The sequence below is a fragment of the Eumetopias jubatus genome, unplaced genomic scaffold (assembly GCF_037043125.1).
Source record: "Eumetopias jubatus isolate StellerSeaLion01/CBP00866 unplaced genomic scaffold, mEumJub1_p1.0 scaffold_9, whole genome shotgun sequence".
NCBI classification, from domain to species: Eukaryota; Metazoa; Chordata; class Mammalia; order Carnivora; family Otariidae; genus Eumetopias; species Eumetopias jubatus.
In genome coordinates, this window is record NW_028274815.1 from 86,615,194 (window position 1) to 86,687,282 (window position 72,089).

Sequence of the window (72,089 nt, forward strand, 5' to 3'; positions counted from 1 at the left end):
GAGTCAGGCAGGGCATATCAGTCCAGTCTGCCATCTTGACTCAGAGTCTCCTAGAAGTGGTCCAGCAAACATGGTGGGGAAAGCCAAGTTAACATAGGTAGAGATTAGGTGCATGAGGAATGGGATGCACAAGAGCTGAAGTGGTGAGGTAGACACCAATCAGGTGTCAAGGTTCTCACAAAGCACAAAAAGAAATCCATGCTTTTTTGTCCTTGTAGGACAAGAGGTCAATGGAAATTTTAAGTAATTAGCAATGTTTAACCAAAAAAGTTTTTTTTTGAAGCAAACTCTGACAGTGTGTAAGATTGATGACATGGAGTACAAAACATCTAGTGAGCGAAGACAATTAGAGGGTGGATGATAGTGTCGGGCTGAGATAAGATAATAGGGAAAAACATTAATGCAGTGGTAGCCAGGATGGATAGGAAACAAAATTTAGGGACACTTCCTGAGATAGACTTGCAGTGTTTAGCAGAACCGAGATTCAGTCCATGGCCAATACCAACAATTAAGGGGCAGGTGGGGAAGGAAGAATGAAAACCACAGATAAAAGACACAGACCCAGGGGGCGCCTGGGTGGCTCAGTCGTTAAGCGTCTGCCTTCGGCTCAGGTCGTGATCCCAGGGTCCTGGGATCGAGCCCCGCATCGGGCTCCCTGCTCCGCGGGAAGCCTGCCTCTCCCTCTGACCCTCTCCCTGCTTGTGTTCCCTCTCTCGCTGTGTCTCTCTCTGTCAAATAAATAAATAAAAATCTTTAAAAAAAAAAAAAGACACAGACCCAGTAGGAGAAGAGTACAGGAAACATGGCCACACTGAGGAGAAGCAGGATGTTCAAGAAGAAAGGCTCCATCAGCATCATCGGTGCTGCAGAAAGTGAAGAGAGAAGTACTGAAGTTAAGAAAAAAGGATGAGGTGAGGATTTAAACAGACTGAACCATTTTATTTCTTAAAAGGGGAATACTGAAGAAAATATGATAAAATATTAATATAAGATAAAATCTAGATAGTACATTTGTGGATATATTATTTGTATATTTCCTATACTTTCCACATGTGTAGAAATATGTCATATGTGATTATTAAAATTTAATAGAAATATAAAGTGAAAAAAATTAAACCACTGATTAGATCAGGTAATTAGAAGGTATTAGCTACCTTATGAAAACTCTTTCCACAATAGGAGTAGGCATGCATGTCAAGTCATGGTAGATACAGGGAGATTGGCAGTAGAGTAAGTGAGGACAAGGAAGGCCAGTTATTCTTCCAAAAAGTTTAGAAACATAGAAATGGTGGGAATTAAAATAGTTCCTGAGGTGGCAATAGGATTGTGGGAAAGATTTTTAGAACAGGGCACTAGTTAGTTCACTCATGGAAGAAGAAGAGAGGTGGAAGATTTAGTAGACAGAAGAAATTATTGATGAAGAATCATGGAGAAGATAGGCTTCTTCAGATTAATAACTAAAAGCCATGTGGAAAAATTTTAAATACAGTATTCAAATCATCAGTTACTGCTGTGTAACAATTTGAACCTAAACACCAGTTTTTTTGGACACAGAATATATTTTAAATTGAGATATCACACCCCAGCTTTACAAAAGTAACTGCCAGTGGGCTCACCCTCAGAAAACACCTCCTCTTGTCCTGGAGGTGAGTTGGAGAGGGCATGTTACATTGATGCTCTGCACACCTGAAAGGGTGGGAGGACAGAATTAACACTTTGATACAATGTTCATCATCAAGTGTACTGGTGAGTATTCCCTGTTTAGCAGACCCTCAGTGAATACAGGCATTCAAAATAATCATGATCCCAGCAAAATGGATCTTCCAAACTTCCTTCAATTTTAATTTCATCAATATGTAAGTTTATGTTAAGCATGAACTACAGTAAAAGGAATCTAGTTTTCATGATTTAGTTTCATTTGATTCACATTTTTTGTATATTTGTCATAAACTTTTAAACTCATTCAAATAGAACAGAGAGCTATATGGTGTAATGTCCAGGGAATATTATTTTTATCTTTGCTTTGTAAGCATCTTCATTGACAAACATTGTTTGAACATCAGCTATATAGGAAGCACTGAACTAGACATTGGAAAGATTATGATAATAAAGGTATGCCTTCAAGGAGTCTACATTCTAGCAAAGCAGATCAGAGGTGCAGTGCCAATGTAACAAGCAGGTGAAGGCAAGCAGAGCTGAGTGTGGGCTGAGGGTGGAACTAACTTGTCAAAGTTTCAAAATGGAAACATTGAACTAATTTTATATTTCACCTCTATCTAGGTGTAGAGGTAAGAAAAAAGTAAGAATGTATGGGTTACCTATAAATGTGTGCGTAGTCCTTGAGTTGAAGGGAAAGATGCAGATGGTTAACATGTGGTGTTCACCATAAGAAGGGTCTAAATGGCCATTGACATTTGGAGGGCCTGAAGGATGCCAGACTTGACACCACAGACTTGAATTTGTGATTTGTATCCTGCTTTGGCACTTACTACCCCAGGTGAGTTTGGGAAAGAAATTTAATCTCTCCAAGTTACTGCTTCCTCATCTGTAAACGGGGTAGTGATTCCTATCTCCAAAGTTATTCTGAAGATTAAGTGAGATAACGTATCTTAAACTGTCTGGTAAACACAAAGCTTTATGTAAATGTTAATTATAGATAAATATTAAAGGAAGTTATAAGAGACAAATGCCTTAAATATGAATAAGCTAAATATATCTGTAGAGAATATCTGTCTTACATGAAAGTGAACACTTTATATGTATTCAGAAATAAAAAATTCATTAGCTTAATAAAAGCAATGAAAATTATGTCATAAGATTTCTCTCAGTATCCCCAGAAATGATGCATGACTTTGGATTTGGTATGGTTCCATATAGCAGACGGTGTTTTTAATCTTCAGCTGCATTTTAAATTTTAGAATTAGTTTACCAGGAGGTGGGGAAAGTGGGCTCTTTCCAGTACATTTTACATTTTGATAAACCTAGACGTAGCCAATAAAACTACAAACCTTCAAGCAAAGAAAACACATTTTCTTCTTTGTGACCATAAAAATAAAATTCTGATTACACTGACTAGTATTTAAATTAACTCACAGTTCCAGATTTAATCACATTTGATAATAATATGAATTATCATTTATTGTCTCTGTGCATGCCATTTTTTTCTCCCTGAAAGCCATATATTTTCAAGTTTCCATGTATCATTTCTGCACAGAGCCAACTATTAATTTACTTGTATTTTAAACAAAACCTAGCTTGCTTGCATAGAAGAGATAACAATATATCAAGCCATCCAACCTTCAATAAGCCACAGTGTCAGAGACAACTGAAGGATTCAAACCAGAATGGGCAAAACATAATTGGATAAATGGAGGGTAATTGTTCTCTGGATGAGGCCACATGTTCTTATTTGAATTAATGGCTAACTCATTTCTGCAGTCTAATGGGCTTGCTTTTTTTTTCAGGGTTGAAATGCAAGGATTTGTTCCATATTACAATGGAATGACTTAAAACATCTTAGAAAGAGTCTTTGGAATGCATACATTTGCTTTCCAGATCATAAAACCAACACGAATAATTTAGGTCAGATTGGAAAGACTGTAGCTCACTGATCACCAGCAAAGCCCAGTGCTAATCCATATTTTATGGAATGTACATATTTAATGAAGCAAGAACAGTTTTCCATTTCAGAATGAAATGAAATGCTGGTTGTTCTGTAATTAAAGGGAAGGGTGAGGACACCCACCGCCGCCTTTGCTTTTTACCATCCAGCTTCCCAGTGGCGATGCATCCTAGGGAAAGGCCTGCTGGGGTCCCCTTCTGCCACAATTCTTTCCATCCTTCGTTAAAGCTGCAGGGCCAGGGGCAGGGACTGTGTTCACTCCTTCAAGTGCAGTAGACCTTTGCACATACTAGTCAGCAAATATTTAAAGACCATTCCAGATGTGTTTGCCTTAATAGCCCAGGGAGATCATACCAGAAGTCTACATGGCTTTTCTCTCCAAGGGCCAATTTTGTATTCTTCTGTAGGTTTTGGTCCACATCTGAGATAGAACTGGGCAAAGGTTTGCCAGTGCCTGGGTGTGGGAAGAAAGGACAAGATTTTTTCATATAGAACAACTCATTTCTGGATCTCACAGAGTGAGACATATCAAAACAATGGACCAAGCCTTAGTTTGGATACAGAGACAGAAGATAAACAGTCTCAGTAATTGACTCAAAGAACTGTTCTCAGTGTCTTGCCCCAGTGTCCAGAATGTCACCTTTAATGTTTTGCCCCACTGTGTAAAAATGCATGTGTGTATGGAGGTTCCTCAAAAAGTTGAAAATAGAGATACCCTATGACTAGGAATTGCACTACTGGGTATTTATCCCAAAGATACAAATGTAGTGATCTGAAGGGGCACATACACCCCAATGTTTATAGCAGCAATGTCCACAATAGCCAAACTATGGAATGTCCATCAACAGATGAATAGATAAAGAAGATGTGATATATATATATATATATGTATACACACACACACACACACACACACACACACACACACACACACTGGAATATTATGCCGCCATCAAAAAAATGAAACCTTGCCATTTGCAATGACGTTGATGGAACTAAAGGGTATTATGCTAAGAAAATAAGTTAATCAGAGAAAGACTATTATCATATGATCTCACCGATATGTGGAATTTGAGAAACAAGGCAGAGGATCATAGGGGAAGGGAGGGAAAAATGAAACAAGACAAACCAGAGAGGGATACAAACCATAAGAGACTCTTAATCTCAGGAAAGAAATGAGGATTGCTGGAGTGGAGGGGGGTGGGAGGGATGGGGTGGCTGGGTGATGGACATTGGGGGGTATGTGCTATGGTGAGTGCTGTGAATTGTGTAAGACTGATGAATCACAGACCTGTACCCCTGAAACCAATAATACATTATGTTAATTAAAAAATTAAAAAAAGAAAAAAAATGTATGTGTGTCCAGAAAGATCCCAGAAATGTACAAAACCTCTAAAAATCATCATTTTTTTAAATTAATTACTTTATTTTAGAGAGCAAGAGAGAGCATGTGAGTGGGGGAAAGGGGCAGATGTCGAGAGAGAGAAAAAATCTTTTCTTTTTAAGATTTTACTTATTTATTTGACAGAGAGATAGAGAGCACAAGAAGGCAGAGAGGGAGGTAGAGGGAGAAGCAGACTCACAACTGAACGGGAGCCTAATGTAGGGCTTGATCACAGGACCGCAGGATCATGACCTGAACCAAAGGCAGTTGCTTAATGGACTGAGCCACCCAGGCTTCCTGAGAGAGAGAATCTTAAGCAGACTCCCTGCTGAGCATGGAGCCCTACATGAGGCTTGATCTCATGGCCCTGACATCATGACTTGAGCCAAAATCAAGAGTTGATGCTTAACCAGCTGAACCACCCAGGTGCCCCTCAAAAACAACATTTCAAAGCATGATGGGTCATTTATACCTCAGTATGTGTTCATGATCAGGTTACCTACTGGATTCTGGGAGAATAGAGCTATAGAACAAGTAGGTTTTTATGGGAAAACCTAGATAGATCCAAGGCACAGGATGCCACTCCAAGAAGAATGATGGGTGGGTGTAGCACATATGGTGGGTGATGTGGGAAACAAAGGCAAAAGAAAAATTAAATTTCCTTACAACTTACAGCCCACTGATATACTCTCATGACTAAGGTCTTACTAGAAGCAATAAATGACCTTCCTTAACAATAGCTAGTCCCCTTAAGGTCCTGGAAACCTTGCTTCCAAAAATTCCTTAAAGACTTATGCTATCTCTAACCCTTTCCCAACTTGAAAATATTTAATTGGCCACTCCCTATGCACTCCTCATGCACTTCTTTCTGCCCAAGGGTCCTGTCCCCATGCTTTAATAAAACCAATTTTTTGCACCAAAGATGTCTCAAGAATTCTTTCTTTGGCCGTTGGCTCCAAACCCCAACATTTCCTATGTCGGTGGATATACTAGTAACTATGGATCAGCATTGGGACACAGGCTCTTGGAATGAGGGATGGAAGGAACCCTGATTGAAGGGACCAGAGAGGAACATTTCAAAAGCAATTAAATGTACGTTTCTTTCATGTCTAACTGATGAGTGTCCTGTTATAATGCAGGAATCAAGTGAGTATGCCTAAAGGACTCAAGTGCAATGCACACTGAAATGCTTTTATTGGGATGGACAAACTTAAAGCTATCAGAATGCGAGAGAGAGAGAGAGAGAGGGAAACTGCTCCATCTGTCAGTACCTAGGAGGAGAAAAAGAAGCAGGTATTTCTGAAGAGAAACATCACCTCGTTTAGATCCTTGCCTAAAGTCAACTAGTTACTCCATTTGTAATAAGTTTAGTCCATGTTACTCATTTGTTTATTTTTCTTTTTAAGGAATGGAGTCACCCTATCATTTTCAATTGCACATGTCCTCTTCAGAGAGAGGGGTGTGTAGGGGAAGGGATGGATTGACAGGTTTGGCAAACAACAGGGTGCTCAATCCCTGATGCCAACTCTTAAGGCCAGATGAATTGAGATCTCTTTTCTTTCAAAATATACTCAGTCATTCAATCCCCAAAAGGGATAAGGGGAACCATGTAACTGGCAAGTTGCCATATTATTTATTATTATGAGTGCACAGAAACTGTATTTACATTTTCATTCCTTACAATGTTCATGGCTGAACACCAACTCAAAACTTTTAAAATTCCAATCTACAGTCTATAAGCAAGATGAAATTTGGGGCACTAGTAAGGAAGTGATTTCATTAGGATATTTCCAGCAAAAATCTAGGGAAGAGCAGAAGGAAAAAAAATACTTGTGAATGCTTTTAATTAACATAAAAATAGAAGGCATCAAATTCAATCAGTAATCAGCTCCTAGCCAATGGATGCATTGACTGAATTATCCATAACAAGTTTATCCTCAAGATGAGGGCACAGAAAAACAAGCATCTTAATTTACTTCATCATTAGATTTGAGATTTGGACCTGAGTTGTTTTTAGAAAAGTATGGAACACTAACCCCAATAGGTATTGGGTTTTCTACGTAATTTCTGGCTTTGCTTCTTTGAAACCTTTTCCTCTACCCCCCTCTAGTGAGTCAAAGGTAATAAAACAGAAGAAACATTAACAACTCATTCTGTTAAAAGTTTAAATTGTGGGGAAAAAAATAAAAACAGAGAACCCTTGGGACCCTTTGCTAAAGGTCAAAGTAACTTGCTTTTAAGCCTACATTATTTTCAGTTTGGACATTAATTCTATTTTTGTGGGGATTGTTTCAGAATAACCACGATTGAGATCTTTTAAAATGCTATTTAATAAGTCAGGACTAGGAAAACTTCACTGAGGCAGAGTGGGCTTTATCAGAATAAGATGGTTTCCATACAGGAGGAAAAGATGGCAGAGGAGTAGGGGACACTATTACAACCGGTCCCCAAAACTGAGCTGGATATCCACCAGACCACTCTGAACACCCACGAAATCAGCCTGAGATGTAAGATATATCTGGTATCTACAAACAGAATATCGCAGGTGGTTGGTTTCAAGGTATGAAGTGGAGAGCCATGATTCCACGGGCACATATCTGAAGATAAACAGAAAGGGGAGGGAGCCGTGGGGATCCTACACCGCTGGTGAGTGATAGCCTCCATGCTGGGACAAGACACAGACCCAGCAGACCAGTAGCAGCAGGGAATGGACTTTAGGGCAGGCCCCTGGAGTGGCAAGGCCATGCATGTGAACTGGGGGTGGTTGGCAGTTTAAGAAGCAACAAACGGCAGAGACATGCCCCTGTGCCGTAACCTGGAGGCAAGGACTAGGAGCCCTGCTGAGGGGTGCACAACCCAGGATGCTGCAGTTTATAGCAGCACAGACAGAAACAGAGATAGTGTGGCCTGGAGGGCTCACTGAAGAACAGACTGCAATCTCTCTGCTCTGAGGCAGAGGGTTGGAAACGCTCTCTTCTGGTCTGAGTCTTGGAAGAGACGTGGAAAGCCACCAGGGAAAACAGCCAGAGAACAAAATCCCCAAAAAACCGGTTTTCACTGAGCCCATCCCCTCCAGAGGGAGCAGGGCAACTCTGCCCAAACAGGGTTGCCTGAGTAACAGCACGGCAGGCCCCTCCCCCAGAAGACAGACTGGGAGAACAAGAGGCCAACAACCCTAAGGTCCCTATAAAACAGAGCCATCTTTCTTGGGTTGTAGTGAAAATTTGGACTCTTTACATTCCCTCAACCACCCCTCAACAGAATGACTAGGAGGAGGAAGCCCTGAAATAGGAGACTCAGAGACTGACTTCTGCCACAGATTTACAATTGGATACAGATATAACCAAGATGTCAGAGATGGAATTCAGGGTAGCAATTGTGAAGACAATAGCTAGAATGGAGAAATCGATTAACGGCAACATAGAGTCTCTAAGGGCAGAAATGAAAGCTGAACTGGCAGAATTTAAAAATGCTATCAATGAGATCCAATCTAACCTAGATAATCTAACAGCTAGGGTAAAACGGGCAGAAGCACGAATTAATGATCTAGAAGACCAACTGATAGAAAAAAAGGATAAAGAGGAGGCCACAGAGAAATAACTCAAAATTCATGAAAACAGAATCAGGGAAATAAGTGACACCATGAAACATCAGAATTTTTGGGATCCTTCAGGGGGTGGAGAGAGAGAGAGAGCTAGAAGATATATTTGAGCAAATCATAGCTGAGAACTTCCCTAATCTGGGGAATGAAACAAACATTCGCATCCTAGAGGCAGAGAGGACCCCTCCCAAGATAAGGAAAACAGGCCAATGCCCCGGCATGTAATAGTAAAACTTGCAAATCTTAGAACCAAGGAAACCATCTTAAGGGCAGTTAGGGGGAAGAGATTCCTTACGTACAGAGGGAGGACTATCAGAATAACGTCAGACCTATCCACAGAGACCTGGCAAGCCAGAAAGGCCTAGCAAGACATATTCAGGGTACCAAATGAGAAGAACATGCAGCCAAGAATACTTTATCTGGCAAGGCTGTCATTTAGAATGGATGGAGAGATGTAGAGGTTCCAAAACCAGAAAAAACTGAAAGAATATGTGACCACTAAGCCGACCCTGCAAGAAATATTAAGGGGTTCTATAAAAGGAGAAAGACCACAAGAGAGATATAGAACAGAAATTTACAGAGACAATCTATAGAAACAAGGACTTTACAGGCAACATGATGAAAATAAATTCATGTCTTTCAATAATCACTCTCAATGTGAATGGACTAAATGCTCCCATAAAAAGGCACAGGGTTACAGACTGGATAAAAAGACAGGACCCATCCATATGCTGTCTACAAGAGACTCATTTTGAACCTAAAGATACATCCAGGCTGAAAGTGAAGGGATGGAGATCCATCTCCCATGCCAACGGACCTCAAAAGAAAGCTGGGGTAGCAATTTGTGTATCAGACAAATTAGATTTTAAGCTAAAGACTGTAACTAGAGACACAGAAGGACACTATATCTTAAAGGGTCTATCCAACAAGAAGATCTAACAATTGTAAATATCTACGCCCCAACATGGGAGCAGCCATCTACATAAGCCAACTCTTAACAAAAGTAAAGAGTCATATTGATAATAATATGTTAATTGTAGGAGACCTCAGTACTCCACTCTCAGCAATAGACAGATCATCTAAGCAGAAAATCAACAAAGAAACAAGAGCTTTGAATGACACACTGGACCAGATGGACCTCATAGATATATACAGAACATTCCACCCTAAAACAACAGAATACTCATTCTCAAGCACACACGGAACTTTCTCCAGAATAGACCACATACTGGGTCACAAATCAGGCCTCAACTGATACCAATGAGATTATTCCCTGCATATTCTCAGACCATATTGCTTTAAAACTGTAACTCAATCACAAGAAAAAAAATGGAAGAAATTCAAACACTTGGAAGCTAAAGACCACTCTGCTCAAGAACGTTTGGGTCAACCAGGAAATCAAAGAAAAACTTAAACAATTCATGGAAACCAATGAGAATGAAAACACATTGATCCAAACCTATGGGATACTGCAAAAGTGGTCCTAAGGGGGAAATACATAGCCATCCAAGCCTCACTCAAAAAAATAGAAAAATCCCAAATTCATCAACTAAATTTACACCTTAAAGAACTAGAGAAAAAGCAACAAACGATGCCTAAGCCATGCATTAGAAGAGAAATAATTAAGATTAGAGCAGAGATCAATGAATTAGAAGCCAGAAACACAGTAGATCAGATCAACGAAACTAGAAGCTGGTTCTTTGAAAGAATTAATAAGATTGATAAACCATTAGCCAGATTTATCCGAAAGAAAAGAGAAATGACCCAAATTAATAAAATTATGAATGAAAGAGGAGAGAGCACAACTAACACCAAGGAAAGAGAAACAATTATTAGAAATTATTATCAAAAACTATATGCCAATAAATTAAACAACCTGGAAAAAACCTATAAACTGCCAAGACTGAAACAAGAAGGAATTGACAAACTGAATAGGCCAATAACCAGTAAAGAGATTGAAGCAGTGATCAAAAACCTCCCAAAAAACAAGAGTTCAGGGCCTGATGGATTCCCTGGGGAATTCTACCAAACATTCAAAGAAATAATACCTATTCTCCTGAAGCAGTTTCAAAAAATAGAAACAGAAGGAAAGCTTCCAGACTCATTCTATGAGGCCAGCATTACCTTAATCCCCAAACCAGGCGAAGGCTCCATCAAAAAGGAGAATTTCAGACCAATATCCCTGATGAATATGGATTCCAAAATTTTCAACAAAATCCCAACTAATAAGATCCAACAATACATTAAAAGGATCATCTACCACAACCAAGTGGGATTTATCCCTGGGATGCAAGTGTGGTTCAACATTTGCAAATCAATCAATGTGATAGAACACATTAATAAGAGGAGAGAGAAGAATCATATGGTCCTTTCAATTGATGCAGAAAAAGCATTTGACAAAATACAGCATCCTTTCTTTATTAAAATTCTTCAGAGTATAGGGAGAGAGGGAATATTCTTCAAGTTCATAAAATCCATCTATGAAAACCCACAGCAAATATCATCCTCAATGGGGAAAAGATGAGAGCCTTTCCCTTATGATCAGGAACTCGACAAAAATGCCCATTCTCACCACTACTGTTCAACACAGCACTAGAAGTCCTAGCAACAGCAATCAGAAAACAAAAAGAAATAACGGGTATTAAAATTGTTAAAGAAGTCAAACTCTCTCTCTTTGCAGATGATGATACTTTATGTGGAAAACCCAAAAGATTCCACCCCCAAATTACTAGAACTCATACAGCAATTCAGTAATGTGGCAGGACACAAAATCAATGCACAGAAATCAGTTGCTTTCCTATTACATTACTAACAATGTTAGTAATTGTTACATTACTAACAATGTAACTGTAGAAAGAGAAATTAGAGAAACGATTCCATTTACAATAGAACCAAAAACCATAAAATACTTCGGAATAAACCTAACCAAAGAGGTAAAGGATCTATACTCTAGGAACTACAGAACACTCATGAAAGAAATTGAAGAAGACACAAAAAAATGGAAAAATAGTCCATGCTCATGGATTGGAAGAATAAACATTGTTAAAATGTCTATGCTACCCAGAGAAATCTATACCTTCAATGCCATCCTGATCAAAATTCCAAAGACATTTTTCAAAGTGCTGGAACAAACAATCCTAAAATTTGTATGGAATCAGAAAAGACCCCGAATCGTCAAGGAAATGTTGAAAAAGAAAAACAAATCTGGGGGCATCACGTTGCATGATTTCAAGCTATATTACAAAGCAATGATCACCAAGACAGCATGGTACTGGCGCAAAAACAGACATATAGACCAATGGAACAGAAGAGAGAGCCCAGATATGGACCCTCAATTCTATGGGCAAATATTCTTCAGCAAGGCAGGAAAAAATATGCAGTTGAAAAAAGACAGTCTCTTCAATAAATGGCGTTAGGAAAATTGGACAGCTATATACAGAAGAATGAAATTCGACCATTCTTTAACACCATACACAAAGATAAACTCAAAATGGATGAAAGACCTCTATGTGAGACAGGAATGCATCAAAATCCTGGAGGAGAACATAGGCAGTAACCTCTTTGATATCACCACAGCAACTTCTTTCAAAGTACATCTCCAAAGGCTAGTGAAACGAAAACAAAAATGAACTTTTGGGACTTCATCAAGATAAAAAGCTTCTGCACAGCAAAGGAAACAGTCAACAAAACAAAGAGGCAACCCACAGAATGGGAGAAGATATTTGCAAATGACACAGACAAAGGGCTGATTTCCAAGATCTATAAAGAACTTCTCAAACTCAACACCCAAAAAACAAATAATCAAGTCAAAAAACGGGCAGAAGACATGAACTGACACTTCTACAAAGAAGACATACAAATGGTTAAAAGACACATGAAAAAATGTTCATCATCATTAGCCATCAGGGAAATTCAAATCAAAACCAGATTGAGATACCACCTTACACCAGTTAGAATGGTAAAAATTGACAAGGCAAGACACAACAAATGTTGGAGAGGTTGTGGAGAAAGGGGAACCCTCTTACACTGTTGGTGGGAATGCAAGTTGGTACAGCCACTTTGGAAAACAGTGTGGAGGGTCCTCAAAAAATTAAAAATAAAGCTACCTTATGACCCAGCAATTGCATTCCTGGGTATTTATCCCAAAGACACAGATGTAATGAAAAGAAGGGCCATATGCACCCCAATGTTCATAGCAGCAATGTCCACAATAGCCAAACTGTGGAAAGAGACAAGATGCCCTTCAACAGATGAATGGAGAAAGAAATGGTCCATATATACAATGGAATATTACTCAGCCATCAGAAAAGATGAATACCCAACTTTTATATCAACATGGATGGGACTGAGGAGATTACTAAGTGAAAAAAGTAAAGCAGAGAAAGTCAATTATCATATGGTTTCACTTATTTGTGGAACATAAGGAATTGCATGGGGGACATTAGGAGAAGGAAGGAAAAAATTAAAGGGGAGGGGAATCAGAGGGGGAGATAAACCATGAGAGACTATGGACTCCGAGTAACAAACTGAGGGTTTTAGAGGGGAAGGGTATGGGGGGATGTGTTAGCCCAGTGATGGGTATTCAGTAGGGCATGTACTGCATGGAGCACTGGGTGTTATATGAAAACAATGAATCATGGATCACTACATCAAAAACTAATGATATATTATATGGTGACTAACATAACATAATAAATTTAATTAAATTAAAAAAAAGATGGTTTCCATACAGGTAACATGTTTTGAGTAGCCAGGGAGATATGTGATAATGGAAGACATGCTCTTGGATCCACCATATAGATGACCAAGAAATCACAGAGAAGAGGCCATGCAAAATCAGTTAGATAATCATGGCACCATGTTTCTACAAGCTCCTCAGAACCTGAGATCCCATGAGAACAAATCGACCAAAGGAGAAGAAGTGGAGCTATATGCCAATTAAATTCAACAAGTTCTTAGTGTCTGTGCTTCAAGTTGAAAGAAAGGAAAAATGGAACAGGAAAGGACTTGTATTATGTCTGTGGTTACTGAGCTGTGTCAGTCAGGGAGGGAAGGTGAAAACACTGCCACTTTAACTGTGGGGTTTTTTCTCAGAGGACATGGAGGGTTGAGTTACAAGCAAGGATGGGATGGATTTTTTTCCTATTCTCTCTGAGTCTGAGCTTAGGGTCTTCTTGGTGGCTTATTAAGAAAATAGGTAGCTCTAGTTGTTCCCAGGTGGCACCGAGCAAAGAGAGAATAACACTCTAAAATAGAAATGTCCTGTGATATAAATATGGTTTTTCATTAAGTATATATCTTAAATTTTTTATAGATTTTTTTATTTATTTATTTGACAGAGACAGAGATAGCAAGAGCAGAAACACAAGCAGCGGGAGTGGGAGAGGGAGAGCAAGCTTCCCTCAGAGGAGGGAGCCTGATGTGGGACTCGACCCCAGGACCCTGGGATCATGACCTGAGCTGAAGGCAGATGCTTAACGACTGAGCCACCCAGGTGTCCTCTATCTTAAATTTTAAGAAGAAAAAAAGCAAAAAAAAAAAAAAAAAAGATTTGCAGTATTTTAAAACCTAGAGATCTGTTAAGCCCTCTAATTCATTTTTTTATAAGTAAGGAAATACAGACCCAGAGACACTAATGATTTATTAAAATGACAATGTGCCACTGTCCCTGTTGCTAAGAGAGTCTTTAATCTTATATGATGCTGAAGGCTAGGGCAGGTTCTTCACACCTCTGAGTATCTCAAACCAATGTTAAGTAGAAGCCAAGTCTTTGCTGATCCACCAAGCCAAACACTTGATCAAAGGTGAAATGGGTAAGCCCTGTCCTCCTATTGTCATTCAGATATGCCAACTCAAGGTATTTGTTTGTGAGGGATCAAATTATTGAGATGAAAGCTAGGCTATTAAAAGGCTAAGCATCTAAGTTTAGAATAAATATAGGAAACACATACAATTTGAAATTATTTTGACATAATTAAGTGAGGCCACCAGGAATTTTGATTTAGTAAACAGCAACAAATATGTCATTTTAGATGTCAACAAGATGGTGACCTAGGAGACTCTTGAATTTTCCTTCTGCCACAGACACACCAAATGTAAAGCTACACACAGAACAATTTCCTCTGGAAGAAATATGGAAACTAGTTGAATGACTCCTATATCTCAAGTAACTGAGAAAATACCCACATTGAAATGGGTAGGAAAGGCTGAGACACACTCTTGCTATAAACAAGATGCCCTTCACAGGGCCTTACCACAGGGAGGGACCCTCTAACTCCCATTTTCTCTCTGAAGAGCACAGGATTTGTGTCTTACATCCAGTGCCCCAACTTTTAAGGCTGATAGATAAGTGTCCAAATCACTTAGCTCTGAAAGCCAACAGGACTTGTGGTCACAAGTCCCATAGGAGTATAGCAATCAACAGGCAATTTTTAATGGGCACATGAGCACTCACCACATCTATCCTCCCAGGGCTCTGCACAGAAGAAGCAGGCAAAAAAAAAAAAAAAAAAAAGCCCATTTCCAGTCTTTCCCTGAAGGAGTTTGACTACATACATTTTAAGCTGCTGCCTGAAGGTCAAGTTTCCAATTAGCATGCACCTAGGTACTGTCTGTAATCTTCCTGGGAGAACAAAAAAGTCAGTGAGCACTTACGCCAACTTCTCCACCTGGCTCATTCCAACAATAAAACCAAACTTTCAGCTTCATCCTAGAGGGAGCTTGTCTATATATTTAGTGCCCCAAATTTAATGGCTGCCATGAGAAGAATGGGCCCCAAATTACTTATCCCTGAAAAACAATGGGTCTTACATTCATATGAGTTCCCAGGACTATAGCAAACAAAGAAGCAGTTGTCAAATAGCACACAATCACTCTCCCCATATAGCTGTTCCCCTGGGCTTAGCACAGGGACTGGGCAAAAACGCCCATCTCCCTATTTCTCCCCAAAAGAACTTGAGTGCATACTTTCCCAACTACTGCCTAAGGTTCTGGCTTCTAATCTGCCTACATATGGGAGCTGACTGCATTCCCCCCAAAAATCTATTAGAGATAGTGGGTACATCCCTTGATGTCTCCCTTCAGCTTGCTCCAACCGTAAGACTAAGTCTCCACCTTCTCCCTGTAAGGAGCTTGTCCAGACATAAGTACCCCAACTGTTATGGATGCCACCCAAGCGACTGGCTCCCAAATCACCTAACTCTGAGAACTGATGGGGCTCAACATTCAAAAGTCCCCTGGACCACACAAAAGAGACAGTTCCATTTGGGAGCCCAGTGACTATTCCCTCTGGCTCAGCACAGAGTAAGTAAGCAAAACACCCAGGTCTCAGTTTTACCCAAATAAGGGGTAGACTACATACCTAACATCTTGCCTTTCCCATGTGCTACACAAAAGTGGGGTTTCTTATTAACCTGCATCAGGGAGCTGAAGGGGCAGGCAATTAGTCATCTTCCAGGAGCAATCAATATGTATATGAGTATTTAGTCCACCTTTGGGACACCAACAGGTCCTGCCACCCTCAACTACTAGGAGTCACTAAAAACAAAGACTACGGTTTGCACAGTCACAGAAGTTTGAGTGGTAACCAGGACTTGGTCCCAGGCTGACTGATGAAGCTCTTCCCCCTACCAGTCAATCAAGATTGAGACAGGTGGCTGTTATATCTAATGTGTAGAAACCAACACAGAGACTCAAGTGAAATGAAGACATATAGCAATATGGCCCAAACAAAAGAACAAGATGAATCTCAAAAAGACAGTGTTAGTGAAACAGGGATGAGCTGTTCACCCAAGAGAGTTCGTAGTAATAGTCATAAGCATGCTCGCTGAGGTCAGAAGAGTGGTTCGTGGACAAAGTGAGAATTTCAACAAAGAGAGAAAATGTTAAAAAGTGCCACACAGAAGTCATGCAGCTGAGGAATAGAATAAGTGAACCTAAACATTCAAAAGAAGGTTTTAACAGCAAACTAGACCAAGTGGAAAAAGGATCTGGGAACATGAACAAGACACTGGAATTCATCTAATCAGAGGCATAAAAGAGAAAAAGAATGAAAAAGAGGGAAGATAGCTCCAGGGTTTGATGGGACACCATCGAGTGGACCAATATTCACATTATAGGGATCCAGAAGGACAAGAGAGAACAAAGGGTCAGAGAGTCTATTCAAAGAAACAATGGCCAAAAACCTGGGGGAAAAAAAAAAAAAAACAGATCCAGGAAGCCCAAAGAGTACCAAAAAAGATGAACCTAAAGAGACCACATGAACACACATTATAATTAAATTAACAAAACTTAAAGACGAAGAAACACAAAAGCATCAAGAGAAATGCGCCTTGTTATACACAAGGGAACCCTCTCATAGGACCATGAGAAGACTTTTCAACATAAACCTTGTAGCCAGAAGAGAGTAAAATGATATATTGAAAATGATGAAAGAAAAATAAATGCCACTCAAGAGTACTCTACCCAGCAAAGCTCTCATTGGAATTGAAGAAGAGATAAAGAATTTCCCAGACAAAGAAAAATTGAAGGAGTTCATCCCCATTAGACTAGACTAAAAGAAAAGTTAAAGGAAGTTCTTCCAACTGAAATGAAAGAATGCTAATTAGTAACAGGAAATGTATAAAGTATAAAACTCACTATTAAAGGTAAACATAGTGTTAAATTCAGAATACTTTAACATAGTAATGATGGTGGGTAAATCACCTATATAACTCTAGTATAAATGTTAAAAGACATAAGTATTAAAAATGACTATAACTACAATAACTTGTTAATTTGTTAATGGACACACAATATTAAAAATGTAAATCATAACATCAAAAACGTAAAATGTGGGGGGAGTGTAACAATGTAAAGTTTTTGTACATGTTCAAAGTTAAGTTGTTATCAGCTTAAAATAAAAGTGCTTTCAATGTAAAATTCATGGTAACTAGAAACAAAAACTTACAGTAGATATACAAAAGATAAAAAGATAGGAATCTAAGCATACCACTACAGAAAATCACCAAGTCACAAAGGAAGAGAGCAAGAGAGAAAGAGAGGAACAAAGAAAATACAAAAAGCCAGAAGACAATAAAATGGCAATAATCATTCCATATCAATCAACAATTACTTTGAATATTAATGGGCTAAATTCCTCAATCAAAAGACACAGAGTGGCTGAATGGATAAGAAAGATAAAACAAAATAAAACAAAAAAACACTCAACTATATGCTGCCCACAAAATTCACATAAGCTTTGAGGACACAAATAGACTGGAAGAGAAGGGATGGAAAAAGATACTCCATACAGACAGAATAAAAAAGAAAGCAGTGTTAGTTACACCTACATCAAACAAAAGTGTACGTTAGCCAAAAACTGTAACAAGATACAAATAAAATAATTATATAATGGCAGAAGGTCCAATTCATCAAGAGAATATAATTATAAATACTTAGACATCCACATTACAGCACTTAAATATATAAGTGAATATTAATAGACATGAAAGGACAAATAGACATCTATTAAATAATAATAGGGAATGTTAAACCCCACTTGCACCAATGGATAAATTTTCCTGGCAGAAGATCAATAAGAACATATTGGACTTAACTATACATTAGACCAATGGACTTAACAGACATGTAGAGAATGCCCCATCTAACAGCTGCAGAATATTCTTCTCAAGCACACATGGAACATTTTCATGTGTTAGTCCATAAAACAAGTCTTAATAAATTTAAGAATATTCAAGTCATATAAACCATCTCTTTGGACCATAGTGACATGAAACTAGAAACCAATTATAAGAAGATTGGAAAGTTTACAGGTATGTGGAAATTAAACATGCTCCTAAACAACCATTGGGTAAAAAAACAAATCAAAGGGAAATAAAAAAAAAAATCCTGAAACAAATGAAAATAGAAACACAACATATCAAAACTTGTGGGATGCCCCAAAAGCAGTTCTTAAAGGAAAGTTAATAGTAATAAATGAATACTTACATAAAAGAAAGATCTCAAACAAATAACCTAAGTTTGTACTTCAAGGAACTAGAAAAAGAACAGATGGAACCCAAAATTAGTAGAAAGAAGGAAATAAAAAAAGATAACTGAAAATAGAGATAAAAAAGAAAATAAAAAAGATAAGTGAAACTAAGAGCTGGATTTTTGAAAAGGTATACAAAATTGACAAACCTTTAGCTAGACTACAAAAATAAGAGAGAGGACTCAAATAAAATAAAATACAATAAAATAAAATAAAGAGAAAAAATTACAACTGATACCACAGAAATACAAAGGATCATAAGAGACTGCTTTGAACAACTATATGCCAACAGATTAGATAACCTAGGAGAAATGGATAAATTGTTAAAAACATACCACCTATCAGGACTTAATCATAAAAAAATTGAAAATCTGAACAGACTAATTACTGTTAAGGAGACTGAATCAGTTTTCAGAAACCTTCCCTCTGCCCCAGCCGCCTCCCCTGCCAAAAAAAAGTCCAGAACCAGATAGATGGTGAATTCTAGCAAACATTTAAAGAAAAATTAATGTCATTCCTTCTCAAACTCTTCCAAAAATAGAAGAGGGAACATTTCCTAATTATTTTTCCATATCAGCACTACACTGATACCAAGTCAGACAAGTTCACTACAAGAAAAGAACTTACAGGCTAATATCTCAGATGTACATAGATGCAAAAATACTCACCAAAATATTACCAAATCACGGAGGGTGGAACAAGATGGCGGAGGAGTAGGAGACCTGGATTTCGTCTGATCTCAGGATAGGCTGAATAGGGATCAAACAATTCTGAACACCTACAAACTCAACAGGAGACCGAAGAGAAGAATAGCAACAACACTGAACAGAAAAGCGACCACTTACTGGAAGCAGGGACCCAACAAGTGGCAGAGATGGGAAGACTCCCCTTCCTCCTCCGGGAGGAGCGGTGGGATCTGCTGGGTTTGGAGACTCCACACAGGGTCAGGTGCCAGAGATAGAAACACTCGGTCACAGGCCAGGTGAGCACGGAGTGCAGCCAGAGACCAGGGAGACAGCAGGACTGACTGCTTTTCTCTGGGGGCGCACTGAGGAGTGGGGCACCGAATTCTCGGCTCCTCCAGCCAGAGATTGGGAGGCCACCATTTTCACTTTTGTCCTCCAAAGCTGTACGGAAAGCTTGCAGGGAACAAAAGCTCCCAAGAGCAAACCGGAGCAGATTGCTTAGCCTGGACCAAAAAGGGCGGGGCAATTCCGCCTCTGGCAAAGATATTTGGGAACCACAGCAACAAGCCCCTCCCCCAGAAGATCAGCACGAACAGGCACCAAGCCAAGACCAAGTTTACCGATCAAGGAGAACGGGAGAACTCCAGTGCTAGGGGAATACTGCACATAGAATTCATGGCTTTTTTACCATGATTCATTAGTTTTTCAAAGTTAATTTTTTTAACTGTTTTTTTTTTAATTTTTCTTCTTCTCTGTTTCAACCAACATCTTATCAATCCCTTTTGGGGAAAAAAATTATTTTTCATTTTTACAGTCATATTTTATCCCTTCATAGTAATTACCCTTATTTTTGGCATATATATATAAGTTGTTCTCTCTTTAAAATTTTGAGATACAGTTTCTTCTAACAGATCAAAATACACCCTAAATGACTAGTGTGTGTCTTTGTTCTAGTCTCCTGCCTGATCACATTCTCTCCCTTTTTTTTCTCTCTTTTTTTTAAACCTTCTTCTTTCTTTTTGCAAACAACTTCTTATCTTATCAATTCCTTTTATAAATCTTTAATAATATTCATCTTTACAGTCATCTTCCATCCCTTCATTGTATCAACCTTTATTTTGTACATATATAAGTCTTTCTTTCCTTAAAATTTTAGGAGTCACTTTCTTCTAACAGACCAAAATACGCCCAAAATCTAGTGTGTGGCACTGATCTAAACACTAGCCTGATCATATTTGATCATATTCTGTTTTTTTGTTTTGTTTGGTTTTTGTTTGTTTTTATCTTTTTCTTTTTCTTTTTTTTTTCTCTTTCTTTTTTCTTTCTTTCCCTTTCTTTTCCTCTGGTTTTAGGTCTTTTCTGATTTCTTTAGAGTATATTTGCTGGGGACGTTGTTAACTTGTTAGCATTTTGTTCTTTCATTCATCTATTCTCCTCTGGACAAAATGACAAGGCGAAAAAAATCACCTCAGCAAAAAGAACAAGAGGTAGTACCGTCTGCCAGGGACCTACTCAATACGGACATTAGTGCGATGTCAGACCTAGAGTTCAGAATCATGACTTTAAAGATACTAGCTGGGCTTGAAAAAAGCATGGAAGTTATTAGAGAAACCCTTTCTGGAGAAATAAAAGAACTAAAATCTAACCAAGTTGAAATAAAAAAGGCTATTAATGAGGTGGAATCAAAAATGGGGGTGCTAACTGCTAGAATAAATGAGGCAGAAGAGAGAATCAGCAATATAGAAGACCAAATGATGGAAAATAAAGAAGCTGAGAAAAAGAGAGATAAACAACTACAGGATCACGAGGCCAGAATTTGAGAGATAAGCGATATGATAAGACAAAACAACATTAGAATAATTGGATTCCCAGAAGAAGAAGAAGAAGAAAGAGAGAGAGGGGCGGAAGGTATATTGGAGCAAATTATAGCAGAGAACTTCCATAATGTGGGGAAGGAAATAGGCATCAAAATCCAGGAGGAACAGAGAAACCCTCTCAAAATCAATAAAAATAGGTCAACACCCCGACATCTAATAGTAAAACTTACGAGTCTCAGAGACAAAGAGAAAATCTTCAAAGCAGCTCAGGAGAAGAGATATGTAACCTACAATGGTAGAAATATTAGATTGGTAACAGACCTATCCACAGAGACCTGGCAGGCCAGAAAGGATTGATGTGATATATATTCAGAGCATTAAATGAGAAAAATATGCAGCCAAGAATACTATATCCAGCTAGGCTGTCATTGAAAATTGAAGGAGAGATAAAAACTTTCCAGGACAAAGAAAAACTAAAGGAATTTGCAAACACAAAACCAGCCCTCCAAGAAATATTGAAAGGGGTCATCTAAGCAAAGAGAGAGCCTAAAAGCAGCATAGACCAGAAAGGAACACAGACAATATACAGTAACAGTCACATTACAGGCAATACAATGGCATTAAATTCATATGTTTCAATAGTTACCCTGAATGTAAATGGGATAAATGCCCCAATAAAAAGACACAGGCTATCAGATTGGATTAAAAAACAAGAAGCATCAATATGCTGTCAGCAAGAGAATCATTTTAGACACAAAGACACCCCCAAATTGAAAGTGAGGGGGTGGAAAATCATTTACCATGCTAATGGACACCAAAAGAAAGCTGGGGTGGCAATCCTTATATCAGACAAATTAGATTTTAAACCAAAGATGGTAATAAGAGATGAGGAAGGACACGATATCCTACTTAAAGGGTCTATCCAACAAGAAGATCTAACAATTGTAAATATCTATGACCCTAACATGGGAGCAGCCAATTATATAAGGAAATTAATAACAAAACCAAAGAAACACATTGAGAACAATACAATAATAGTGGGGGACTTTAAAACACCCCTCACTGAAATGGACAGATCATCTAAACAAAAGATCAACAAAGAAATAAAGACTTTAAATGAAACACTGGACCAAATGGACTTCACAGATATATTCAGAACATACCATCCCAAAGCAAGGGAATACACATACTTCTCTAGTGCCCATGGAACATTCTCCAGAATTGATCACATCCTAGGTCACAAATCAGGTCTCAACCGGTACCAAAAGATTGGGATTATTCCCTGCATATTTTCAGACTACAATGCTTTGAAACTAGAACTCAATCACGAGAGGAAAGTTGGAAAGAATTCAAATACATGGAGGCTAAAGAGCATCCTACTAAAGAATGAATGGGTCAAACAGGAAATTAAAGAAGAATTTAAAAAATTCATGGAAACCAATGAAAATGAAAACACAACTGTTCAAAATCTTTGGGATGCAGAAAAGGCTGTCCTAAGAGGAAAGTATATAGCAATACAAGCCTTTCTTAAGAAACAAGAAAGGTCTCACATACACAACCTAACCCTACACGTAGAGGAGCTAGAGAAAAAACAACAAATAAAGCCTAAACCCAGCAGGAGAAGAGAAATAATAAAGATCAGAGCAGAAATCAAAGTAATAGAAACCAAAAGAACAGTAGAACAGATCAAAGAAACTAGGAACTGGTTCTTTGAAAGAATTAACAAGATTAATAAACCGCTGGCCAGACTTATCAAAAAGAAAAGAGAAAGGACTGAAATCAACAAAATCATGAATGAAAGAGGAGAGATCACAACCAACACCAAAGAAATACAAACAATTATAAGAACATAGTATGAGCAACTCTATGCCAGAAAATGAGATACCCTGGAAGAAATGGGTGCATTCCTAGAGATGTATCAAATACCAAAATTGAACCAGGAAGAAATAGAAAACCTAAACAGACCTATAACCACTAAGGAAATTGAAGCAGTCATCAAAAATCACCCAACAAACAAAAGCCCAGGGCCAGACGGCTTCCCAGGGGAATTCGACCAAACCTTTCAAGAATTAATACCTATTCTCCTGAAACTGTTCCAAAAAATATAAATGGATGGAAAACTTCCAAATTCATTTTATGAGGTCACCATTACCTTGATCCCAAAACCAGACAAAGACCCCATCAAAAAGGAGAATTACAGACCAATATCCTTGATGAACATGGATGCAAAAATTCTCACCAAAATACTGGCCAATAGGATCCAACAGTATATTAAAAGGATTATTCACCATGACCAATTCGGATTTATCCCTGGGCTGCAAGTTTGGTTCAAGATCTGCAAATCAATCAACATGATACAATACATTAACAAAAGAAAGAACAAGAATCATATGATCCTCTCAATAGATGCAGAAAAAGCATTTGACAAAGTACAGCATCCTTTCCCGATCAAAACTCTTCAGAGTATAGGGATAGAGGGTACATACCTCAATATCATAAAAGCCATCTAAGAAAAACCTACAGTGAATATCATTCACAATGGGGAAAAGCTGAGAGCTATTCCCCTAAGGTCAGGAATGCGGCAGGGATGTCCACTATCACCACTGTTATTCAACATAGTATTAGAATTCCTAGCCACAGCAATCAGACAACAAAAAGAAATCAAAGGCATCCAAATCGGCAAAGAGGAAGTCAAACTCTCACTCTTTGCAGATGATATGATACTTTATGTGGAAAACCCAAAAGACTCCACCCCAAAACTGCTAGAACTCATACAGGAATTCAGTAAAGTGGCAGGATATAAAATCAATGCACAGATATCAGTGGCATTCCTATACACCACCAACAAGACAGAAGAGAGACAAATCAGGAGTCGATCCCATTTACAAGTGCACCCAAAACCTTAAGATACCTAGGAATAAATTTAACCAAAGAGGCAAAGGATCTGTACTCAGAAAACTATAAAATACTCATGAAAGAAATTGAGGAAGACACAAAGAAATGGAAAAACGTTCCATGCTCATGGATTGGAAGAACAAACATTGTGAAGATGTCTATGCTACCTAGAGCAATCTACACATTCAATGCAATGCCCATCAAAAAACCATCCACTTTTTTCAAAAAAATGGAACTAATAATCCTAAAATTTGCATGGAACCAGAAGAGACCCTGAATAGCCAGAGGAATATTGAAAAAGAAAAGCAAAGCTGGCGGCATCACAATTCCGGACTTCCAGCTCTATTACAAAGCTGTCATCCTCAAGACAGTATGGTACTGGCACAAAAACAGACACATAGATCAATGGAACAGAATCGAGAGCCCAGAAATGGACCCTCACCTGTATGGCCAACTCATCTTCGACAAAGCAGGAAAGAATGTCCAGTGGTAAAAAAGACAGTCTCTTCCAACTAATGGTGTTGGGAAAATTGGAGAGCCACATGCACAAGAATGAAACTGGACCATTTCCTTACACCACACAAAAATAGACTCCAAATGGTTGAAAGACCTAAACGTGAGACAGGAGTCCATCAAAATCCTAAAGGAGAAAACAGGTAGCAACCTCTTCGACCTCAGCCACAGCAACTTCTTCCTAGAAACATCACCAAAGGCAAGGGAAGGAAGGCAAAAATGAACTATTGGGATTTCATCAAGATAAAAAGCTTTTGCACAGCAAAAGAAACAGTTAACAAAACCAAAAGACAACCGACAGAATGGGAGAAGATATTTGCAAATGACATATCAGATAAAGGGCTAGTATCCAAAATCTAGAAAGAACTTATCAAACTCAACACCCAAAGAACAAATAATCCAATCAAGAAATGGGCAGAAGACATGAACAGACATTTTTCCAAAGAAAACATCCAAATGGCCAACAGACACATGAAAAAGTGCTCAACATCGCTCAGCATCAGGGAAATCCAAATCAAAACCTCAATCAGATACCACCTCACACCAGTCAGAATGGCTAAAATTAACAAGTCAGGAAACGACAGATGTTGACAGGGATGTGGAGAAAGGGGAACCCTCCTACACGGTTGGTGGGAATGCAAGCTGGTGCAACCACTCTGGCAAACAGTATGGAGGTTCCTCAAACAGTTGAAAATAGAGCTACCATACAATCCAGCAGTTGCACTACTGGGTATTTACCCCAAAGATACAAATGTAGGGATCCGAAGGGGTACGTGCATCCCAATGTTTATAGCAGCAATGTCCACAATAGCCAAATTGTGGAAAGAGCCAAGATGTCCATCAACAGATGAATGGATAAAGAAGAAGTGGTATATATACACAATGGAATATTATGCAGCCATCGAAAGGAATGAGATCTTGCCATTTGCAATGATGTGGATGGAACTAGAGGGTGTTACGCTGAGCGAAATAAGTCAATCAGAGAAAGACATGTATCATATGACCTCACTGATATGAGGAATTCTTAATCTCAGGAAACAAACTGAGGGTTGCTGGAGTGGTGGGGGGTTGAAAGGATGGAGTGGTTGGGTGATATACATTGGGGAGGGTATGTTCTATGGTGAGCCCTGTGAATTGTGCAAGACTGTTGAATCACAGATCTGTACTTCTGAAACAAATAATACAATATATGTTAAGGAAAAAAAAAGAAGAAGATAGCAAGAGGGGAAGAATGACGGGGAGTAAGTCGGAGGGGGAGACGAACCATGAGAGACGATGGACCCTGAAAAACAAACTGAGTGTTCTAGAGCGGAGGGGGGTGGGGGGATGGGTTAGCCTGGTGATGGGTATTAGAGAAGGTATGTTCTGCATGGAGCACTGGGTGTTATGCTCAAACAATGAATCATGGAAAACTACATCAAAAACTAATGATGTAATGTATGGTGATTAACATAACAATAAAAAATTAAAAAAAAATATTACCAAATCAGGAATGCCTGTGTGGCTCAGTCAGTTAAGCATCTGCCTTCTGCTCAGGTCATGATCTCAGGGTCCTGGGATGGAGTCCCACTTCCTGCTCCTTGCTCAGCAAAGAGCCTGCTTCTCCCTCTGCCTGCCTCTCCCTCTGCTTGTGCTCTCTCTCTCTCTCTCTGACAAATAAAATCTTTTTTAAAAACAAAATATTAGCACCTCAAAAGGATCACACATTATGATCAATTAGAATTTATTCCTTTGACACAAGGATGTTTCAACATAAATGAATCAAAATGAAGAACAAAAAAAATGATGTTCTCAATAGATTCAGAAAATGCATTTGACAAAATTCAACATCTTTTCATGATAAAATCACTCAACAAATTATGTATAGATGTAATATACTTCAACAGAATAAAGATCATATGTAATAACACCACAGCTAACATCATACTCAATGGTAAAAAGCTGAAAGGTTTTTTTCTAAGATCAGGAACAAGATAAGTGTGCCCACTCATACCCCTTTTATTCAACATAGAAGTCCAAGCAAGAGCAAACAAACAGGTAAGAAAAGTCATTCTCAAAAGCATATAAATGAGAAAGGCAGAAGTAAAATTGTATCTGTTTACAGATGACACAATCTTATGCATATATAGAAAACCTTAAAGACTCCATCAAAACAACTTTTAGAACTAATAAACCACTTCAATAAAGTTGCAAGATAGAAAATCAACATACTAAAATCAGTTATGTTTCTATACACTAACAATAAACTATCAGAAAGAGATTAAGAAAACAATCCCATTTGCAGTAGCATCTAAAAGAATACACTACTTAGGAATAAATTTAACCAAGAAGGTGAAAGAACTATGCACTGAACACTAGAAGACATTAATGAAAGAAACTGAAGAAGACCCAAATAAGTGGAAAGGTACCTCATGTTCATGAATCAGAAGAATTAATATTGCTAAAGTATCCACACAGATTCAAAAGAATCCCTACCAAAATTCCAATGGCATTTTTTACAGAAATAGAAATAACAATCTTAAAATTCATGTGGAGCCACAAAGACTTCAAATAACCAAAGTAATCTTGAGGAAGGAAAAAAAAAAGCTAGAGGCATCACACTTCCTAATTCCAAACTATATTACAAAGCTATCTTAATCAAAACATACTGGCATAAAAGCAGACACAAAAATCCATAGAACAGAATAGAGAGCCCAGAAATAAGCTTACCTGCATATGGTCAAATAATTTATAAGAAAGGGGTCATAAATATACAATGAGGAAAGGACCACTATCTTACACAGTACACTGAAATTAACTCAAAATGGGGTCAAAGATGGGCGCCTGGGTGGCTCAGTTGGTTAATCAACTGCCTTCGGCTCAGGTCATAATCCTGGAGTCCTGGGATCGAGTCCCACATCATGCTTCCTGCTCAGCAGGGAGTCTGCTTCTCCCTCTGACCCTCTTCCCTCTCGTGCTCTCTATCTCTCATTCTCTCTCTCTCAAATAAATAAATAAAATCTTTAAAAAAATGGGGTCAAAGTCTTGAACATAAGACCTGAAACTGTAAAACTCCTAGAAGAAATCTAAAGGGGTAAGCTCCTTGACACTGATCTTGGCAATGAGTTTTTGGATTTGATAACAAAAGCAAAGGCAAATATAAATAAGTGGAACTACATCAAATTAAAAAGTACTGCACAGCAAACAATCAACAAAAGAAAAAAATCTATAAAATGGGAGAAAATATTTGCAAACCACATATCTAATAGGGGGTTAATATCTGAAATATATAAGAAACTCATATAACCCAATAGTAAATAATCAAACAATTAAAAATTTTTTATGGGCAAACGACCTGAATAGACATTTCTCCAAAGAAGACATACAAATCGTCAACAGTACAAAGATGCTCAGTATTATTAGTAATCAGGGAAATGTAAATCAAAACCACAATGAGTATCACCTCCGTCCTATTAGGACATTTCTTAACAAGAATACAAAAGGTAACAAATGTTCCTGAGAATATGGACAAAAGAGAATCCTTGTACATTGTTGATGAGAATGTAAACTATACAGCCTAAATGGAAAACAGCATGGAAGTTCCTCAAGAAATTAAAAATAGAAACACCATATAGTCCCACAATCCCACTTCTGGGTTCAAATGCAAAGGAAATGAAATTATTATCTTGAAGAGATCTGTATTGTCATGTTTATTGCAACATTATTCACAATAGCCAAGGTATGCAAACAACCTAAGTGTCCATTGAGAAATGAATAAAGAAGATGTGGTGTACACATACAATGGATAATATTCAGCCTCAAAAAAGAATGAAATCCTGCCATTTGTAACAAATGGATGAAACCGGAGAGCATTATGTTAGGTGAAATAAGACAAGCAAAGAAAGATATAAACTGCATGGTATCACTTACATGTCAAATCTTAAAAAAAAAAAAGAACTCATGGAAACAAAGGTAATATGGTGGTTGCCAGGGCCTCGGTTCCATTATAGGATTAATAAGGTCTGAGACTTATACATTAGGTATAACATGGTGACTATAATTGATTATACTGTATTGCATAATTCAAATTTGCTAAGAGTAGAACTTATATGTTCTCACCAAAAAAAAAAAATTAAGTATGTGAGGTGATGGATGTATTCATTAACTCGATGGTAGGTACCCTTTCACAATGTATATGTATATTAAATAATCGTGTTGTACACTTTAAATATATTACAATTTTATTTGTCAATTATACCTTGATAAAGCTGAAAAAAAAATCTATCAATCTCACTGCATTTAATAGCTATACTCTCGACCCAGTCCTGCTTTCCAGCCTGCAGACCTGAAGTGTAGGTCCTTATGTTTCTGAGTCCTAATCCTATAATGCTTTAAGAGGACTGGGTGTGGAGAAGGTGGGGATGGAGGGTGGAGGGCCCCCCAAAATGTCATTTTTATCCTTCCAAAATTTTAACCTGTTTTCATTTCTTATGTAGGTTTACCAGCAGAGGGCCCCCCAATACCTTTTTTCTTCTTCCCCAAAAACAAAACCATTAAATAAGGACCTGAAAAATCAAATTCCACTTGATTACAACATATTGGTCACTTATCATCCTTACAAGCAATTAGAGATGCTCTTCATGGCACAGATTGTTATGTGTGTATCCTTCTGGAAAAGGAAGCAAAGCTGCGTTTTATGGAGAACATGCTGAGAGGTGGTAGGTAGTTTGCTGCTAATTCAACAAATGTAACAAATTTGAACTAGCATTGTAAAGTCACTTTATTTAAGATGAAAATTCTTGCAAATGATGTTTCAGAATTAACATTAAAATGCTTCTTTTTAAAAGGATCTGATTTTTGTGTATGTTAACAAAATTTAGTCTTCAATCAAGTTGGAGAATCCAAGATTATTATTTTTTTTTAGTCTAAGCTAATCAGTTAAATGAATGTTACTGGCTTCCAGCCTACTTTTATTTTTTTTTAAAGATTTTACTTATTTATTTGACAGAGAGACACACACACAGAGAGGGAACACAAGCAGGGGGAGTGGGAAAGGGAGAAACAGGCTTCCTGCGGAGCAGGAACCTGGGATCATGACCTAGCCCAAGGCAGATGTTTAACGACTGAGCCACCCAAGTGCCCCCCAGCCTACTTTTAATTAGTAAATTTAAACTTTATAAACACAGCGTGCTATCTTATTGTCTCTTTTGGGAGTAAACTATTCTAAATCTGTAAACTACCTTATCCCTAAACTGGATTTTGTTTCTCAAAGCATTTAATGGTGATTAAGGACTTAATCCTGTCTATTTCATTTTCCCTGGGAAAACCTTGTGGTCTCTGAATTTTGACTTACTTAGGATTCAGTTTTGTGTTATATATAGCACTGTACAACAGAAAAAGTCAGCCCTAATATGAATTATGGACTTTAGTTAACAACAGTGTATCAATATTCTAACAAGTATACCACACTGAGACAAGATAATAATAGGGGAAACTGAGTGATAAGAAGCGAGGATATATGGGAATTCTTTGTACTATCTGCTCGATTTTTCTATAAACCTAAATCTGCTCTAAGATGTAAGGTCTATTCATTTTTTTTAAGGATAGAGGAAGAAATATAACAAGATTCTAACACCGCCCCTCAAGGGAAGGAGAGACTGTATGGTAATGCTTGCTTCCACTAGATCCTGGGCAGAGCCTTGGAGAGTGGGGCCTCAGAGAATTTTCAGTCTGCTGACTGTTTTCATCAGTTGTTGACTTAGGAGGTTATTCATGGCGAGGGAAAACACTACAATTTACATTTCTAACAAGTTCTGAGGTAATGTTTCAAATATGTCCAGGCTGAAGGGCCACCTCACAGAGATTTCTGCCACATCAGAGGGCAAGGAAGTCACACACATTCCCCAACCCTCAAGCCAGGCAGTTGCCGTGATTGGAGAGGCCAGGCCTGTCAGCATGAGAAACCATGAGACTGAAAACCAAACACCAGAATGGACAAAGAACATCTCAGAATCCCTGTGGGGACCAGTGATGCTAGGACCAGATTAACACAGCCCTAGGGAGGAGAGAGGGCTCCCGTTGATAAGATTATTGTCACTGCAGCTGAGTGGGGGCTTGAAAAATAAAGTTCAGTTACAGAAAAAAATTCTATTTGTTACACATTTATACAAGATATTGAAGATTTGGTTAACTCTCTCTTTACCAAAATTAAGATAAAAGGGAAAAAAATCTTAACAGGTTAAAGAGAAATTCCTTCTTCATCATTTGTGGTATAAGATGTATTAAAATAATTTCAAAGATTTCATACTTCTCAAGCTTAAAGAAACATCCTTATTTAAGCAGAAAGACTGGTACAAATTGATATTTGTTTATAAATTTTGATGTGCTTGTCAATTAGAGACAATATCATAAGATTCAGCATATAAACCAAAAGGCCCTAGAAAATTTTTGATGGTCTCACTGTTTATAAGTTGTTCTTATATAGAGGGTTATTAATGATTACATCTTTCCAAATTAATTGTTTTTCCTAAGGAAAGGATTCCACTCTCTTCATTCTGATAATGCTGGCTAACATAATTCATTAGCTAGAATTGTTCAATTTTATTTTGAGAGCAGAGAGAAAACATGGCTGCGATCTTAAGCCAGCATTGACAGGGCAATTTCATTCAGAATTGCTGAGGATGTTTCTGACCATGTTCCACTTGCCAAACTCATAATCCTGGCAAAATTGTAAAGGTGGGATGTAGGAAAGAACAAAAGCCCTAAATTTATTTGAACATTTGCAGTGAATTTTATACAGTTGCTCCATTCAAATGGATGTCAGTATATTCTTACCTCTGTCTATTTTCTGGATGGCTAGATGATTTTCCCTGCCAAAAGTCAACTGTCTTCTCTAGACTTCGTATGTCTCATATGGAATTATTTTCTTATTTGTGTAGAGAGAGATTTTACAAATGTCATAGAGAAAGTAACGTAAAAGAGTTTTGTAAGACCTGGCTCATCATATAGGAACTCCATTCTCTTATCATCCTTGGTCATCAGAGAAAATTGAATCAGCAAATGGCACCCTTAAATAAGCTTACAAAGCTATCTGGAGACTTACTGTAAAGTTTTGTGCAGGTCACCCCAGTTTACAACCAGCAGGTACAGACAGATTTTCCTGCAGGCAAAGTACAGGAATCCTTGCAAGAACTTCAGCTCAGAGACCTAGAAACATCACTGGTGTATGACTGCCTTTGAACCTCATAGGAAGAGATCACAGGTACTGTTGGGGGAGGAGGAGTGTACTATGGTAAAGGTCCAAGGAATCAACCCTTAAACTCACATTTCTCAGTTAAAAAGACATGACACAGCCATTTCCTGGACTCCATGTCTGTGGGACTTGTAAACTGAGAATCTCTTGGGATTCTCGAGAAGCAGATTATAACCTGAAGGAGAAAGCTTTCCCAAGATTTTCCCAGACTATTAAGTAAGAAAGGATTCTCCCCAAACATTGAATCAAGACCTTGAGTACCAGGAGCCTGTAACTACACACCCCACTTTCTCTCACTCTCTTCCTCCTTCCTCTAGCTGTCTTTCCCTCTCTGTTAGTTTAACATTCTGGACTGTTAATTATCAAGGGTGGAAACTTTAACATATCTTCCCTTAATTCTCATGCTTTGGTCTCTAGGGCTAATCCCTGGCATTTTGACACCTGTCTAGTAGGAAGAAAACATGAGCAAGCTTGGAGATTAGAAACAGTGCCACTTTCTGGGTGGACCTGGGGACTCAGAGGCAGCATAGGGTTTGCTCTCCTGGTTGGGACTAGAGAAAATAGGCGTGTGGCTGAGGGGAGCATTTCGGGGCACCTTGATTCTATTACCTCTTACCTTTCTCTACATCAAAACAGTCACATGCACTCCCATTCTTCACCATTTTTATTGAGTCTGGAAAATTGAAACAAAAGCAATTTCCTCTGATAATATTTCCAGACTTCATCAAAATCAGACCTCTTAGAAAGATGATTTCTGCCTTACACTCAGGTTAATTTTGAAAAATGAAATCCAATAAATATTATGTTTGCACTTTTATTATGTTTTCAATCTTCGAGCTGTTGACTCAATTTAGTTTTCAGATGATGTGGAGTTTGTTGACTTCCAACTATAAGCTTTTCTTCAAAAAACAAAACCTAGGTTGCAAGAAAACAGCTTTAAAGGGATACGTAGAGAGGTCTCTCAAGCTTTGTGGTTTCCATAATAATAAACATTATTAATTGAGTTCCCACTGTGTACCAAACTCTATACTAAGGGCTCTACCTTTATTATCTCATTTATTTTCAAAACATTATCTTGCAGTAAGATAAAGAAAGTGGGGTTCAAAAAGATTATGTAATTTGCCCTGTGTCAAGAGATTAGTAAGAAACTGTGAATGAGATCCTGTGTATGAGGTTCTATGTATGAACAGGATCTTTGTATGAAATATTAAATATCACTGATGCTGAAAAACATTTTTTAAGATTTGTCTTTTGGCTAAGACAACACCTACAATCCAAGCATTATGTTATCTACTGTAAAATTAGATTGTCAATCCAGAAATGCTTTGCTGCCACTCAGAAGTCAACCAAAACCTCAGTTGTAGATGTGAACACAGAGCTTTTGTGAAATTTCCCACTTCATGTAGAACTGTGTGGACCATGAGAAATTCCTCTAGTTTCAGAAGAACATTAACTGTTCTTCTTGAGCAGTCTCTACTAAATCGGTGTAAATCAGGTCTGTTTTGGGGTGCAGGTACACTCACAAGCAGGGGTCCTATATTGTAAATGAATCTCCTTAGCTATAGCTAAGCCCTGTCTCCCTAACCTTGTGTTCCCTCTCCAGTTACACTAGGGGATGGCACACTTTTTATGTCAAGGGTCAGATAGTAAATACCTTAGACTTTGTGGGTTATACAACCTCTGTGGCAATTTCTCGCCCCTGTCATTGTAAGGTGGAAGCAGCTACAAATAATACATAAATAAGTGAGCATGACTGTTTCCAATAAAACTGTATTTACAAAATTGAATAATGAGCTGGATTTGGCCTTTAAGTTGTTAATTTGCCAACCCTAATTCTAAACATACATTAAGGGACCTTAAATGAATTAAAACGTCTAAAACTCTTAAGACAGAGTCTGACACACACTAGGTTCTATATGTTAATAAAATAAAATAAAAATTGAAATATAGGTAATTCCCTAAATATATCATGCCCTCCATGTCCTCATGTTTTTGCCCATGCTACTTCTTCTTCCTGAAATTTTCTAGCCCATTCTGTACCTGGCTAACTTTTGTGACCTTCAAGACTAGATTTGATATTGACCTCCACCTCCAGGACACTTTCTTTGCTGTACCCTTTGATTGATGTTCTTGCCCTTTTACTTGCACAATACTTGGTGTCTGCCCCAAACAGAGCCCCCACCACTTGGTTCAGAGCTCCCCCACCAGACTGCAAGCTCATTCACAGCAGGGACTTTGTCTTTCCACCTAAAGTCCTCAATTCCTAACTGGAGAAACTTACAAATCTTTTTTAATCACTGAACAATGAAAATCTTCAAATGAATGAACTAAAAGTTTCATCCATAGGGCCTCAGTCACTAAAATCATAATCTAAACAGAAAGTTATAAACCTTTCTCCCAAGTCCCAAACTCATAACTTGATTCCTGTTCATCATGGACATCAGGAGAAAGAGGAGACACATCCACTAGGAAAGAACTCGCTCTTTTTATACCTTTGAGTAAATTCTAAAAAAGGAAATATTTTGAGAACAGAAAGTAAAGTACCCTAGAAACTAAAGAATATTAATATAATGAAGGTAAATATTTAATTTTAAAAAAAGAAAATACCCTAAGGATGGAGTAATATGAATGTACAGGATGGGGAAGAACTCATCTAACATTTACCATGTATGTTCCTCAAAGGTTTGTTAGGACATTCTGTCCTTGTGTTTTTCTCTGTCCTATAAAAAGAAGTTACATTTATGTATAATTGCTGAAAAAAATGTGTGTGTGTGTTATGTGCTTGTGTGGTGAGAATCCAAAAATTAATAAAATGCAGAAGGTAAGATTTATCAACTATCTGTCATTAGAGGTCAAAAGTAATGGAGAACAAAAGTGTAGGGAGTATCTTCTGTTTTCTATAATTCAGCTTTCCCCTCCCTTTCTTTTGTTAACTGAATACCTTATTTTCCACAGGAGAACTAGCCCATTCCCACTGTTTTGGTGGGACTCCTACTCCTGGTAGGCACATCCATCATGGTATCCTCCCCCTGCTACTCAAGCTATAGGTGCTTGACCCAGTGAGTTCAGTCTGATACTCTCTCCAGAGGTTTCAGGATTTTAATAAACCTACAAAAGGATGGACAATAATTTGCCTGAGTATTTCCAATGAGCATCTTGAAGAGGCTCACCCTCTGTTCTTACTACCTAGCTCTCCAGATCAATCCAACTCTTCTTTTCCACTGATTGAGTGAGTTACCTCAAACCTTTTCTTTTGACCTGAGTTAAAGACAGATCCTGTTGCACAAAACCAAAACATCCTAATTGGCACCAGAAAAGTCAGATAAAGTAGTATGAGAACTTAGAAGAGAGCTATTTTTGGTTAAAGGGATTAGAAAAGACTCCATGGATAAATTAGCATTTTAGTTAATCCCTTAAAAATAAGTAGGATTTGGATATGAGAAGAAGAAGGAGGAAGAGGAGGAGGCAGAGGAGGGGAGGAAACGGGTGTCTTGAGTAGGATAGTTATGTGAACAAAGTTATGTGGGCAAGAAATTGTGGAAGATTACATAAATTCAGATACCAGAGTAGTGATATAACATGCTATAACATTTTTTCATTTGCAAGAACAAAGAAAATTTCTCTTTTCTTTTTTTTAATTTTTTTTAAAGATTTTATTTATTTATTTAATTGACAGAGAGAGAGAGACAGCGAGAGAGGGAACACAAGCAGGGGGAGGGTCAGAGGGAGAGGCAGGCTTCCTGCGGAGCAGGGAGCCTGATGCAGGGCTCGATCCCAGGACCCTGAGATCATGACCTGAGCTGAAGGCAGTCGCTTAACCAACTGAGTCACCCAGGCGCCCCGAAAATTTCTCTTTTCTAAACAATATTCAGTATCTCAAAACATGTTGATGAATCCTGCAGTCTCATGAGTATACTTTTTGGTAAAGGGTAAAGATTAAGAGATTGTATTGGAGTTTGTTACTGACAGTCTCTAACTTTGAGCCAGTTTTTTCTATAGATTCTATTCTTATCTGTAGAAAAACTGCTTCCATACCTTGTCACAGAAGTCTATTGGGAAGCTAGTAAGTTGTTGCTGAAAAAAGGATTTGTGGTTTCCTCAATTGCTTGATTTCAGTGCCATCATGCAACTGATAATTCTTATTCAATAAATGAAAATATTTTATCACCAGTCATAGTAAATCTGGCTTATAGTTAATCCACATAACCCAGAGCAGTCATTAGAGGAAGATGTCAACACTTAGAATCCAATGAAGGGGATGAGATTGCCTTTATTTGGTGTCTTTACAATAAAATGAAGGCTTCTGCAAGTAATCAAAAGGCAATTCATTCAGTAATATTTCCACTGATGCCCACCAGTTTCTTTCTTCTAAAAAATGGCGAGCAAGTTTCAGAACAAGGTCATAAATTGTAGGGGAATCAAATGAGAGGTTGTAGGGAGAAGTTGTAATTTTCAGCAACTATATTATGGTGTATGAAAGGCAAAGATAGACAGAAGCTTATAGTTTCTCTTTTTGTTAACATAAACCAGTGTTTCCTAAAGAGTGGTTAGGGAGCACCAGTTCCTTAAAATATCCTCAAAGAAACCTAAAACATAATGTTAGATAGTCAAATATATTTAAGGAAGACCTTCTTATAATTACATTAGCATATCAAAGGCTCTCAGATACCTTTCCTTTAAAGAAACTTATTCAGACTTTTTGAGACCAGCATTCCTAAACTTACATGGCCACAGGACTGTTTTATTTTTCTCATATTACAAATCAATTTGAGAAAAATTGGCATAAGTCTTCACTTGTCTTCTCATTCTCAAGCTTCAACAAATGGACATCTGTTGAACTCTATTACTAATTATTTTTATTGTACTTATATTTATTATTTATTAAATATTGACCTATAATGTCCCCAATATGAGTATATTCTACAAGATATGCTTATCTCAGGTGAATTTGTATGTGACATTCCCTGTGAGGCTATATAGAAGTTTCCATCCCTGTGGTGGGGGCAAAGGCCGAATATGATATCCATTGAGTGGTCAGATAGCTAGAGTAGTAGTTCAGATGCCATGTATCTTAGAACTTATCCTACCCAAGTGAGGAGGAACCCAAGGAAGAAAGAAGAAATGCTCCATTCTGTGTATTCAAAATCACTATCGGGACAAAGGGACAGAGCATGGACTTTGAAGTCAGGGAGAATCACAACTGAATCTTGGTTCCAACACTCACTTACCAGTTGTGTGACTTCAGGCAAATAATTTACTCTCAAGAGAGCCTTGGTGGACTCATCTACAGAAGGAGAATGATACTACCTCATATTGCTTTAGGAAGACTAAAAGGTTTAATGAATATAAAGCTGATAAGTAGGCAATTCTTTTCTCTCATTCCTTCTCCACTTTTTTCCTGGGCATGCAGAACATAGAACAATAGTCAGCAGGCTCAATACTTGTGCTGGCTCATAGCACTTGGACAATTAGGACATTGTCCAAGCTGGTAGTAATGAAGATAAAATGGAAAATACGGATATTCAAGAAGATGTTGAGCCTTAAAAGAGTTCTATAATATTCCTCAGGGAGGAAAGAATAAGTGTATTAAGGAGTCCTGTCTTTGAGTAGTGGTTAATCACTCAACCTTTAATATGACGTTTTATTGAGGTGGTACTTTATCTCACCACTCAGAAATCTAATAATAACTTAATTAATGTTGCTATGAAATGCAGAAAATTCCTACATGAGACTGAGTATAAAGGAAAATTACTTGCAAGATCATTTGCTTGAAGAGAAGTACAAAGAAATAATTTCCCAGTGTGGTAGAGGCTGTGTGGGGAAAAGATTTTACACAACAAATTAGGAAATCTTTACAAGATTTTTAATATTTGCCAATTTCAGACATAAGAAATGACATTTTAGTCATATTATTTTAAAAGTTGTTAATGTGATCTGTGTTCTAAAGACAAAAAGACTGTCAGAAGTAAAAAGTATCAAATCACAGGATTCTTTTCCTTCCAGAGGCCTTCAGGACATCAGATTAAACGTGTGCTTTTCTCACATGCTCCTCAATTATGACAATTGTTTTGCTTTAATCATTTTCAAACAGGAAAAGTTTTAAGAGAAAAAAAAGAAACAGGGATACAGCTGTGCTGTGGGGAAGCCATATTTCTGATGGCTTTCCTAAGAATTTCTCAAATTTCCACCCTTGTTACCTTACAGCTAATTTACAAATCAAGCCATAGGATTTTTCTTTAGCTTCACTCTGTTTCTCCATAAAGGAGTCTCTAGCCTCACCTTTAATAGTGCATCAACCACCCTATAGTCATCTTGAGGATTATCAAACTCTCAACAGGGCAAACACTTAGGGCTTTAAATTGTAAGGGTATCAGTTAAAGCCACTGCCATTGTGAGTTATGAATTGACGTCCCCCTGGTGGGCCTTTTCTGGTGGATGGATTAAGAAACAGACATCATCATTTCATGAACATCCGGTGTATACAGTGAAATTGTTGAAAGTTAGTGATGATGACACCTGCCTGAAATTATAGATGTCTATTTTTTATTTTTTTTTAGTTTCTCTCTCAGACAATATTATAAATCCATTCATAGATTTGACTGGTGTTCAAGTAATGACAGATGAATTGTTTTATTTTTCTTTGAAAGATATTTTCTTTTTGTCTAGGTGCACTCTATAATTCTTGCCAGGAATTACTTTTTCCTCAATAGAAATAATCAGTTATCAAAATTTTTTTCACTGTACACTCTCAGTAAGTTTTGGGAAATTTGTTTGCAGACTTACATGGAGAGTATCTTTGAAATATGTGAGTTTTTATTTTAGCTGCTATCTAAAGATTAGTATATATTTGTACTAACAACTAATGACATGGGGAATTCAACTCTGGCTGCATGATAATGCAACACACAATAAGAGGAAGTACATTTTAAAGAATGTAAAATGAATTAGGAAACAATTATTATGGACTTCCGCTGTAGTTGCTTGAACTATGCACTCCTTTATAATAATATCATGTCTCCTTCATTTATGTAAATTCAGTTCCTAACAAAGTACATAGTATCTCATTAATTCAATGGCCACTGTACAGAGTTTAGCATAGTAATGCTAATGAAACCCCAACACACATATATACACAGTGCATACTTATTCAAAATAATGTTCAAGTATACTAGAGGTCACAATCTTAAGTGTGCATGGGCTCCAGGCAGATAATCCAGTAAGGGAGACAGAAGTGGTGAAACAATTGACCTTCTCTGTCTATCCTTTATTTTCCCACTTTTGATAGAGATATTAATTTAATAACTACTTTATCTTTCTCCTAACCCTCAATCGGAATAAGGCAACATAACTATTCCTAAGTAAATGCAAAGTGACACTTGCCCTTGGTCTCAGGAAAGCTGGAGCAGTCACTAAGGTCTATGGCTCCACATGTAAAGGGAGCAGGCATCATTCAGCCAGGCCTGCCATTTTCCTGTGGGAACGATAATCGGCCAGGCCGGGGAATATGAATTTTTATGTGAAATCTGATTTTAAGATGTTTGGATAGGCAGATGGAATCCAGAAAAGCCATATGGCAACCTGGTAATGCCAGAGAACTGTGAGAAAGAGTTGAAGCCTCAGTGAAATTAAATCACCAATGCTGATAACAACAATAACAATAAACATTATGGAGTGCCTGGGTGGCTCAGTCGGTTAAGCAACTGCCTTTGGCTTAGGTCAGGATCTCAGAGTCCTGGGATAGAGCCCCATGTTGGGCCCCTTGCTCAGCGGGGAGTCTGTTTCTGCCTCTCCCTCTGCCTGCTTGTGCTCTGTGTTGCTCTATCTCTCAAATAAATAAATAAACTCTTAAAAAAATAAACCTTGTGCATTTCCATTTGTAATATACAAGATGTAGACTCTTAACTAGTATAAAAATGAAAGTCATATCCATCCCCAGGTTATTATTCCCCAGATACAATGACCTACCCAGGAGAGGGAGAGAGAAGAGAACAGGCAAGTGGGTCCCAATTATGCCTTAGTCACAGCCCAACAGCATCTAATAAGGGAAAGAATCATTACTATTTTTTTAATAAAAGGCTGTTCTTTTTGTAATACTGACTCACTTATTTTTATTTGAAGTACTTTCTTTTTCTTGTTGTGCATCACTGATTTTAATAAAGAAAAATGTGCTTCTGAGAGATAATAACCGAGCTGGCTGGTCTATAGTCCTTTGGGTTGAGTAATTTGATGTTGAGTTGAGAGTAAGTACTGCAACTGTCGGGGACACCTTGTCCTCGGTACAGTTCACTGACGGTTCATCTTTGGGTGCAGATAAGCCTTGTTCTTGTTTCCTGTAGGAGGAATATATCCACTGAGACCAGGGGCCAAACTCCATTCTTCACAAGATGGTTTTACTTCAAGCTTCATTTTCTTCTCATCAGGGTCGCACACAACAGCATGCCTAGTGAGACTTTGTCCCATTGCACATGTTTTGCCACAGCCGGCATGTTCACATGTAAATGGGAGCCTTTCCTAGTGAAAAGAGAGAATGTGGCTCTGGAGATTCAACACAGTTGTGCAGTTTCCACCACAGCCTTCTCTTGGACACTGGCAAACATCCTTTTCTGGGGCGTGAGTTTTCATATGTTGCTTAGGGGAATCTTTGTGTTGTTTTTTTTTTTTCAAATTTTTATTTAAATTCTAGTTAGTTAAATTATAGTATAATATTGGTTTCAGGAGTAGAATATCAGTGATTCATCACTTACATACAAAACCCATTGCTCATCACAAGTGTCCTCCTTAATCCCCATCACCCATCTAGCCCATCCCCCACCCACTTCCCTTCCATCAACCCTCAGTTTGTTCTCTATTGTTAAGAGTGTCTTAAGGTTTGCTTCCCTCTCTTTTTTTCTTCCTTCTTCTATGTTCATCTGTTTTGTTTCTTAAGTTCCACATCTGAGTGAAATCATATGGTGTTTGTCTTTCCCTTACTGACTTATTTCTCTTAGCATAATGCACTCTAGCTCCATCCATGTTGTCACAAATGGCAAGATTTCATTCTTTTGATGACTGAGTAATATTCCATTACACACACACTCACACACACACACACATTTGCATGTGTGTGTGTGTGTGGCACATCTTCTTTATCCATTTATCATTTGATAGACACATTTGGCTATTGTTGATAATTTGGCTATTGTTGATAATGTTATAAACATCAGAGGGCATGTGCTCCTTCAAATCAGTATTTTTTTATCTTTTGGTTAAAGACCTAGTAGTGCAATTGCCAGGTTGTAGGGTAGTTTTATTTTTAACTTTTTGAGGAACCTCCACACTGTTTTCCAGACTGGCTTCACCAGTTTGCATTCCCATCAACAATATAAGAGTGTTCCCCTTTCTCCACATCCTCGCCAAAAATTGTTGTTTCCTGAATTGTTCATTTTAGCCATTTTAACAGGTGTGATGTGGTATCTCATTGTAGTTTTGATTTGTATTTCCCTAATGATGAGTGATGTTGAACATCTTTTCACGTGTCTGTTAGCCATCCAGATGTCTTCATTGGAAAAATGTCTGTTCATGTCTTCTTCCCATTTCTTAACTGCACTATTTGTTTTTTTGGGCATTGCGTTTGATAAGTTCTTTATAGGTTTTGTGTATTAACCCTTTATCAGCTATGTCATTTGCAAATACCTTCTCCTCTTCTGTAGGTTGCTTTTCAGTTTTGTTGATTGTTTCCTTTGCTACACAGAAGTGTTTTATTTTGGTGAAGTTCCAATAGTTCATTTTTCCTTTGTTTCTCTTACCTCTGGAGACGTGTCTAGGGAGAAGTTGCTACGGTGGAGGTCACAGAGGTTGCTGCCTGTGTTCTCCTCAAGGATCGTGATGGTTTCCTGTCTCACATTTAGGTCTTTCATCCATTTTGAATTTATTTTTGTGTGTGGTGTAAGAGAGTGGTTCAGTTTCATTCTTCTGCATGTTGCTGTGCAGTTTTCCCAGCACCATTTGTTGAAGAGACTGCCTTTTTTCCACTGGACATTCTTTCCTGCTTTGTCGCAGATTAATTGACCATATAGTTGTGGGTCAACGTAATCTAGCATACTTGGCATTTTATGTCCTCTTTATGGGTTTCTTTCACATGTTTTAAAAGCTCTGTCCATGTTTGCCACAAAGGAATATTCTGTTTGACACATCCAGCCCTATGGACCTTCCCTTGTAGTTTCAGCCTGCTGGGTGAGGTGAAGCATTTCCCATGTCCTTCATGGGCACACTTGTCTGTGGTACTGGCACTGGAATTTTGGCACTGATGGATTCTCAGGTGCTGGTGTTTCTTTTTTTTTTAATACTTTAATTTTTTATTCTTATGTTAATCACCATACATCATTAGTTTTTGATGTAGTGTTCCATGATTCATTGTTTGTGCATACCGCCCAGTGCTCCACACAGAATGTGCCCTCCTCAATAACCATCACCAGGCTAAGCCATTGCCCCACCCCCCTCCCGTCTAGAACCATCAGTTTGTTTTTCAGAGTCCATCGTCTCTCATGGTTCATCTCCCCCTCTGATTTACTCCCATTCATTCTTCCCCTCCTGCTATCTCCTTTTTTTTTCTTAACATATATTGCATTATTTGTTTCAGAGGTACAGATCTGTGATTCAACCATCTTGCACTATTCACAGAGCTCACCATAGCACATACCCTCCTCAATGTCTATCACCCAGCCACCCCATCCCTCGCACCACCCCACCACTCCAGCAACCCTCAGTTTGTTTACTGAGATTAAGAATTCCTCATATCAGTGAGGTATATGTCTTTCTCTGATTGACTTATTTCACTCAGCATAATACCCTCCAGTTCCAACCACGTACTTGGAAATGGCAAAATCTCATTCCTCTTGATGGCTGCATAATATTCCTTTGTGAATATATACCACATCTTCTTTATATATTCATCTGTCGAAGGACATCATGGCTCTTTCCACAGTTTGGCTATTGTGGATATTGCTGCTATAAACATTGGGGTGCACATACCCTTCGGATCCCTACATTTGTATCTTTGTGGTAAATACCCAGTAGTGCAATTGCTGGATCGTATGGTAGCTCTATTTCCAACTTTTTGAGGAACCTCCATACTGTTTTCCAAAGTGGTTGCACCAGCTTACATTCCCACCAACAGTGTAGGAGGGTTCCGCTTTCTCCACATCACTGCAAACATCTGTCGTTTCCTGACTTGTTAATTTTAGCCATTCTGACTGGTGTGAGGTGGTATCTCATTGAGGTTTTGATTTGGATTTCCCTGATGCTGAGCGATGTTGAGCACTTTTTCATGTGTCTGTTGGCCATTTGCATGTTTTCTTTGGAAAAAAGTCTGTTCATGACTTCTGCCCATTTCTTAATTGGATTATTTGTCCTTTAGGTTTAAGTTTGATAAGTTCTTCATAAATTTTGGATACTAGCCCTTTATCTGATATGTCAATTGCAAATATTTTCTCCCATTTTGTCGGTTGTCTTTTGGTTTTGTGGACTGTTTCTTTTGCTGTGCAAAAGCTTTTTATCTTGATGAAATCCCAAGAGTTCATTTTTGCCCTTGCTTTCCTTGCCTTTCACAATGTTTCTGGAAAGAAGTTGCTGTGGCTGAGGTCGAAAAGGTTGCTGCCTCTGTTCTCCGTTAGGATTTTGATGGATTCCTGTCTCACATTGAGGTCTTTCAACCATTTGGGGTCTATTTTTGTGTGTGGTGTAAGGACATGGTCCAGTTTCATTCTTCTGCATGTGGATGTCCAATTTTCCCAACACCATTTGTTGAAGAGACTGTCTTTTTTCTATCGGACATTCTTTCCTGCTTTGTCAAAGATAAGTTGACCATAGAGTTGAGTTCTGGGCTCTCTCTTCTGTTCCATTGATCTATGTGTCTGTTTTTGTGCCAGTACGATACTGTCTTGATGATGACAGCTTTTTAATAGAGCTGGAAGTCCGGAATTGTGATGCCACAAGCTTTCCTTTTCTTTTTCAACACTCCTCTGGCTATTCGGGGTCTCTTCTGGTTCCATACAAATTTTAGGATTATTAGTTCCATTTTTTTGAAAAAAGTGGATGGTCTTTTGATGGGGATTGCATTGAATATGTAGATGGCTCTAGGTAGCATTGACATCTTCACAGTGTTTATTCTTCCAATCCATGAGCATGGAACATTTTTGCATTTCTTTGTGTCTTCCTCAATTTCTTTCATGAGTATTTTATAGTTTTCTGAGTACAGATCCTTTGCCTCTTTGGTTAAATTTATTCCTAGGTATCTTATGGTTTTGGGTGCACTTGTAAATGGGATCGACTCCTTGATTTGTCTCTCTTCTGTCTTGTTGTTGGTGTATAGGAATGCCACTGATTTCTGTGCCTTGATTTTATATCCTGCCACTTTACTGAATTCCTGTATGAGTTCTAGCAGTTTTGGGGTGGAGTCTTTTGGGTTTTCCACATAAAGTATCATACCACCTGCAAAGAGTGAGAGTTTGACTTCCTCTTTGTCGGTTTGGATGCCTTTGATTTCTTTTTGTTGTCTGATTGCTGTGGTTAGGAATTCTAATACTGTGTTGAGTAACAGTGGTGATAGTGGACATCCCCGCCACGTTCCTGACCTTAGGGGAAAAGCTCTCAGCTTTTCCCCATTGAGAATGATATTCGCTGTAGGTTTTTCATAGATGGTTTTTATGATATTGTGGTATGTACCCTTTATCCCTATACTCTGAAGAGTTTTGATCAGGAAAGGATGTTGTACTTTGTCAAATGCTTTTTCTGCATCTACTGAGAGGGTCATATGATTCTTGTTCTTTCTTTTGTTAATATATTCAATCACGTTGATTGATTGGCAGATCTTGAACCAAACTTGCAGCCCAGGGATAAATCCCAATTGGTCATGGTGAATAATCTTTTAATGTACTGTAGGATCCTATTGGCTAGTATTTTGGTGATAATTTTTGCATCCATGTTCATCAAGGATATTGGTCTGTAATTATTTTTGATGCGGTCTTTGTCTGGTTTTGGGATCAAGGTAATGGTGGCCTCATAAAATGAGTTTGGAAGTTTTCCTTCCATTTCTATTTTTTGGAACAGTTTCAGGAGAATAGGTATTAATTCTTCTTGAAATGTTTGGTAGAATTCCCCTGGGAAGCCATCTGGCCCTGGGCTTTTGTTTGTTGGGAGATTTTTGATGACTGCTTCAATTTCCTTAGTGGTTATAGGTATGTTTAGGTTTTCTATTTCTTCCTGGTTCAATTTTGGTAGTTGATACATCTCTAGGAATGCATCCATTTCTTCCAGGTTATCTAATTTGGGGCATAGAGTTGCTCATAATATGTTCTTATAATTGTTTGTATTTCTTTAGTGTTGGTTGTGATCTCTCCTCTTTCATTCATGATTTTGTTGATTTGGGTCATTTCTCTTTTCTTTTTGATCAGTCTGGCCAGGGGTTTATCAATCTTGTTAATTCTGTCAAAGAACCAGCTCCTAGTTTCGTTGATCTGTTCTACTGTTCTTTTGGTTTCTAGTTCATTGATTTCTGTTCTGATCTTTATTATTTCTATTCTCCTGCTGGGTTTAGGCTTTATTTGCTGTTTTTTCTCTAGCTCCTTTAGGTGTAGGGTTAGGTTGTGTATGTGAGACCTTTCTTGTTTCTTGAGAAAGGCTTGTATTGCGATATACTTTCCTCTTAGGACAGCCTTTGCTGCATCCCAAAGATTTTGAACAGTTGTGATTTCATTTTCATTGGTTTCCATGAAATTTTTAAATTCTTCTTTAATTTCCTGGTTGACCCATTCATTCTTTAGTAGGATGTTCTTTAGCCTCCATGTATTTGAGCTCCTGCCAACTTTCCTCTCGTGATTGAGTTCTAGTTTCAAAGCACTGTGGTCTGAAAATATGCAGGGAATAATCCCAATCTTTTAGTCCTGGTTGAGACCTGATTTGTCACCTAGGATATGATCTATTCTGGAGAATGTTCCATGAGCACTAGAGAAGAATGTGTATTCTGTTGCTTTGGGTTGGAATGTTCTGAATATGTCTGTGAAGTCCATTTGGTCCAGTGTGTCATTTAAAGTCTTTATTTCCTTGTTGATCTTTTGCTTAGATGATCTGTCCATTTCAGTCAGGGGGGTGTTAAAGTCCCCCACTATTATTGTATTGTTGTCAATGTGTTTCTTTGCTTTTGTTATTCATTGCCTTATATAATTGGCTGCTCCCACGTTAGGGGGATAGATATTTACAATTGCTAGATCTTCTTTTTGGATAGACCCTTTAAGTAGGATATAGTATCCTTCCTCGTCTCTTATTACAATCTTTGGTTTAAAATCTAATTTGTCTGATATATGGATTGCCATCCCAGATTTCTCTTTGTGTCCATTAGCATGGTAAATGGTTTTCCACCCCCTCACTTTCAATGTGCGGATGTCTTTGGGTTTAAAATGAGTCCTTTGCAGACAGCATATTGGTGGGTTTTTTTTTTTTAATCCAATCTGATAGCCTGTGTCTTTTGATTGGGGCATTTAGCCCATTTACATTCAGGGTAACTATTGAAAGATATGAATTTAGTGCCATTGTATTGCCTGTAAGGTGACTGTTACTGTATATTGTCTGTGTTCCTTTCTGATCTTTGCTGCTTTTAGGCTCTCTCTTTGCTTAGATGACCCCTTTCAATATTTCTTGGAGGGCTGGTTTTGTGTTTGCAAATTCCTTTAGTTTTTGTTTGTCCTGGAAGTTTTTTATCTCTCCTTCAATTTTCAATGAAATATTGGATATAGTATTCTTGGCTGCATATTTTTCTCATTTAGAGCTCTGAAGATATCATGCCAGTCCTTTCTGGCCTGCCAGGTCTCTGTGGATAAGTCTGTTGCCAATCTAATATTTCTACCATTGTAGGTTACATATCTCTTCTCCCGAGCTCCTTTCAGGATTTTCTCTTTGTCTCTGAGACTCGTAAATTTTACTATTAGATGTCGGGTGTTGACCTATTTTTATTGATTTTGAGAGGGGTTCTCTGTGCCTCCTGGATTTTGATGCCTGTTTCCTTCCCCACGTTAGGGAAGTTCTCTGCTATAATTTGCTCCAATATACCTCCTGCCCCTCTCTCTCTTTCTTCTTCTTCTTCTGGGATCCCAATTATTCTAATGTTGTTCATCTTATCGTATTGCTTATCTCTCGAATTCTGTCCTTGTGCTCCAGGAGTTGTTTATCTCTCTTTTTCCATCTTTCTATCTTTTGGTCTTCTATATCGCTAATTCTCACTTCTGCCTCATTTATCCTAGCAGTTAGTGCCATTTTTTATTGCACCTGATTAATAGCCTTTTTTGATTTTGACTTGGTTAGATTTTAGTTTTTTTATTTCTCCAGGAAGGGTTTCTCTAATAACCTCCATGCTTTTTTCAAGCCCATCTAGTATCTTTAAAATCATGATTCTGAACTCTAGGTCCGATATCATACTAATGTCCATATTGAGTAGGTCCTTGGCAGTCGGTACTACCCCTTGTTCTTTTTGTTGTGGTGATTTTTTTCGTTTGTCATTTTGTCCAGAAGTGAATAGATGAATGAGAGAACAAAATGCTAACAGGTTAACAACGTCCCCAGAAAATATACTCTAAACAAATCAGAAAAGACCTGAAACCAGGGGAAAAGAAAGGGAAAGAAAGAAAAAAGAAAGGGAAAAAAAAGAAAAAGATAAAGATAAAAACAAACAAAAACAGAACAAAACAAAACAAAAAAAACAGAATATGATCAAATATGATCAGGCTAGTGCATAGATCAGTGCCACACACTAGATTTTGGGTGTATTTTGGTCTGTTAGAGGAAAGTGCCTCCTAAAATTTTAAAGAAAGAAAGACATATATGTACAAATTAAGGGTTGATACAATGAAAGGATGGAATATGACTTTAAAGATGAAAATTATAAAAGATTTTATAGAAGGAATTGATAGATAATAAGTTGTTTGAAAAAAGAAAGAAGATTTAAGGAAAAAAGGAAAAAAAAGGGAAAGAATGTGATCAGGCAGGAGACTAGAACAAAGCCATACACTAGTGATTTAGGGTGTATTTTGATCTGTTAGAAGAAACTGTATCTCAAAATTTTAAAGAGAGAACAACTTATATATATGTATGCCAAAAATAAGGGTAACTACTATGAAGAGAGAGAATATGACTCTAAAAATGAAAAATAAAAAAAAATTTTTAAAAGGGATTGATAAGATGTAGGTTGAAAAAGGGAAAAAAACAGTTTAAATAATTAACTTTGAAAGACTAATGGATCATGGTAAAAAAGCCATGAATTCTATGTGCAGTATTCCCCTAGCGCTGGAGTTCTGCTGTTCTCATTGATCGGTAAACTTGGTCTTGGCTGGCTGTTCTTGTTGATCTTCTGGGGGAGGGGCCTTTTGCCGTGGTTCCCAAATGTCTTTGCCAGAGGCAGAATTGCCCTGCCCTTGCCTGTCCGGGCTAAGTAATCTGCTCGGGTTTGCTCTTGGGAGCTTTTGTTCCCTGCAAGCTTTCTGTTCAGCTTTGGAGGATGAGAGTGAAAATGGTGGCCTCCAATCTCCGGCTCGGAGGAGCCGATAACCCGGGCTCCCACTCCTCAGTGCGCCCCCAGAGAAAAGCAGTCAATCTCTCCCATCTCTCCAGTCTCTGGCCACAGTCCGTGCTCACCCGGCCTGTGACCGAGCGTTTCTATCTCTGGCACCCGACTCAGTGTGGAGTCTCCAAACCTAGCAGATCCTTGTGGTGTGCTCCTGCACTGCTCCTCCCAGAAGAGGAAGGAGAGTCTCCCCGGATCTGCTGCTTGTTGGGTCCCTGCTGGAGGAGCAGTGGCCCGACTGGACCACGAATCACGGTTTATGGCAATCCTGAGCTGAGAGCCCGTGCCTCGGCTCCGTCTCTGCAGCCGGCTTCCCCGCTTTGATACCTGGGAGATTTGCTGCACTCAGGCACCCCTGCTCTTTCTGTGACCCCGAGGGTCCTGAGACCACACTGTCCCGCCAGGGTTCCACCCCAGCTTAGCCACTGGAGCGACATCCCTCAGCGGAGCCGACTTCTAAAAGTTCTGATTTTGTGCTCTGCGGCTCTATCACTTGCCAGAAGCGGTCGACAGAGGCCCCCTCCCCGACTGTCTATCCTCCCGAATATCACCCCGGATTCACTTCTCTGCACGTCCTACCTTCTAGTAAGCGGTCACTTTTCTGTTCAGAGAGTTGTTGGTGTTCTTTTCTTCTATCTCCTGTTGAGTTCGTAGGTGTCCAGAATGGTTTGATCCCTATTCAGCTGAATTCCTGAGACCAGACGAAATCCAGGTCTCCTACTCCTCCACCATCTTGGGAGAGTGTCTCTCAGCTCCTGGTGTTCTTAAAGGCCTTCTTACAACCTTCAAAACTGCATAGATATCGTTTTTTGCTGATTTTCATGTCTGCATTCAAAATGCTTCTTCAGGTTTGATTTTGTGTTAAATCTGTGGTCACAGCCACTAGCTGTGTAAATGGCTTTCCCTGTCCCTGTGAATCAGGACATGGCAGCTCAGATGGTAGTCCCTGACAAAGTCCCTTTGCCACATCCTTGGTGGTCATACACAAAGGGTGTCTCCCAGTGTGCTTGTGCAGGTGCACCTCTAGCTTCCAGGCCTTACTGTGATTGGTGCTGCAGTTAGGAGAGGAGCAGATGAACCTCCTATTGAGCGCTTAGGGCTGCAGGAGGGTGCTCATGGAGGGGAGGCGGTGCTGGCGATGTTCAGGGAGGTCACCAACAACGCTGGCCCTGCTCCAGGGCCGTGGGGCCCACCCTCTCCAACATCCTCATGCCCAGCCATGTGCAGAGCCAAGTACCACAAGCTCTTGTGCACTGCCAACTCTGTCATGCCTTCTGCTCCCAGAAGACCCTCGATGCAATTAAAAAATAAGAGCGCAGTTATAAGTATTAGGCCAATCAGTAGGAGTGTGCAGCTAAACTCACATTCTATAGTCTGTGCTGCTCTGGTTCAGCAAAGAAAAAAGACAAATGATAATATGTGGGTTTTTTTGCTTATTCACAATGCCAGCACTGTTTGAAGAAATACTTATTACCAGAGGGTCACGGTTGCATAATTATAGACATCTTTAAATAAAGTTTTACTTTTATTATTCAACTTTTATGGCAAATACAAAAAAATTAAAAAGATATTATGCACATAACCTGGCACACGGTAGGTGATCAATATATATTTGTTGAAAGAATAAATGGATTATTTTACCATGTTCAGCAAGAGTGCACACATGTGTCTAAGTCATCTATAACTAAAATTATCAGAAACATATAATTGGATCTGCTTATGTAACCATCTAAAAGCAATTAATTACAGACTTATTACAGCTAATAAAATTTAATCTGAATAGAAACATAAAAGTATCCAAAATGGAAATTCTAGGTCAAATTGCATTATAATTATTTGGGTTAAAGTCTTTGCATGCAGAATAAATTTCCTTTTAATCACGCAAAATGTCTCTAAAACTATTTTGCATTGGAAATATAGGTAGACTATCTATCTTAAATGAAATTTGAAAATCTTCTTTTTGTTTCCTTAAAGGAGTCAGTAACAAATGATTTCAGCAGTAATTCCTATTAATTTTTATATCAAATATCTTCTCAACTTCCACACCTATTGAATTTTTGAATTATTGGTTGACTAGTGGCAATGATAATGTTCATTTTCATTTTCTTCCTTACTGAGCAGCAGTGCTTAATGTCAAAAACATTTACTAACAGAAGGTGTTTACATTCAACATGAACAGAACAAACAGATTCCAAACATCAATTACAATATGAAAAACATGATGCACAATACAGATGATTCTGTGTGACTAAGGAATGATTAATGTCTCTTACTGTTAGGAACTAGAGAAGACTCACCAAATGGCCCATTAGATTCACATTCGCAGACTTTCTGTGAAATTGAATTAAGTGAGGTGTTAATGCTTATAGAGTTTTTAATCTTTAAAATACCAAAATTAAATCACTACCAATCATCAGGAAAAAATAAGCAAAGAGATCTGAGATATATCTATAGTTTCCAGGTTTTAAAACGTTTGTCCTCTAAAAACCTAGGGTTCTGTAATTCAAAACATAAATGTCCCTGGTAGATAGTAAATATATCCTAGATGAAATCAAGATCCTGGGAACAAAAGAACTCTTTCATGGTTAAGGAGTAGGTCTTTATGTCTAGTGGATTAAAGTTGGGCCTCTTCATTGTAGTATTACATTTCTCCCAACAGTAAACCGGGAGTATTATTTCTTTTTGGTCCCAGAGTGATAGATGAGGAATTCTCTTATCTCTTTTCCTCTAATTACCTCTCCACTTTTAAGTAGCAAACACTAATAACAATTTCCATGAATTAGAGGCAAAAAATTATGTTCACTCTCAATTAGTCATCTTAACTGGATTTTAACTTCCTTAAATGCATAAAATATTTCTTGTGAGTCCTTAGTACAGAATCCTTTATTTTATTATAGAAAAATATACAGAGTTCAAGAATGGCTTTGGCTAACATGGTTTTGTTTTATCATTAAAATGTGATGTTGAAATTCTGAAACCACTGCACAACTATGCTGGAATTAAGTAAGTAGATGAAAGATGATGGAAACCAGGTTTATCATTGTTCTAGTGGGGAGTTACAAAAAAGAGATAACAATGACTAAAATGATCCAACTGGTTCTGGATTTAAGTTAGAGACAACACTATGAACTCATGTTTTAATAGAGATACAGATGGATATAGGTAGATGATTGATAGATACATACATACATACTTACATATAGATGAATATAGGTAAATGATAGATGAATGATAGATGATAGATAGGTAAGGATGAATATGTGTAGAATATTTATAGATGTGTGTAAACATGTTTAGTATTCATACATATTTCCAAACTCTTATCTGAGAGAAGTAGAAACAATGATGTTTCAGAAACAAGGAGCACACCCAAGGACCATATCTTGCTTTGTAATACCATTCTCCATAAAAGGAACTAGAATTCCCTGGTAAACTGGCTTATTCTACAACTGGAGCAGGGAATATATAAAATGAACTTGGGCCATCTTGCAGTGGTAGAAGGTAAAGAAATGTTAAAACACACACACACAGGGGGGAGGAGAAAGATGGCAGAGGAGTAAGAGACCTAAGTTTCGTCTGGTCCCAGGAATTCAGCTAGAGAGTAATCAAACCATTCAGAACACCTAAAAACTCAACAGGAGATTGAAGAAAAGAATAGCAGCAATTCTACAAACAAAAAAGCAACCACTTCTGGAAGGTAGGATATGTGGAGAAGTGAATCCAAGACAATATATGGGAAAATTCCCGTGGGGAGGAAGCCTCTGAGAGCTAGCTACCAGCAAGTGATAGAGCAATGGAGCACAAAATCAGAACTTTAAGAAGTCTGCTCTGCTGAGGGATGGGGCTCCAGTGGCTAAGTGGGGGAGTGGAACACTTGCTGGGACAGTGTGGTCTCAGGACCCTCAGGGTCACAGAAAGAACAAGCGTGCCTGAGTGTGGCAGAGCTCCCAGATATCAGAGGGGGGAAGTCAGTTGCAAAGATGGAGCTGAGGAGTTGGCTCTCAGCTCAGGGTTGCCATAAACTGTGATCCACAGCACAGTTGGGCCACTGCTCTTTGAGTAGGAACACAACAAGCAGCAGATCCGGGTAAATTCCCCTTATTCCCCCAGGAGGAGCAGCGTGGGAGCCAGCCGCAAGAATCTGCTGGGTTTAGAGACTCAGAACGGGGTCATGTGCCAGACATAGAAACACTTGGTCACAGTCCAGGTGAGCACAGAGTGCAGCCAGAGACCAGGGAGACAGGAGTGATTGCCTGCTTTTTCATGAGGGCTCACTGAGGAGTGGGGCCCTGAGCTCTCAGCTCCTCGGGACCAGAGATTGGGAGGCCGCCATTTTCATTCTTCTCCTCCAAAGCTGTATGGAAAGATTTCAGGGAACCAAAGCTACCGAGAGCAAACCGCAGCAGATTACTTACCCTGACCCGTGGCAAGGGCAGTGTAATTCTGCTTCAGGCAAAGACATTTGAGACACTGCAACAGGCCCCTCCCCAAGAAGATCAGCAAGAACATCCAGCCAAGACAAAGTTTACCAATCAATGAGAAGAGCAAAACCCCAGAGCTAGGGGAAAACAGCACATAGAATTCATGGCTTTTTTCCCCCTAATCCTTTAGTCTTTCAAATTTAATTTTTTAAATTTTCGTTATTTTTTCTTTTCTGTTTTTAGTTGAATTTTTCTTCTTCCCTTTTCCAACCAATATCTTTTCAATTCATTTTTTAAAAATCTTTTTAATTTTCATTTTTACAGTTATATTTTATCCCTTTACTTTTCTGTATATGTATATATGTTTTTTTTTCTTTAAAACGTTAGGATACAGTTTCTTCTAACAGACCAAAATATACCCTAAATCTAGTGTATGACATTGACCTAGTCTCCTGCCTGATCACATTCTCTTTTTTTTTTTTAATTTTTTTCATTCTTTTTTCAACCAACTTCTTATCTTATCAATTACTTTTTAAAAATCTTTTTAAATTTTCATCTTTACAGCCATATTCCATCCCTTCATTGCATTTATCATTTTGTGTATATATATATATGATAAGATGTAAGATGTCAGAACTAGAGTTCAGAATGACAGTTATAAAGATATTAGCTGGGCTTGAGAAAAGCATAGAAGATACTACAGAATCACTTTCTGGAAAAATAAAAGAACTAAAGCCTAACCAACTCAAAATCAAAAAGGCTATTAATGAGGTGCAATCAAAAATGGAGGTGCTAACTGCTAGGATAAATGAGGCAGAAGAGAGAATTAGTGATATAGAAGACCAAATGATGGAGAATAAAGAAGGTGAGAAAAAGAGAGATAAGCAACCACTGGATCACAAAGGGAGAATTTCAGGGATAAGGGATAACATAAAGCAAAACAACATTAGAATAATTGGGATCCCAGAAGAAGGGAAAGAGAGAGAAGGGGGCAGAAGGTATATTGGAGCAAATTATAGCAGAGAACTTCCCTGATTTGGGGAAGGAAACAGGCATCAAAATCCAGGAGGCACAGAGAACCCCCCCCAAAATCAATAAAAATTGGTCAACAACCTGACATGTAATAGTAAAACTCACAAGTCTCAGAGACAAAGAAAAAATCCTGAAAGCAGCTTGGGACAAGAGGTCTATAACCTACAATGGTAGAAACATTAGATTGGCAGCAGACCTATCCATAGAGACCTGGCAGGCCAGAAAGGACTGGCATGATATATTCAGAGCACTAAATGAGAAAAATATGCAGCCAAGAATACTATACCCAGCTAGGTTGTCACTAGGAAAATAGGAGAGATAAAAAGCTTCCAGGACAAACAAAAACTAAAGGAATTTGTGAACACCAAGCCAGCCCAACAAGAAATATTGAAAGGGGTCCTCTAAGCAAAGGGAGAGCCAAAAAGTAACAGACCAGAAAGAAACAGAGACAATATACAGTAACAGTCACCTTACAGGCAATACAATGGCACTAAATTCATCTTTCAATAGTTACCCTGAATATAAATGGGCTAAATGCCCCAATCAAAAGACACAGGCTATGAGATTGGATTAAAAAAAAAACAAGACCCATCGATATGCTGTCTGCAAAACAGTCATATTAGATGAAAAGGCACCTCCAGATTTAAAGTGAGGGGGTGGAAAACCATCTACCATGCTAATGGACATCAAAAGAAAGCTGGGGTGGCAATCCATATAGCAGACAAATTAGATTTTAAACCAAAGCCCATAAGAGATGACAAAGGACACTACATCATACTTAAAGGGTCTATCCAACCAGAAGATCTAATGATGATAAATATTTATGCCCATAACATGGGAGCAGCCAATTATATAAGCCAATTAATAACAAAATCAAAGAAACACATAGACAACAATACAATAATAGTAGGCGACGTTAACACCCCTCTCACTGAAATGGACAGATCATCTAAGCAAAAGATCAGCAAGGAAATAAAGACTTTAAATGACACATGGACTTCACAGATATATTCAGAACATTCCATCCCAAAGCAACAGAATACACATTCTTTTCTAATGCCCATGGAACATTCTACAGAAGACATCACATCCTAGGTCACAAATCAGGTTTCAACCGGTACCAAAAGATTGCAATCATTCCCTGCATATTTTCAGAACACAATACTTGGAAACTGGAACTCAATCACAAGAGAAAAGTTGGGAGGAACTCAAATACATGGAGGCTAAAGAGCATCCTACTAAAGAATGAATGGGTCAACCAGGAAATTAAACAAGAATTAAAAAAATTAATGGGAACAAATGAAAATGGAAAACACAACTGTTCAAAATCATTGGGATGCAGCAAACGTGGTCGTAAGAGGGAAGTATATAGTAATACAAGGCTTTCTCAAGAAACAAGAACTCTCAAAGAGAAAACTGAACCCTACACCTAAAGAAGCTGGAGAAAGAACAGCCAATAAAACCTAAACCCAGCAGGAGAAGAGAAATAATAAAGAGCAGAGCAGAAATCAATGAAATAGAAACCAAAAGAAATGTAAAACAGATCAATGAAAATAGAAACTTTGAAAGAACTAATAAGCTCAATAAACCTCTGGCCAGACTTATCAAAAACAAAGAGAAAGGACTCAAATAAATAAAATCATGAATGAAAGAGGAGAGATCACACCCAACACCAAAGAAATACAAACAACTATAAGAACATATTATGAGCAACTCTATGCCAGAAAATTAGATAATCTGGAAGAAATGGATGCATTCCTAGAGACCTGTAAACTACCAAAACTGAACCAGGAAGAAATAGAAAACCTGAACAGACCTATAACCACTAAGGAAATTGAAGACGTCATCAAAAATCTCCCAAGAAACAAGAGCCCAGCGTCAGATGGCTTCCCAGGGGAATTCTACCAAACATTTAAAGAAGAATTAATACCTATTCTCCTGAAACTCTTCCAAAAAATAGAAATGGAAGGAAAACTTCCAAACTCATTCTATGAGGCCAGCATTACCTTGACCCCAAGACCAGATAAGGAACCCATCAAAAAGGAAAATTACAGACCAATATCCCTGATGAACATGGATGCAAAATTCTCACCAAAATACTAGCCAATAGGATCCAACAGTACATTAAAAGGATTATTCACCACGACCAAGTGGGATTTATCCCTGGGCTGCAAGCTTGGTTCAACATCCGCAAATCAATCAATGTGATACAATACATTAATAAAAGAAAGAACAAGAACCATATGATCCTCTCAATGGATGCAGAAAAAGCATTTGACAAAGTACAGCATCCTTTCTTGATTAAAACTCTTCAGAGTTTCGGGATAGAGGGTACATACCTCAATATCATAAAAGCCATCTATGAGAAGCCTACAGCAAATATCATTCTCAATGGGGAAATACTGAGAGCTTTCCCCCTAAGGTGAGGAACACGGCAGGGATGTCCACTATCACCACTGCTATTAAACATAGTACTAGAAGTCCTAGCCTCAGCAATCATCAAACAGAAAGAAATCAAAGGCCTCCAAATCCACAAAGAAGAAGTCAAACTCTCACTCTTTGCAGATGATATGATACTTAATGTGGAAAACCCAAAAGACTCTGCCCCAAAACTGCTAGAACTCATACAGGAATTCAGCAAAGTGGCAGAATATAAAATCAATGCACAGAAATCAGTGGCATTTCTATACACCAACAACAAAACAGAAGAAAGAGAAATTAAGGAGTCGATCCCTTTTACAATTGCACCCAAAACCATAAGATACCTAGGAATAAATCTAACCAAAGAGGCCAAGGATCTGTACTTAGAAGACTATAAAATTCTCATGAAAGAAATTGAGGAAGACACAAAGAAATGGAAAAATGTTTCATGTTCATGGATTGGAAGAACAAATACTGTGAAAATGTCTATGCTACCTAGAGCAATCTACACATTTAATGCAATCCCTATCAAAATATCATCCACTTTTACAAAGAAATGGAACAAATAATCCTAAAATTTGTATGGAACCAGAAGAGACCCCGAATAGCCAGAGGAATGTTGAAAAAGAAAAGCAAAGCTGGTGGTATCACAATTCCGGATTTCAGGCTCTATTACAAAGCTGTCATCATCAAGACAGTATGGTACTGGCACAAAAACAGACACATAGACCAATGGAACAAAATAGTGAGCCCAGAAATTGACCTTCAACTCTATGGTCAACTAATCTTTGACACAGCAGGAAAGAATATCCAATGGAAGAAAGACAGTCTCTTCAACAAATGGTCTTGGGGAAATTGGACAGCCACATGCAGAAGAATGAAACTGGACTATTTCCTTACACCACACACAAAAATAGACTCAAAATGGTTGAAAGACTGAAATGTGAGACAGGAGTCCATCAAAATCCTTGAGGAGAACAGAGGCAGCAACATCTTCAACCTCAGCCACAGCAACTTCTTCCTAGAAACATCACCAAAGGCAAGGGAGGCAAGGGCAAAAATGAACTATTGGGACTTCATCAAGATGAAAAGCTTTTGCACAACAAAGGAAACAGTCAACAAAACCAAAAGACAACCAACAGAATGGGAGAAGATATTTGCAAATGACATAAAGGGCTAGTATCCAAAATGTATAAAGGACTTATCAAATTCAATACCCAAAGAACAAATAATCCAATCAAGAAATAGGCAGACATTTCTGCAAAGAAGACAGCCAAATGGTCAACAGACACATGAAAAAATACTCAACATCCAAATGGCCAACAGACACATGAAAAAGTGCTCAACATCACATCAGGGAAATACAAATCAAAACCTCAATGAAGTACCACCTTATACCAGTCAGAATGGCTAAAATTATCAAGTCAGGAAAAGACAGATGTTGGCAGGGATGCAGAGACAGGGGAACCCTCCTACACTGTTTGTGGGAATGCAAGCTGGTGCAGCCACTCTGGAAAACAGTATGGAGGTTCCTCAAAATGTTGAAAATAGAGCTACCCTATGACTTAGCAATTGCACTACTGGGTATTTACCCCAAGGATACAACTGTAGTGATCTGAAGGGGCACATGCACCCCAATGTTTATAGCAGCAATGTCCACAATAGCCAAACTATGGAAAGAGCCTAGATGTCCCTCAACAGATGAATGGAAAAGAAAATGTGTTATATATATACAATGGAATATTATGCAGCCATCAAAAAAATGATATCTTGCTTTTTGCAATAACGTGCATGGATGGAACTAGAGAATATTATGCTAAGTGAAATAAGTCAATTGGAGAAAGATAAGTATCATATGATCTCACTGATATGAGGATTTTGAGAAACAAGACAGAGGACCATAGGGGGAGGGAGGGAAAAATATGAAACAAGATGAAACCAGAGGAGACAAACAATAAGAGACCCTAATCTCAGGAAACAAACTGCAGATTGCTGGAGTGGAGGGGGGGTGGGAGGGATGGGGTGGCTGGGTGATGGACCCTGGGGAGGGTATGTACTATGGTGAACACTGTGAATTGTGTAAGACTGATGAATCATAGACCTGTACCCCTGAAACAAATAATACATTATATATTAATAAAAAATTTTAAAACACACACACACACAAGATAATGGCAGTATGTCAAAAGGACACAGTAGCCAATTGTAAAATATCCTAATTCCAAAGCTGGAACAATTTAAGCAACGAAATAAATAATTTGGTTTTGGATCATAACCCCAGAGCATAAAATAAGTATCCATGAGACAACACCAATATAAATAAATGATTAAACAAATAAATGAAAATATTGGGAAGAATAGACAATTCTATAATTTCATGCAGAACAATTCCCAGAAATTTATGTAAATATTTCCCCCTCAAGGAATTGGAGTGTAAGGCTCCACCCCTTAAATGTGGGTTGCACATAGAAACTTCCTTCCAGAAAGTATAGTATGGAAAGGGGAGGGGAAGGGAGAATAACTTTTCAATGGAGATACATGAAAAACACCATCTCAGCCAAGTAAGAATTCATGTTCATAGCATGTACCCTTGATATGATATAAGAATGATATTAGGCCTCTGTGGCCTTCCTCCCCCAAATTCATAATCACAGACTAATTGTGGGGGGAAAAAAAATCAAACAAACCCAGTTGAAGTACATTCTATAAAATACCTTACTAGTACTCTATAAAACTGTTGGGGCCATTAAATAAGGAAAATCTGAGACACTGTCACAATCTAGAAGAACCTGAGGAGATATAATGATTTACTCTAATATGGCATCTTGGATAGGGTCCTGGGACAGAAAGGGACATTAGGTAAACACTAAAGACATCTGAATAAATGATGGGTTTTAATTAATAATAATGTTTCAATATTAGCTAATGGTGACAAATGTACCACACTAATGTAAGATACTAACAATAAGGGAAATTGAGTGTGGTATATATTTTCTACTATTCACAGTTTTTCTGGAATTTAAAAGTATTCTAAAATAAAAATTCATTGGAAAAAACATGATGTTGATTTTTTTCCTACTGGAATAATGATTATTGTAGAATTTGTATTTGATTGGTTTTCTTTTACATTAGACCTTGCTTTCTCTCCATATTCTTGGCACTTATAATTCCTTATTGACTTCAGTACTATAAACTGGCTTGCACTGCCTACTGTTCCCCAAATCCTTACTGATGATACCTGAAAGTGAATCTGGTAACATATTTTAAATTATATTTGCAATAATAAGAAATGTTTTGGTAATCAAGACCAAAATCTGGTGTTGTTACTGCCATCACAAACTGGTCAAGGTCAAATGTACTCAGGTAGCTCACTGACTCATTTTGCAGTTGCTTTAGTGATAGTTTATTAAATTCATTTGACATATATCACATATCATGTTCCTATGTTCTTTGAAAATGGAAGGTTTTGCAATCAATGAAAAGCACATATAAAACTACTCTCTCAAAAGAGCATAATTTAAATTTAATGGAAAAACTTCTCAAAAGAATGCAAGAAAAATGTTACTCTAGTTTTGAAAAATAAAAGCCTCTTACCTTCTAAGTAACATACTCTAGTTTTGAAAAATAAGAGCCTTCTACCTTTTAAGTAACTCTGTGTATAATAAAATATACATAGAGTTTCATGTATATACAGAGAGAAAGAAATACTATTATTAAATATAACAGAAACCTTTATTTTCTGTTTCATAGTTTCACTGCAAATTTTTTATGTCAAAGAACCAAGTAAATATAAAGGGGTGGAATGAAATATAATTATATCCTTCTAAGGGTAGGTAGTACTGAAATCATTAAAATAACCTTTTTGGCAAGAAGACTAGAAAAGGTTTATAAAAGTGTCAAGTATTTTATGTAATGCAAGTATACAATTTTAGTTAACTCACATGTTTTTCTTTGAATTACAGCCAACAAGCTTAATAATTTTTTGGTAGTAGGCTACAATTTTTTAAAAAGATTTCATTTATTCATTTATTTGAGAAAGAGAGAGTGTAGGGGGTAGGGGCAGAGGATGAGAGAGAGAATCTCAAGCAGACCCTGTGCTGAGTGTGGAGCTCAACCTGGGATTCAATCTTAAGACCCTGAGATCATGACCTGAGCTGAAACCAAGAGCCCAATGCTTAATAGACTGAGCCACCGAGGTGCCACTAGGTTAAAATTTTTAAAGGAAAAACAAAATTAAATAATTGTCCCAAAAATATTTATTCCAGATATCACATTCCAGATGCCACTTCAATTCTGTAAACCAGGCAGGCCTTAAAGTAGAAAACTGGGATCAGTTAGATGATTCTGAAATTTTATCCTGAAGACCACCAAGCCATTTGAGGCTCCAACAGTCATTTTATTTCCATGGTTTATTTGGAATCTGTAATGGAAACAAAGACATGTAGTGGCAATCCTAATTCTTCTTAAAGATTTAAGTAACAGCAGTGAACAAACCTCTGGTGATAGCAAGAATTCCGTAGAAATTACAAGTGGTTCTTTCTCAATAAAACTGGAAGATTCCTACACTGACCAAATATATTAAGGAGTATGTTGGCCTTAAATATAATTGGCTTATGACCTTTACCAAATAATATTTGGGAACAGTATCTATTGGGTCATTTTCCATTCTATTACAAGAATGTTCAAATATATAAATAAATTGAAAGAACTGTGTAGTAAACATGCACCGTCTCATCACCCAGATTCCATAATTAACATCTTGCAATATTTGCAAATTCACGCATCACTCATCGTTTCCTCCACCAATCATTCTACCTTATTTTTTTTTCTGGATCTCAAAGTAAGTTATAGACATATTTCACCCATAAGCATTTCATTATGAATATCAATATTTGGTTATGTTTTTTGAGGTAGAATTTATAAAAGGAAATAGCTAAGTCTCAGGTGTACATTTAAAGGATTTTTGCAAATCTAGATACACAAACTACTAACATACTGCTGTCAAGATATCAAATTGCATGGGAAGTTTCCTTCATGTTCCTGTCCAGCCAGTGCCCACCCCACCCCAACAGAGGGAACTAGTGCTTTATGCTTCACCACAGATCTGCTCAGCCAGCTCTAGAACTTCATGTAACTGCTCTCATACAGTCTGTACTCTTTTCTGAAGGCATATTACACTCAACAAACTGATATTGGAATTCATCATGTGGTTTCATAAATCAGTAATTTTATAACAGCTTCATTGAGGTATAATTTACATATGATGAAATTTATCTTTTTTTATTCAAGTATAATTAACATGCAGTGTTATATTAGTTTGAGGTGTAAAATATAATGATTGAACAATTCTATGCATTTCTCAGTGTTCATCAAGATAAGTGTACTGTTCATCCCCTTTATCTATTTCACCCATCCCCCACCTCGCCTCTGGCAACAGTCAGTTTGTTCTCTGTATTTAAGAAGAATACCTATTTTAAGTGTACAATTCAGAGAACCTTTGGTAAACATACAGAGTTGGTCAACAATACTGCATTTGAGTTTTAGAATATTTACTTTAACCCAAAAGTTCCCTCATGCTAATATGCAATTTATTCCCCCTAACAGTCACCAGCCATAGGCAAATAATGATTTCCTTTCTGCCACTATTGACTTATTATTGCATGGAATCACAAATATGAAGTCTTCAGCCTGGCTTTCTTTCACTTACTATAATGTTCTTGAGGTTCATACATGTAGTAGGATTATTAAGTAGTATTCCTTTCATTATTAAGTAGTATTCCATTGTATGGTCATACCATGTCTTGTTTATTCCTTCACCAGTTTATGGATATTTCAAGTATCTACTTTTAGACTATTATGAATAATGTTACTATGAACATTTAGATATAAATCTTTGTGTTGATCCCTGAGTTTAGTTGTCTGAAGTTGCTGGGTTATATGTTATGATTATTATTTAAAGCTTTCAGAAATTGCCAAACTATTTTCTAAAGTGGCTATATCATTTTATGCTCCCACCAAGATTGTATGAGGTACCAGTTTCTACACATCCTTCTCAACACTCGCTATTATCTTTATTACTGCCCTTATAGTAAGTGTGTATCTCATTGAGGTTTTAATTTGTATTTAATATGTATTTCTCTAATGCCTAATTATGTAGAGCATTTTTTCATATGCTCCTTTGTCACTCTTTGGTGAAATGCCTCTTCAGATACTTTTCCCATTTAAAATATTGAGTTATTTGTGTTTTTATTATTGAGTTGTAAGTGTGATGGTTAATTATATGTGTCAATTTGGCCACAGAATGCCCAGATAATTTTGGGTGTGTCTGTGAGGGTGTTTCCAAAGAAATTAACTTTTGAATTGGTGAACTAAGTATAGCAGATGGTCCTCTCCAAATGGATGGGCATCATCCAATTCACTGAGGGCCTGAATAGAGCAAAAAGGCAGAGAAGATCGACTATACTTTCTGCCTGACTGCATGAGCTGGAATAACAATCTATTTTTTATATATTATATATATACATATATATAAAAATATATAATCATCCTTTTGGCTCATTATATATAATTTTATATTTTATATATATTATATATAACTATATATGTGTATATAAATTATATACCTATATGTTATATATGACTATATATGATATAAGTGTATATATAATATATAATTATATATTACATATGTCTCTTCAAGCAAGGGAAACAAAAACAAAAAATAAAAAATTGGGACTACATCAAACTTAAAAGCTATTACATCTTGAAGGAAACCATTAACAACAGTTGATGAAAAGGCAACCAACAGAATGGGAAAAGATATTTTCAAATGATATGTTCAATAAGAGGTTAATATTGAAATTATATAAAGAACTCACAACACACACACATATACACAATCAATCAAACTTTAAAAAATGCAAAGAGGACCTGAATAGACATTTTTCCAGAGAAGATAGATGACCAACAGGTACATGAAAAGGTGCTCAACATCAGGGAAAATCCAAATCAAAACCCCAATGAGATATCACCTCACTCATTCTGGATAACTAGTATCAAAAAAGACAAGATGTAAGTGTTGGCAAGCATGTGGATAAAAACGAACAGTCATGCACTGTTAGTAGGAATGCAAATTGGTGCAGCCACTGTGGAAAACAATGTAGAGATTCCTCAACATATTAAAAATAGAAATACCATATGATCTAGTCATTCCACTTCTGGATATTTACCCCGAGAAAACAAAAATGCAATTTGAAAAGATATATACACCCCTATGTTTATTGCAGCATTATCTACAATAGCCAGAATATGGAAGAAATCTAAGCGTGCATTGATAAATGAATGGATAAAGAAGATGAGGTGTATGTATGTGTGTATGTATGTGTATATATATATATATATATATATATATATATATATATATAATGGAATATTACCCAGCCATAAAAAAGAATGAAATCTTTTCATTCAGGACCACATGGATGGACCTAAAAGGTATTATGCAAACTGCAATAAGCCAGACATAAAATACAAATACTATATGATTTCACTTATATGTGGGAACTAAAATCAAAACAAATTAACATACAAATTTTTAAAAAACAGAAAAAAACGTATAAATACAGAGAACAAACTGGTATTGCCTGAGGAAAGGGGCTGAGGTGATAAGCCAAATAGGTGAAGAGCATTAAGAGAGATAAAATCTCAGTTATAAAATAAATAACTTAGAGATTAAAAATACAGCATAGGGAATATAGTCAATAATACTGTGATAACTTTGTATGGTGACAGATAGTAACTGTGCTTATGGTGAGCATTTTGTAATGTATATAGTTGTCAAATCATTATGTTGTACATCTGAAAATAATATAATATTGTATGTCAACTATACTTCAATTACAAATTTAAAAAAATTTTAAAAACAACAAAATAGGGTGCCTGGGTGGCTCAGTTGGTTAAGCGACTGCCTTCGGCTCAGGTCATGATCCTGGAGTCCTGGGATCGAGTCCCGTATCGGGCTCCCTGCTCAGCGGGGAGTCTGCTTCTCCCGCTGACCCTCTTCCCTCTTGTGCTCTCTATCTCTCATTCTCTCTCTCTCAAATAAATAAATAAAATCTTTAAAAAAATATATGTTTTAAAAACAGAGAGACAAGCGCTCCTGAGTGGCTCAGTTGGTTAAGTGTCTGCCTTCAGCTCAGGTCATAATCCTGGAGTCCTGGGATTTATCCCCTTTTTGGGGTCCCTGCTTAATGGGGAGTCTGCTTCTTCCTCTCCCTCTGCCCCTCCCCTCCCTTGTTCTCTCTTTGGACTCACTCTCTCTCTCAAATAAATAAATAAAATCTTCAAAAAACAAACAAACAAAACCCAAAGAGACAAATCCAATATTTAAGTATGAAAATATTATGTAAATAAAGCAAAATTCATTGAAAGAATATACCAAAATCCAAAATCTACCTTTCACATTGTCCAGGATCAGGATACAAACCAAATTACTCAAAATAATTAGCAATGGAAAAATGTGACCAATTTCCAGTAGAAAAGATAGTAATAGGAAAGAAACTGTAGGTGACCCTAATGCTGCCATTAGCAGACCAGAACTCTAGCACACCTATTTCTAACTATGTTTGACTGCATAAAGAAAATATGTCATGCTGACTGGAAAGATAAGAAATTCAGCAAAGATAACAATTTAAAGAAAACAAATAGAATTTCCAGAACTACAAGAACATTGGATAGGGTAAAAGCACAATGGAGATGATTGATGCCCCAAAATTTCAAAAGTCAGTGAGGTTAAATATATCTCAATAAGAATGATCCAATCTGAAAAACAAAGAGAAAAAACTAAAAATACAACTAGAAGCTTAAGAATCTGTGGTACAAATTGAAAAAGTCTTATACACATATACGTGGAGACACAGATGTGAAGAAGAGAGAATGGGGAAGAAACACAATTTTTTAATGATGCAAAATTTCCTGATACCATACACAAAAATTAATTTGAGATAGACTACAGAACTAAATTTAAAAGCTAAAATTATAAAGCTTTTCAAAGAAAATATTGGAGACTATTCTTTGACTTGAGCTAAAAGTCCTGGAAAAATGAAAGAAACTAAACTTAAGAAAATAGAAACTAAAGAAACTACTCAATTACTTTAATAAAACTAAAGAAAATAATTAATTAGATTTAACCAGAATTTAAAACTTCTGATCCTCAATAAGTAGATATATAAAGAATGTCTACAACTAAATGATAATTTTTTTAAAAACAAGTAACTCATCACAAATGGGAAAAAAATTGAATACACACTTCACAAAAGAAAACATAATATTTTTTTAAGATTTTATTTTTTAAAGTAATCTCTGTACCCAAGATGGGGTTCAAACTCACAACCCCAAGATCAAGAGTCACGTGCTCTACCCACTGAGCCAGTGAGGTGCCCCAAAAGAAGACACAGTATTAATCATTAAGCCCATCAGGAAAATGCAAATTAAGCCCACAATGATGTATCTCTACATAACAGAGGGCCAAAATTAAAGGAAAAAAGGATATATGTAAATTATTATTTTTTAGGATTCCACAAAAATTTATAATTTATTTATTTCTTTATTATATTCAGTTAGCCAGCATACAGTACATCATAAGTTTTTGACGTAGTGTTCACCGATTCATCAGTTTGTACAACACCCAGTGCTCATCACAACATGTGCCCTCCTTAATAAATTACTTTAAAACAGGACTGATAACACCAAATGCTGGCAAAGATATGAAGCAAAATCTTATATCTTCTTGGTGGGAGTAGAAAATAGTACCACTACTTTGGGAAAAGATCTAAACAAACATTTTCTGTGACCCAGAAATATCACTTTTAGGCATTTACACAAGAGGAATAAAAACCTGTGTCCACAAAAATAGTTGTTCATAGTCAAAAATTGGACACAACCAGTTGCCTATCAATAAGAGCATAGATCACCAACTGTGGTATATTCACACGGTGGAAAATGACAGCAAAAAAGGAACACAATAGGGCGCCTGGGTGGCTCGGATGGTTAAGCGTCTGCCTTCGGCTCAGGTCATGATCCCAGGGTCCTAGGATCGAGTCCCGCATCGGGCTCCTTGCTCAGCAGGGAATCTGCTTCTCCCTCTCCCTCTGCCTCTCCCCCTGCTTGTTCTCTCTCTGTCTCTCCCGCAAATGAATAAATAAAAATCTTTTAAAAAAAAAGGAATACAATACCTTTCCAGTAAGCAAAATGGATGAATCTCAAATACTACTTGGATGCGGGCACCTGGGTGGCTCAGTCGTTAAGCGTCTGCCTTTGGCTCAGGTCATGATCCCAGGGTCCTGGAATCGAGTCCCACATCGGGCTCCCTGCTCGGCAGGAAGCCTGCTTCTCCCTCTCCCACTCCCCCTGCTTGTGTTCCTGCTCTCGCTATCTCTCTCTCTCTGTCAAATAAATAAATAAAAAATCTTAAAAAAAAAAACTACTTGGATGCAAGTACATACTGTGTGAATCCATTTACATGAAGTTCTAGAATAGACAAAATTAATCTATAGTAGAATAAAAATCAGAACATCATTTGCCTTTCATGGACAATGTCAAGGATTGACTCAGAAGGGTTGTAAGAGACTTTCTAGGGGCACAAGTAATGTCTTATATCTTGATCAATGTTTGGGTTACACTGGTTCTTGCATTTACTAAAACTCAGCTAATATACTCTCAGGATTCATGCATCTCACTGCATGTAAATTTTACCTCAATAGGAAAGGAAAAAAAAAAACTATAAATGATTATTGAACTCTAGTTAATGATATACTTCTCAGGGGGTGTTCTACTTATGTCATTTATTTCACAATGCATCAAATAAATAAGATGAATTGATGAATAGATAGAAGATAGATATGAAAAAAAGAAATGTTTTGATACAGTCTAAATGGTGGCTATACAAGTGCTAACTTTGATACATGTTTCAACTTTAATGTTTATTTGAATATGTTCGGAATAAAATGTCAGGGGAAAAAAGAAGGAAAAATATCTTCTGCTACTACAAGAATATTAGCAATGGTTGCACAAAATGACTTTGACACCACCAATAGAGGGTGACCCCAAAATACATTATTACTGTTATACTTTTAAGAAAAAACTGTGATGAGGGTATACAATTATATAATTCCCATATAACTTCTTGTTTTAAAAGTATGAAGATTTAGTCATCATATGCCATTTACTGTAAGGACAGAAGAAAAACCTTGGCATTTGCTGAGCAATTGCATTTGAATCTAACTGATTTGTTTCCAAGTGATTAATTTTAGTGTTATTGTCAGCACATAGAGGTCTATTCTAATGTGCTCGGGCCTTTATTTTGAATCTCAATTTTTCCTTCTGTAAAATATTAAGGCAGTTTAGCTCAACTAAGTTTTTGACTAGTGGTATTCTAGGCACAGGGCCAAGTGCTGACTATATAGAATGTATGGAATGTGATCTTTCCCTTCCCAGAGTTCACAGGGTAAAAGAGAAATCAACATATGATCTGTAGACAATCAATAGATAGTAGTTAAGTGCCATAGGACAACAACCTGGAAGAGGGACACATCACCCTGGCTGGGTGTAGACAGGGATCATGGAAGTTTCTCTTGGAAGCATGTCTGAATTGGATCTAAATGAAAAGGTGTTAGTCTTATACAAGGTGAAGAGGGTGTCACTGAAAAGTTTCTGGGGACTGTTGGTGAGGACTGAGTGTCAGGCAGAGGAAGAAGCTGGATGTCTCTTCCACATGTATCTCGAAAGTGAATTATTACCAGTCCTTCCAGCCTTACCTACAAAAGCATAAATTGAATTTAGTTAAAAATTGATCAAGAAGTACAATCTAGACCTTAGTCTGTACTGTGGTTCATGGAATATATGAACTTCTGAAGCAGCCCTGAGGTTATTAGCAAAACATTTCTTTGCCATTAGGTAAGGAAATGGGCAGAAATATTTATCCACCACATTAGTTGTATACCTAACTGCCACCAGAGGGTGGAACATCAGCAGGCTTCAACAGTGAATCAAGCAACAATAACAGAAGTTATTGCTTAGGTAGCAATTACCTACTGTATACTGAATACCAGTGGGAAAACATGTGTTGCACATAATGTTTTAAAAAATACTGTCTCAATTAATCCTCACATTCGTAGGAGATCAACACTAACTTTGCATGGTTTTTATTTCTGCTTTAGAGAAAAGAGAATTAAAACTCAAAGAAGGCAAAATAATTTTCTGAAGTGCCCATAACTAGCAAATATCAGCTAAAGTTGTATGTTTTGACTTCAAAACTTTTTCCACCCTGAAATGCAACAGGATCCCCAAACTTAGCGGATTATCACATTCACCAGGGAAGGTGAAAGAAAGAAAAAGAAACAAACAAACAAACAAAGAAACTGCTTTCAGGCACCTGGGTGGCTCAGTCGTTAAGTGTCTGCCTTCAACTCAGGTCATGGCCCCAGGGTCCTGGGATCAAGTCTCACATCGGGTTCCCTGGTTGGCAGGAAGCCTGCTTCTCCCTCTCCCACTCCCCCTGCTTGTGTTCCCTCTCTCGCTGTGTCTCTCTCTGTTAAATAAATAAATAAAATCTTTAAAAAAAAAAAAAAGAAAGATACTGCTTTCCTATTTACCCATATACACAATGAACAAGTGGAATGTGAAATGAGAAGCACAATAACACATTAACACTCCCAAAATAATACAGATATGAATCTAACAAAACGTGTACAAAATCTAAGAAAAACTACATAACTGATGAAAGAAGAACTAAATAAATGGAGAGATATTCCATGCTCATGGATAAGATAGGAAGACTCAATATTGTCAAGATGTCAGTTCCTCCCAAATTGATCTTTAGAGCCAATAAAATTCCAACCAAAATCCCAGAAAGTTATTTTGGAGATTTTGAAAAACTGATTCTCATGTTTATATGGAGAGGCAAAGGACCCATAACAGTGAACACAATATTGAAAGTTGGAGGACTCAAGGTACTCAACTCTAAGACTTAGTATAAAGCTACAGCAATGAGACGAAGTGGTGTTGGTGAAAGAACAGATAAATACGTTAATGGAAAAAAATAGAGCCCAGAAACAGACCCACATAAAAGTAGTCAACTGATCTCTGACAAAGGAGTAAAGGCATTATAACTGAGCAAAGAAAATCTTTTCAACAAATGGTCCTAGAACAACTGGGCATCCTCATGCAAAAACAAAAATGAATAGAAACATACCCTTGACAGAAATTAACACGAATTGGATCTCAGGCCTAAATGTAAAACACAGAACTCTAAAGTCCTAGAAGATAACAGGGGAAAATAGAGATGACCTTGCTATGAAGATGACTTTTTATATACAACATCAAAGACACAATCCATGAAAGAGGTAATTGATAAGCTAGACTTCATTAAATTAAAAATTGCTCCTCTGCAGGGGTGCCTGTGTGGCTCAGTTGTTAAGTGTCTGCCTTCAGCTCAGATCATGATCCCAGGGTCCTGGGATTGAGCCCCGCCTTGGGCTCCAGGCTCCGTGGGAAGCCTGCTTCTCCCTCTCCCACTCCCCCTGCTTATGTTCCCTCTCTCACTGTGTCTCTCTCTGTCAAATAAATAAATAAAATTTAAAAAAAATTTGCTGCTCTGCAAAAAACACTGTTAAGAGAATAAAAAGACAAGCCACAGACTGGAAGAAAATGTTTGCAAAACACATATGTGAGAAGGGACTTTTATCCAAAAGATACAGAGAACTCTTAAAATTCAACAACAAGAAAATAACTTGATTTAAAAATGGGCTAAAAGCCGTAAAAGATACCTCATAAAGGAAGATATACAGATGGCAAATAAGCATATGAGCTGTACATCATATGACATCAGGGAAATGCAAATTAAAATAAAAATATAATACTATTACACATGTATTATAAGGGCTAAACTTCAGAACACCGACAACACCAAATGTTGGTGAGGGTGTGGAGCAATAGGAACTCTCATTCATTGCTGGCAGAAGTAAAAATTACTGCAGACACTTGAAAGACAGCTTGACAGTTTCTTACAAAACAAAACATCCTCTTAACATGTGATCCTGCAATCATGCTCCCTGGTATTTACCCAAAGGTGTTGAAAACTTATGTACACACACACACACAAACTGCACACAGATATTTATAGCAGCTTTACTCATATTTTTTTTTAAACTTGGAAGTAAAGAAAATGTTCTTTAGTAGGTGAATGGATAAATAAGCTGACACATCCACACAATGGAATATTATTTAGCATTAAAAAGTAATGAGCTATCAAGCCATGAAAAGACATAATGGAAACATAAATGCACATTACTAAGTGAACAAAACCAATCTGATAAGGCTACATACCATTTGATTACAACTATACGACATTCTGAAAAAGGCAAAACTATGAAGACAGTAAAGAGATTAGTGGTTGCCACAGGTTAGTGAGGAAGAAGGAATGAATCACTGTAGTAGAGACAATTTTTAGGGCAATAAATCTAGTCTGTATGATACTATAATGGTGGATACATGTCATCGTACATTTGTTCAAACCCATAGAAAGAACACCAAGAGTGAAATCTAACATAAACTACAGACTCTGGGTGATAATGCTGTGTCAGTGTAGGTCCGTCCATTGTAACAAATGTACCACTGGGTGGGGGTGAGGGTGTGGATGGTATTGATAACAGTAGAGACTGTGCGTGTGTTGGGCAGTATTGGGGAAATACCTTTTATTCAAATTTTCTGTGAATTTAAGTCACTCTTAAAAAAATACTCTATTTAAATAGAGATTTCTGAACACTTGTCCAAGATTTACTGAATCAGAACTTTTGACTTCCTAGTATCTACAATCTTTAAAGTACTCTGTGACTCTGACGATCACCCTGGTTTGCAAATGACAGGCCAAATTGCAATTGAAGCTGAATACAATCAATTAGAAATTATGAAAGGTTCACATAAAAATTGTATGAGGAAACTGGGACATTATGAAGGATAATGACTTAAGGAGAATGGATTCCCCCAAAATCTCATTATGCATTGTCATTCATATCTAAGTCATGATCAATGTGTGTATGAAAAGTGATGTCCTTCTCAAATGACCAAAGTTATAAAAACAAAAGAAAAAAGAGAGAGAGAGAGAGATGATGTTTGACACTGTTGTTCCATGGACCCTCTTTGAATAGTAAGGTCGTAGATTGTAAGCTCAATGAGGACAGAGCTCTCTTTGTTTTTGTCTATGTACCTAGCATCTCTCCTAATTCCTGGCACATGGTAGGTCCTCACATTGTGTCTGTTGAATGAATAAATCTCCCCCTCCTACAAGAATACCTGGGTCTGATTAAGGCCTTTTTTTGTGTTTTCCGCAAAATCTGTGTGTGCAGATATGACATATCTTTGCCAGCATTTATAATAGTATACTCAAGTAGAGCTTTTGCTTGTTTGTCCCTGCTTTCCTTTCACTAATGATAAATTGCCTGAGGGCAGGGACCATATAATTTTCCACCATGTTTCTCAGTACTTAGAACTGAAGGCACTTAGGAAATGTCTGTTAAATAAATAAATGATTTGAAAAGGCAAAATCTGCTTTTTTATCTTGCAAAGCTGCAATTGAGCTTCCACTGCCATGTATTTCCCATATTCTCAGGAGAGTGGATGGATGAAGAGGCGCGTATTGAAGACAAAATAGGAATGGGTGTCTGGGAAGGTACATTCTGGAGCAGAAATTCACAAGTGGCGTCATCATTAGATAAGATGCAGGAGTTCAAAGGGCTCAGCAAATGAGGAAATGTCTCCACAGAAGCAGACTCAATACATCAGCAGTTGTTATT

The 72,089-nt window shown here is 37.6% G+C and overlaps 1 pseudogene; it reads right to left on the reverse strand.

The window, feature by feature from the left end:
- Positions 1–39,877: 39,877 nt before the first annotated feature.
- Positions 39,878–49,636, reverse strand: LOC114199391 (transcription factor IIIA-like; annotated as a pseudogene).
- Positions 49,637–72,089: the final 22,453 nt, after the last annotated feature.